General features: G+C 37.6%; 2 protein-coding genes and 1 long non-coding RNA gene across 7 annotated transcripts; all 3 read right to left on the bottom strand.

Annotated features, from left to right (window-relative positions):
• Window positions 1-35888: 35888 nt before the first annotated feature.
• Window positions 35889-59741, bottom strand: LOC145790093 (uncharacterized). Of its 2 annotated transcripts, none has more exons than XM_082867938.1 (4): window positions 58471-59741; window positions 58236-58356; window positions 56399-57028; window positions 35889-36350 (listed from the first exon to the last, which is right to left on the bottom strand). In XM_082867938.1, the coding sequence occupies exons 1-3, from the start codon at window positions 58594-58596 to the stop codon at window positions 56844-56846; spliced, it is 432 nt and encodes a 143-aa protein (XP_082724064.1). In that variant the 5' UTR covers window positions 58597-59741; the 3' UTR covers window positions 35889-36350; window positions 56399-56843. The 2 variants fall into 2 exon arrangements, with proteins under 2 accessions (XP_082724064.1, XP_082724065.1); XM_082867939.1 differs by having other exon boundaries at window positions 56399-56952.
• LOC114272309 (uncharacterized) lies at window positions 47328-53340 on the bottom strand. 4 transcript variants are annotated; one of them, XM_082868696.1, is made up of 7 exons: window positions 52667-53340; window positions 50251-50291; window positions 49568-49621; window positions 49314-49477; window positions 49134-49239; window positions 48690-49040; window positions 47328-48300 (listed from the first exon to the last, which is right to left on the bottom strand). In XM_082868696.1, exons 1-6 carry the CDS (start codon window positions 52794-52796, stop codon window positions 48843-48845), a joined length of 693 nt encoding a protein of 230 aa, XP_082724822.1. In that variant the 5' UTR covers window positions 52797-53340; the 3' UTR covers window positions 47328-48300; window positions 48690-48842. The 4 variants fall into 4 exon arrangements, with proteins under 4 accessions (XP_082724822.1, XP_082724823.1, XP_082724825.1 ...); XM_082868697.1 differs by having other exon boundaries at window positions 49134-49236; XM_082868699.1 differs by having other exon boundaries at window positions 49568-49625; window positions 50251-53340.
• On the bottom strand, window positions 53653-55839 carry LOC145790092 (uncharacterized). Its single transcript, XR_014328734.1, has 3 exons — window positions 55528-55839; window positions 54552-54604; window positions 53653-53785 (listed from the first exon to the last, which is right to left on the bottom strand). It is a non-coding gene; the product is annotated as an uncharacterized LOC145790092 (long non-coding RNA).
• Window positions 59742-72089: the final 12348 nt, after the last annotated feature.

Raw genomic sequence — 72089 nt, 5'->3', positions numbered from 1 at the left:
TTTTGCATCAATGTGCTATGTTTTTACACCCAATTTAAAACTATGATCTTCACAATACTAAGTTGCCAATTTTTAAGTTTTCTTCCAACTAGAGACCCCTGATGTAACAAATGTATGTTTATTTATTTATTTGTTTTGTTAAGGGGATAATCTCATACTTCCCATTTTAATTATATTAAACACATTATTTGTGTGTCTATCACAAACAACATTTGAGAGACAGAGAGAGGGGACCCAAAAGCTGCTTGCTTTGTTCTTTGCTTTTCCAGAAATCTTTCTTCACATTCTCTGTGCTCTTTATTCTCTCAATTGTACGTCCCTAATGGGCCATGGTGAAAGAGAAAGATGGACTAAAGAAACACCATATCCAAAACCTCGGGTTTGATTTCACTTTTCATATGCCACAAAATTGAGAATGCACTTGCCGCGAAGATAAAGTTATTTTCTTACAATTTGGATGTTATGGGTTTGAATTACAAAAATAACCTCTCTACACATGGAAATACCCTCCTAGACTTTGCAATAAGGGTGTTCAGCGGATATTTTGATCCGCCCAAATCGATCGAACCGAACTGATCCGCCGCATTTTGAACGGATGCGTGATGACGAGCAAACGGTTGCGGATTGATTTTTTCTAATCTGTCTAGTTTTGAACGGATGATGGATTTGAGGTTTCATTCACCGCAACCGAACTGTTAAACCGCGAGCACCCCTAATAATTTGTAAGACTTAGTATTTTCAATTTGTTTAGATATTCTGGTTTTTTTTTTCAATTGAAAAGGAGTTTGGATATTCTGTTGTATTTTCAATTTATTTTTAATTTGGAAATCCTTTTATCAAATGGCAAGTGTTGATACTTGATATTTTTGTGTAGAAAATATAAAGCTTAATTTTGTCAATTTTTTTAAAAATCAAATTAAATAGTTTTTGAATAAAAAAAAATAATGAAATAGTTTTGATAATACATGGTATTCTTATATACATTTATTATTGGTATTTGACAATTTACGTGATAATCTTTTGGTTATGTTGAGTTGAATTGTTATCCAAAAAAAAAATATTGACAAGTTATTGTATTATGTTCAAAATTTGTAAAAGTTTAAACTGCCAAACCCAAACCAATTCGCATCCATCCGTCAATCCGACAAATGGATACGGATTGATTTTTTCCAATCCGCCTGTCTAGCAGATGGATAGTGGATTGGAGGTTTTCCGACCGCAATCGAATCATGAAAAACCCTACTTTGCAATGATAAGAGTTTTTCATGTACTGGGACTGGCATTGGATATCCTACCATTAGTTAATCAATTAATAACTTCTTACTCTAAGTACATTTTTAATACTCCTTCCGTTTCAAAATATTAGTCCCTCATTTCATTTTTCATTGTCTTAAAATATTAGTCTCTTTTCGAAAATCAATAACTAAAATAATATTAATTTCCTATTTTGCCCTTTCTTTTAAATTCATTAACAACACAAAAAGTATAATTATGACAATTGCGATTTTTTTAAAAAATGTACTATTAAAGTATAATTTTGAAAATTTAATATTTTAAAAGTATAATAATTATACTATCAAAAAAAATTAAATTCCCTAAAAGAAATTATTGTTTTGGAACGGAAGAAGTAACTTCTTAATCTCGAGTGTGCACTTGGTGCAATGTTCCATAATGATTTAGAAATGCTACATACAATTTTTTTTATTATCTTATTTTTTCACTCCAAGACATAAGTGAATCTCCTCCTACTACAACATATAAAAAAACTAAATTTTGTCTTCAAAAGTGAAAATTTTGTTATAAAAAAGATTTGGCAATGAATTCTTGTCGTTGCGAGAATAGTCACAACAAAATTATCTCAAAAACAATTTTTTAAAAAAAATTATTTTTATCAATAAAATTTTGAAATTGTCGTTAATAAATGCATTTTTAGCAACAAAATAATTTATTCTCAAAAGAGTTTATTTTTTGAGACAAATTTTGATCCCAAATGAATAATTCATCACTAAATGTTTAATTTAATCGATAAAAATATAATAATGACATTTTTTTACAATAAAAATATTTCATCCATAAAAAATAATTTTGTTCCTCATTATTCAATCTTTTTTAGGCCTTGTTATCTCCTGGTAAGTTGGTTACACTTACTATTGTTAGGCATCTCCAATGGTGCGTTACTTTTTTCACCAAATTTGAGTAAAGATTTGACTAAAAATTCTCTTTGATATCGCCTACTCAAATAGAGGAATTTGGTTTTTCATCAAACCACCGTTCTGGGCAGACGACCGGCCAATGTAAAATTTTCACAAATTGAGAGGTCATTCAGGGGATATCCGGTGGTGAAAATACAACGGTAATAAACAGTGATTTGATAAAAGGCACAAAGCATCCTTAGTTTGGTGAAAGATTTGGGATGTTCTCAATTTAATATAGGTTTGATAAAATTGTTGAAGACTAAAAAAGGTACTTTTTCACCAAATTTAAATTTGGTGATGAATTTGGTTAAACGTTCGAGATGGCCTTAGAGTTGATGTAATTTTCAGTACAAGTCTCCCTCCCTTTCAATGTGTTTATGGTGGGATTTAGAGACAATATTCAGACATGCTAGTGTGTTTCATTCTATAATTTATTTTGTGTTAATTAGTAGAATTAATAAATGCCAATTATTGGAAATTAGTTATTTTAGTTGGTTTTTTAATTTTTTACAAAAAAAATATGGAGAAAAATTAAAAGAATAGTTAATTTTTTTATAGTGACATTTTGACTGTTAAGACCAATTGCCAAACAATAAATGACTTTTTTTATCGTAATTTTTTGACTTTTTAATTATTTTAGTCAATTGCCAAAACAAACTATCAATTAGAAGAAGAAAAAAAACTTAAACACAATGGTGATACATATCATTGGTATTACTTTTACAATCTAATCATTTTTTTTTTAATCTTTTACCCTAAAAATTAAAATTTACCTTTTACATCATGTGATTACTGTTTGTTGGTAATACCACATTAATAATATCTCACTATTACACTGAATTTTTCCTCATCAATTAATTATAGCAAACAACTCACAAAATAGAGGGCAACAACGCAAAAGAATTTTGCAACCAAAAAATTTTCATCACATAAGAGAAACAAAGTAAAGAGTAAAGAATACGCCCTTTACGTACACAGTCTCTAGCGATGGTGTTTCACATTATGAGGATGGGAATGCAATTCATGATTGTAATAAAGTGCTTCAAGAAAGAGAATTTGTGTGATCCGAGGAGAGAGAGAGAGAGAGAGAGAGAGACGCATGCATGCCTATATGCTTTACTTTGCTTGCATGAGAATTAATAACATGAAGGATTTTTATTTTTTATTTTTTAGTGCAACCATGCTGGCCGTTGGGAGGATGTTCGGCACGGATGTTTCAAAGATCAAAGAAAGGAGAGAGAAAGGGGATAGTGGATAGAAAAAGAGAGGGTAAATTTGTAATTTAAAAAATATTCTCACTGAATTGCAATTGTTTTACAAGTTCCATTTGTCATAGAATTATTTTAGACTCTCCGTTCAAATTAATTTGTTTTAGGGTTAATTACCTAAAATTCCGGTTGATAAGGTTGGTATTCTATTAAATCATTCTTCCTTCTTTTCTTTTCTTTTCTTTTCTTTTAACTCATAAGGGAGCTTTTTTAGTAAATCCATTCTCTAAAAGTCCTATTCCATTAGACTCATAGCGTTTTGTTATATTCCATCAGGCCCTATTTCATACTAAAAGACTGAAAGACCCTTAAACAAACACGCGCCTATCTTTGAATCAAATAGTCATCTCTCTCTTCCCCTATCTTTTTGCAGAAAATCATGTACAATATCTCCACTATTCCAAAAATCTAAAACTGAATTCCATATCGTCTCAACGCCCAGAAGACTTTCCTTATCACATCATCGCATCGTCTTCTTCGTCATCCCTACACCGTCAGTCTCTGAAATCATGGAAATCACCATTGTTGAACATCTGTAAGTTCTATCTTCGTCAAAATCACCATCAACGACCATTTGTGACAACGCAATCATCGAAGTGGGCAAAAAAATATAAGTAATCTAATCATTTTTGTATGCAAATCCTAAATCTCTTCTTCAACAAACAACATTGTGAACTTTCACCAATATCTCCTATTTCTATTCATACAATATATGGAACTTCAAATTGTTATTGTTCATGCCCTAATCGATAATTTGAACCCTCAATCCCTATACCCAATTATATGGGTTTTTTCACCCAAAAACATTACAGTTGCCATTATATTATGTTTAAATTTGTGAACAGTCAAATGGATTGAAAGATGTTGGGCCAATCAAATTATTTCAGATGTTATTGTTATTGTTGTGGAAAGATGTGACTATTCACATGAAATTGAAAATTGTTGGACAAGCAAATTGTTTTAGTTGTTGTTGTTGAATGATATGAACATTCACATGGATTGAAAGATATTGAGTCAATCAAATTATTTTAGATGTTATTGTTGTTGTTGAAATATGTAAACATTCACATGGAATTGAAAATTGTTGGGCAAGCAAATTGTTTCAGTTGTTGTTGTTGAAAGGTGTGAACATTCATATGGATTGAAAAATGTTGGGCCAATCAGATTATTTCAAATGTTATTGTTGTTGTTGTAGAAAGATGTAAACATTCACATGAAATTGAAAATTGTTGGACACACAAATTATTTCAGTTGTTGTTGTTGCTGTTGTTGAAAGATGTGAATATTCACATGGATTAAAAAATGTTGGGCCAATCAAATTGTTTCAGATGTTATTGTTGTTGTTGTTGAAAGATGTGAACATTCACATGGATTGAAAATGTTTGGCCAATCAAATTGTTGTTGTTAACCGTAGTGAACATTCACATGAAAACAAAGAATCATGGTCCAATTTCCTTGTATCAGATGTTGTTGTGATATATAATTATGTTGTGAACATTCACAACATGTGTAAATTAATTTGACACTTTGTGAACATTCACCACTATATTTAGAAGAAATATATCACTTTTGTTATCTCATGTGTTTGAAACCATATTTCAATGTTGAGGTTGTACTATAAAATTGGCATAACATGATTGTAGTAAGTTTGTGTATTGTTAGCCAAATTAGTACTGTGAATGTTCACAACATCCTTTAATCTATTTGGGTTAACATCCACATGTTCTTGAATGTTGTTCATCAATATATAAACATACATTGATTTTTACACACACACACACAATGCCCATTGTGTTTTTGTTGACACAGTGAACATCCACATCCATGGATAGATGTGGATATTCGCATCCATGCACACAACTGTAGACATTCACACCCATGCACACAACTGTAGACATTCACATCTATGCCAACACTGTAAATGTTTACATTTGTGCCACTATTTTAATCACATAAGCCTTGTCTTAATTTTTTTTATGCTTTATTTTGCAAATATTGCACAGAAGAAAACCTCAAAGTGAAAAAGAGATGAGTATCATGTCAAAGAAGAAAGCCCACATGCAAACACTAGCAACAATGTTGACATGCGGCGGGTCGACCCACAGTTTGTGTCTTTCCGTTCTCCAACCATTCCACCGTTATCGAAGCGTTGTCGGCTATTGGAACCATACTCCAACGAAGAAGAAACAACGCTGTGAAGATTTCTATTTATCAGAGTGTATCAACTCAACATGGAGACCAAATGTAAGCACCTTTTTTTTTCCCTTTTTTGTGTAATCAAATTACATTTTTTTTGGTCCTAATGTAAACTTTCTCACATGTTGCCATTATTATTTTTGGTCCTTGTTGTTCATGATTTTGCTGTTATTTTCCCTCTTTTGTTGTTGTTGGTATTGTTGAAATTATGTAAACTCCCAAATTTGTTGCTTTCCTAGAAAACAGAAAATTGTCATTGTTTTCGGATATTGTTGTTGTTGGCATGATGTCAACATTCACATGGGGACATGTCCTGAATAAATTTGTTACATGATTGTGAACATTGTGTCAAGCAAATCTCCAAATAAAAACGTTTCTTCTACTTGTAGTTCAATTTTGACGTGAACCTTGACATTGTGAGCATTAATGTTGTTCATATTTGTCAACTTATTATTCACATCATAGTTGTGTACATTGAAAATATATGGTTTGTGGGTAATGAATGGGTGATGCTATCATGTTGTTTGGTTGTTTATAGCCACTATGAATATTTACATTTGTGCTATTTGCTTATAAATGTGTACATATAATCATTGTCATACTCTGAATTGTTGTAACCAAATGTTGATGTGAACTTTAACATTATCTTCTATACACATAGACATACCTAATATTATATGGATGTTTAAATATTAACATTTGGTGTGACCACTACTATTTGTACCCTAGTAGTAATGTGAATATTCACATCTCCAATGATGTGAATGTTCACATTGCTATGTTTGTCACTTAAATAGCACTTTGTTGCTTTTGCTTATATGAATATCGTTTAATGTGAACATCCACACTGATTAATGATGTGCTGATGTCAATGTACATGCCTACCCTACAAATTCTATTGAAATCAAATTTAATGTTCATACAAACACTCACTATTTGTGCATGCTCATATAACAGATGTTGTATCTTAAATGTTCACAAAAAGGAAGAGGGAGGATTATTATGTCAAAGAAGAGAGCATGCCTCTAGAGAGTAACACCCACATCGACATGCGACATGTCAATTATCGATCAAACATTACAGGCTTAGTAAAACCAATGAGAAGCAACAAGTTCTTGGATTTTCAGCTGGACTACTTGAGGCAAACTTCGTTGTTCGATAGTTAGGGTTGTCCACTATTCACTAGCTACACCAGAATACAGTGCTAGTTTTTTTTTTTTTTTTTTTTGGTAACTTTGATAACTTGCAGTTGAAAACACTTGACAACATATATATAAATCAATGATATACTTCTCACATGCCCATGTCTTTTGATGGTATATTTGGTGTTGATGTGTTGCGTGTGCTAAACAATATAGACTGTAAACATTCACATCTGTTTTCTTATGTTGAAGTTTGTATGAATGTTTGCATCTTAATTTATGTTCAATAAATATGAATGTTCAAATTATGTCTTATGTTTATTGTGGTTGACTACAGATATTAATATTCACATTGTACATTAATTATATGTATGATCATATTAGAATAAACGTGAATCTTCATGTCTATTTATTGCATTGTGAATATTCACATCAAACTGTGGTTGATTACAAATGTTAATATTTACATTATACATTAATTAGGTGTACGACCCATGAACAAACATATCATAATTAATGTGAATCTTCACATTTATTTATTACATTGTGAATATTCACATCATGTTTGTGTCTAAAACAAAATGGTCCTTGAATATTCATATCATCAATATTACATGGTAATGAACACAACAAAAACATATACACCATTCAATATTATATAAAAGTGTAAATATTAACATTAATTGACAATACATATGACAAAATTCTAGTACAAAAAATCTGAAATCCAGAAACAAAAAAAAACCCATAAAATCTCAAACTCTCCAAAAACAAAAAAAACCATCACCCACATTCTCATTTTCATCATCTTCATCATTATCACTACCATGCAATTCCAACATTACATTAATCCAACAACAACCTCTGCATGTTGAACCCTTATTGATTTGGCAAGCAAGAACATACTTTGAAGCTCATCATCACTGTCCAAAATAATACCTATTAATCTCAAGTAGTTGATAGAACAATGAAACACAATCAGTAGATAATACGCTCCATTTTTCACACACACACTCCACGAAAAGTGAACAAGACAGAGCTTGCACCACATTTATTACAATAGTACTACACCCATATGAGCACACCACCAACATAAATGTATCCATCTGCTGCAAAAATACAAAAACAAGGAAATGAATAAACACATTATAGCCAATGATATGTGAACATTTACATTGTTCACATATTCTGAATTATCTAACCAAACAGAGATGAAACAAAACAAGGAAGTGAATATTCACATCATTTTTGTATCTAAATAAACAGTGTGGCTTGTGATTATATGATTGAATACAATGGTCTAATGTGAACTTTAACATTTTGCATAGTGGCAATGAACACAGTGAAAATATATACACTATTCAATATTATATGGATGTGTGAATATTCACACTGATTGATAAAACAAATAACAAATTTCCATTATAGATAATGTGAATATTAACACTGATTAATAATGAGGTTAACAAAAAAATCAAAATAACTGTATATGCAACTTTTCACCAATGATCCACCACAATCAATTTGTTCAAACAACTGTATATGCATCTCCGTTAAATATCCGAAACTCAAACAACAAAAATATACATGCATTATTAGTAAAAAAAAATCAGAACCTCATTCATCAAACATGCACTTGCATTACCCATGTATTCTAGAAAATGCACATGAATAAAAAACAGAGCATGCAATCCTTCACATAAATGAGCATGCATTCATAAACAAAATGATACTAACCTTGAGAAAGAAATTTTGTAATCGTTCTCCACCTCCGATCAATGATTGATCTCCAACAATTACGTAACGAACCAAAGCACACAAAAACACCAAAACTCCAAAACTGAATCAACGAAAAAATAGGAAACGTGTTATGTATTAACACAGTGTGTGTATATATATATAAGGACATAATAGTCCAGGTAAAAATATAAAATTAGTAAAATAGATCTTATGGAATAAAAAGAAAAGTGTATGGGACTAATCAGGTTATAATATTCCTTTGTGGACCTAATGGGTTATAACAACTCTAAAATGGATTTATCAATAGAAATCCATTTTCAAAATATTTATGTATGTATGACTATTTTACTTTTATTAAAATTCGGAAAGAATTGAGAAGCGTCAATTCATTGAATGTTAATAAAATATTATTAGGTTACAAGTGCATTACATGACAATGTTATACACCAATCAACCAAATATTATGTCTCATGCCCCAATACAAAATTGTAGGCCTCACCCTCTCCACCAATCACAAATCTTTTGGTAATCACCTAACCATATCTCAAAAGCACTAGATAATTTCTTTTATTCAAGTGATATTCCTAATGTGGTATTTTGCTTTTGTTTTGTTATTTCAAAACTAAAAAATGCCATAATTTTTATTATACACATTTAATTTAAGGGAAATTTACCAATAAATCCTATTTGTTAAACTTATGATCCAAATGGTCGCATATGTTTTTTAATGTTCCATTTGGTCCTTTCGTTTGTGAAAAGGCAATAGTGCCGTCTAGTATGAGTTTTTGGTGTAAGCGTGGCAAGTGTAATTGATTACGCACGTGTTACATGGTTATTGGGTTTGGGTGATGGGCACCTGCATACCGGGTGGGTGTCACACAACATAAGAGCGCACTAAGGGTTTTTTTGCTTTATTGGTTATGTGGGTCAATTGGCATGTGCCACACAGCACCAACTCACATACACTATTCACCATATCATCAAATTGGAATGGGGCTTGCAAACTGATAGCAGAGTTGGTATTGCCATAGCAACAAATCAACATTACATGTGTCTCCATATGTACCTTGTCATGGGAAAAACAATTTGAGAAAATTACATTTACAATGCAATACACATTGATACACACACCCACACACTAGGGAAATGCACTTGTCACCAAACCGCAATAACACGACGCCCACCCCAAAAACAAAACACACTTCCAACCCTGTACCACATACCCCTCACAGTCACACAACCCCCCAATGCAAAGAAACCAATGCACTGCTACGGAGGTGCCGACCTGCAAACAAACGGAGGTGCCAACGTCTGAACTGCTACGTATGTGACACCAGCGTCTCTATCTCCCTAACAATGGAATACAAATCAATACAGTCACAAATAAGATGCAGAAAACACAGACACACAACCGACACACCATGAAAATGCACACACCAGTAAATACACACACACACACAAACCACACATCAAAAAAATGCACATACCAGGAAAATGCATATACAAAGAAAACACATCCGCACAACCACACCCATCCTAAAAACACAACACACAAACCCCCCGAAACACACAACCCACAGTCACACAAGCCACACACCAGACTGAGTCAACGTCGCAAAGAACAAAACATCAACAGAAGCTTTAACATCGGTATGCCACCAACACAAAAAATCAACGTTACAAAAAAGCACCGCGAAACACCGCACCGACACACAACCGTCAAAGCAAAACACCATGAAACATCAATTTTTCTAGGCAACCAAACAAAAAAGAACCAATTTTCTTCAATTTTCCAGAATTTTCTCAATCTCAAGTAAGCAAACCCACAAAAATTACTCAATTCTCAGGCAGTCGTATTGGATTTACCTCTTTGGTTTCCTGAATTTCTCTCTCTAGGGCCATTGAACAACAGACTGAGTCTCAAATTAGAGGAATTAGGTCGAGTTAGAATTTGGGTTTCAGAGAAGAAGAAGAAGAAGAAGAAGAAGAAGAAGAAGAAGAAGGGAAAGGACGACGAAAGATGAGAGAGAGAGAGGGGGATAAGATTGCATCAACTGATTTCTATATAAGATGCCATTGAAAATTGGTGTTGGGTTTATTGTTGTAGGGTTGTCCTAAGTGTAATTCCCCAGCATGTTTGTGAGAATAAGAATTACAATGGAATAGCCATTAATGGACAGAGAGAGAATTTGAGAGAGAGTGAGAGAGAGAGAGAGAATTGTTATGTGGAGTGGTTTGTTTGTCTGTTGGACGTATGAGTTAAAAATCAAACACATCCAAATCAACAAAATGATGGGTATAATCGTCCACGCCACAACGCCATACATGGAAAATAGGATCAAAAGGAATAAATCTCTCCACCCGTGGGACTTATCGGATCAAAAGTTTAAACTTGGAACTGATTGGTATAATTGTTCATGAGATGGGATTTAGTGGTAAATAATCCTTAATTTAATAAGAATTATATTTTTGAAATCTACACAACGAGATCTATCAAACAAGACCAATATTGAATACAAAATTTTATAAAAGTAAAATATTATTTTTTTAGCTATATGAAACTACCAATTTCTTAATTTCTGAAACTATCCAATAAAACTGAAAAATTTCTCAATTCTTTTCTAGTTGTAACTGAGAATATTATCAATTTTTGAAAAATTTCTCTGTTTTTTTTTTTTTTCAGTGTAATTTGAAACTAGTAAGATTCTCAGTCTATGATCTCTACAGAGTTATATGACACTCATCACTACCAGAAAAACCTAAAAAATTCACCCTACTTTATATGCACGTAGTTATATAATGTATGTGTGTGTGTATATGTGAATACGTGTTGGCCATGTTTGTTTAGGCGGACTGGATTAGTATTCCCATGACTAATAGTCCTAGGATTATGAATCCGTTGGATTATGTATCCTATCTTAACTAATAGTCAAGTTTAAAATAATTAGTCCGTACTTCAATTGTTTAATCAAATATCGGATTAATAATTTTATTGGACTATTAATCCAATCTCAATCTCATGTCCACCCAAACAAACATAACCGTTGTATTCTCGTAGAGCCACAGAGTTAAACAGGGCATTTGATCATCTTTGCACAAAAATTGAAAATTTTTAACAGTACGTGACAGAGGCAAATGAAAATTTGGATTTTCCAGAAAAAGGAAAACAAATCTGTAAGAAAGCTGAGAGATTCTTTGTGGATTTTCCAGAAAAAGGAAAACAAATCTGTAAGAAAGCTGAGAGATTCTTTGTAACCAATAGATGATTGGACCTGTACTTCTTCATTACACACCTACAAAAACATATTTATATTATTATATTAAGTGAAACTTGAATTTGGTCTATTAAAACTCCGCGAAATTTAAGTGATTTAAAAAAAAAAAAATACACCCACGTTTTCTCATTTTCCTAACCAATATTCAACGTCCATTTCCTCACTACGTTTCCGCCCACCCAAGCAACAATCAACTAACCATCTCTCAATCTCTCCGTTAGTTTGATAATTTTTTTTTTAACTTTTTAGTTTCTTCCTCTCTACTTTTTGGTTTCTTCTATCTTTTTATAATGATTTTCTCTTTTAAAGAAAGTACAAAACAAAATTGTTATATACAATTATGGCATACAAACAAGATTACTATTCATCTTTGAAGGTAAATAATCTAAAACTCATTAATTTTTATATTCTCAGTGATTGAAATTTTTGTTTAGTTATTTTTTTTCATATAAATTCTGTAAGTGTCTAAGAGTCTTCAATTTATAATTTTTGACATTAAAACTTTTCCAGAATGATAAGGTTTTGTTTATGTTTTAAATATTCTTCAATCTAAACAATAATTTATCCTTCTTATTAATCTTTATAGGTATAAATTCTATTCTAAAAAAATAACTACAATTAATAGGTTTGTTTATGTTTTAAATATTCTCAATTTTTTTGGGTATAAATTCAATTTTTCTTTTTGGTAATTCCTGAACAGTAGTGTATGCAAGTTTATAAATTTTAATTAAACATATTTTGAAAATTAAAAAAGCAAACATCTTGAAAAATTCATATTTTGGTATATAAATTCTGTAATTTTTGAAAAAATTCAAAATTCAAAATTTCAATTTGTTGATTATGTTGACTGAAAAACAATAAATAAAAAATCGTATAACATGTATATATTATGATGTGAATTTTAAGCTTATATTTTTATGAAAATTTGTTGCATATTTTTTACCATATAAAAGTTCAATCTAAACTATAAATTTTGTTTTAAAAAAATAACTAGAATTAATAGGTTTGTTTATGTTTCAAATATTCTCAATGATTGTTTATTATTTTTTATTTTATTTTATTTTTGGTATAAATTCTGTTTGTTTTTTTTTTTTGGAATAAATTTTGTAATTGTTTAAGAATTTTGAATTTGTTTATTCTTTTATTTTCTTTGATATAAATTATTTGGCTATTTAAGAGTGTTGAATTTATTTTATTTTCGGTCATAGAAGCTTTTGTTTATTTAGTTATTTATTTTTACTATAAATTTTGTAATTGTTAAGTAATATCACTCTTATTGGACAATCTTTTCAAAATTTAAACTTGAGAGCACATCTTAGTGATTGTTTATTTATTTATTTTTATAGTTTAATTTTGTTCATTATTGTTCTAAATATAAATTCTGTTTTAAATATTCTCCATGATTGTTTATTATTATTATTATTATTATTATTATTATTATTATGATTGGGTATAAATTCAGTTTTTTTTAATAAATAAATTCTATAATTGTTTAAGAGTTTTGAATTTGTTTATTTTGTTTATTTTCTTGGGTATAAATTCTTTAATTGTTTAAGAGTCTTAAATTTATTATATTCTCAATCATAGAAACTTTTATTTATTTATTTATTTATTTTTACTATAAATTTTGTTAAGTAATATCACTCTTCTTGGCCAATCTTTCCAAAATTTGAACTTGAGAGCACATCTTAGTAATTGTTTATTTATTTATATAAAACCACATCTCAGTGATTGTTTATTTTTATAATTTAATTTTGTTCATTATTATTATTATAAAAAAAAAAATCAGGCTAATTTGCCACATTGTGCTATTGGGGACAAAAAAATTTCAACTTGCTTTACCACATAATGTGTATATGTATATATATTTGTTTTGTGAAAATTAGTAAATATTGTATATTTAGAAAGATTTATATATATATATATATATATCATGTTGTACATATTTTATTTATGAAATATATTAAAATCAAATGTTATATTACAATACATTATATTATACTCATGATACATATATACATTATTTAAAAAAAAAAATGTAGCATAATATAATTTTTTCTAAATTTTTGGCCACTAGTAAAATTATAAATGATGGGTAATTTTATCTATTAAAAATTAATAGAATTTGAAAGAGCAAAAAAATCTTATTAAGAACTTAATAGAGCATAAGTTCACAAAATAAGACTGTGTAAATTTTTTTATTTTTTTATTTTTTTGGGGGTCTAGTTTATATTTTTCTACGATTGTCCTAAAAAAATTAATAAGGTAAGAAAGTTGTCCTAGCAACTCAAATCAAAATATCACTTCTAATAAAAGAGCTTATCATGTAACCTTTTGGTCATAAATTGCAAATCAATTACACATACACATGATTAATGGGTAAAGGAAAATGTGTAAGTAAATTAATTGCAGGAAATAGTAAGGAAAAGGTAAAGAAAATTTGGGGACTGAATTTACTTAAATTATGGCTATAGCTGGGCTCGGTGAAAAGACAAAATTGAAAGATAAACAAAATGTTGGGCTTGGTGATTTTTGTGGGTCTCTTCTTTCATTCCAACTGCTATTTGTAAACACAACATCTCTGAATTACTAATGCTCGTTCCACCTCAGACGTGGATTTCGATGCTGAAATCGCTTTTCAGTTCGTCTCCACATGTCCCTTAACATTTGTTCACGTCACAATGTAGTGAGTTGCCACAACGAGGTGAGCTGCTACATGTCCTTTTTATTAGGTCTCTTGTGTTGTTAATTTCACGGATAAGTACTTTTCAATTGTAATTTAGTGCTTTGTTTGTTCATGGACTACGTGAGCGACGAAATGGTCGCTCGAGCGAAAATAGTTTGCTTCTAAAAATTTTACAGGTCTGCAAAAGTACTGAGAGTTCGCATTCTTCACTCGAGCTCACTTTTGGTCACTCGAGCAAAGTCGCTTGTGCACGCATGCCTATTAGACACACCGCTCGAGCGACCATTCCTTCTCTCAATCGATTTGTGAGACCCAAACTGCTATAAAAAGCATCTAATGCTGTTTTTTCGGATTGCCTCTCCTACATCCGAGTTTGCAGCCTCAAGAACTCTTGAGTATATTGCTAGAGAGCTTTGCTATTGTTTTCCTTGATGTTATTATGAGATTGTTATCTCATATGGATTAATTTGTATACATCAAGGAGCTTGTTACCATTCAACTATTTAGAGTATTCATCGGTGGATTCCGAAGAGTTGAGCTTTGTGGAGAGGTGGTTTGGAAATACTCTTTAGATCCTGGGGGACGCTTGTGATCCTCAGCTAGTCACCTGAAAAGGAATAAACACCCCGGTCGGGGGTGCCGGAATTAGCACTCCGATGGGTAAGTCAGTATATACTCTCTAGATTGCTTGTATCTTAAGTTAAGCACACTAATTCCCACATACCTTTCTCTGACTGAAGATCCTGTATTTATAGTATTCTCTTTGGGCCTTAGGGCCTGGCCCATCCCTGATCCTTTACATGTACTTCTACTCGGCCTTTGTTCTACTAGTTGGAATGCCAGCTATTTTATTTGGCTCTTCAATTAACTGGGACAAATGTTGAATAGAGGTTATGTTCTGGACCGTATTGGTCCATTCGTTTCGATTGATCCAAGATTATTCGGCTCCCACAATTGCCCCCCAAACACTCCACTAGCATCCGTTAGTCAGCGTGTTTGGCTTCTAGCCTGGGAAGTCAAAAATTCAGCGGTTAATCCTCTTCCCAATGCGTGTCAGAACGCGTACACGCTTTTTGGTCATTATAATGATTTCCCGCCCCTTCGTACACTGCCTTCATTTAATGTGATTTGAAATTGTCTCTTCGAATGTATGTTCTGAATACTCGAAGATATCTGGCTCGCCTTCTGGTGCAACTCCTTCACTTCGCGGCTTCTGCAACTCCTTGTTTCTTGTTTTTCCTTTCGTCTCCTGTAAGTTTTCTTCTCTTTCATTTTTGATCCCGCTTCCTCGTCTGCTTTTAGTTTTTCATAATCCTTGAGTTGTCCAAAAAATGGCAAAACATCTGAAGGAGCTCCTTTCAGCGGATCGAATCTCCGACTTTCGACGCCATTTTTCCATCCCCGATGACGTCCATTTGTCACTTTTGGCAGACAGCTCTACTGATATGGAGAGGGATGATGAGAGCACAATTGTCTTTCCTCTCCTATCAATTGCTGAGGGCGGAGTCCGCTTTCCCCTACACCCATTTTTTAGGGCCGTTCTTCGATACTGCGGTCTAATTCCTTCCCAGCCTAACGTGAATTTCTTTCGCATCATAACGGAAATTGTAGAGCTAAATCAGCGTCTTAGGATTAATTTAGGTATACCTGCCATTCGGTACTGTTATGTCCTAGCCAAATCTACTGGCCGGCTAGGACGCTACTTTCTTAGAGCCAAGGATACGGATCATCACTTAGTGACCATGCTTGCCAGCTCTGGCAAGCGTGTCGATGACGTGATGGTCGTTGTCTGCGGCAATTGGGAATTCGGCGAAGGTGAAGATCGTCTAGACCCTGTGCCAAGGCGAACCAGGTGGCCGATTAGATCACTTTTGTTTCTATTATTTCCATGTCTGTATTCGGCACTATATACATCTAATCGTTTTGTTTATGCAGGCAGTGACTTAAAGAGAGTGTTAGTTTCAGACGACGACATTGTTCTTGCAGAAATTAAAACTGCGATGCAGTTCGTCGACCGTCCAAACCTTAAAAAACAAGGGAGGGCGGCCCACATTCTCCTGCAGTACGAGCTGACTTACACGACATTCTTGGCGGCAGACAACATTCCGATCCCGCGGGGAGACAACCATCCTACAGCCCTCATCTTTCCCAGCTTCAAAAACTTGAGACAGATTGGTTTAGAAACATCTGATCCTAAATACGTAGAGGAACAAGCAGTCGAACCAATCGCCGAGGATCCAGACCAGTTGGCAGCAAAAGTTGACGAAGCTATTAACTCGGCCTTTGAGGAAGCTGGATTGACCTCGTCTGATTCTCCGTCTACATCAGGCCGAGGGAACGCCTTCGAAGATATTTTTACAAACTTGGGAGACATTCCCGGCGATTATTCTTAGGGTATGACTAGGGAAAATGTCACGCAGATGGCACGAAAGAGAAACATCGAACGAATGGCCGCCTGATGGAAAGTCGAGGCCATCCGTTCTGGACCTGCCCCGACTGAATCTATTGAGCCCAATATTGTAGAAGAAACGGCTTACGTTAATGTGGCCGAGACAGAAAAAGCAGCCGAACGGCCGAATCCAGAGGAACGGCCGATTTTAGAAGATCGGGGAGAGAAATGTACCGCCGATGAACAGGCCAGCTCTGAGGATAACCCTCTTGATAAACGGCCACGCTTAGAGGAGTCGGATGTGGTTCTTCCTTTCGTTGTTCAACCAAAGATAAAAAACACGCCGATCTCCTCCGAAGCGTCGGCCTTGAAAGATCCAGCTGTGGCTTTGAGCTTGGCTACCTCGGCCTCATTGTCGACTGACAAGGCAACCTTTCGGTGGGAGCCGAATTTGGTAGCAATAGCATTAGCTGCCCAGTCGGCCCTTCTGGTATGTGACGATCCCAACTCCTTAGTTTGGTTTACAAACGGTATCTCTTGGTATGTGACAATCCCAACTCCTTGTTTTGCAAACGGTTGGAAGGATCGCCGAATTAGGTTGCCGTCAGCATGATGCCGTTGAAAGGATTGGCCATTTGAAGTCGGAAGTCGAGGGTCAGAGGAGCAGGGCCGAGTTCGAGGCGATAAGAGCGACAATGGAAAGTGCGCAGGTCGAAGCTAAGAAGGAAAGGGCGCAGGCTGCTGACCAGCTTAGATCGGAAGTCGAGGAGAGGGCAAACGTGAGCAAGGAATCGCTCAAGTTAGCCAAGGAGGTGCTTGCCAAGCAAGAGGCTAAATTGGCAGAGTCGAAGGCAGCGAAGGAAAAAGCCAACACTGAGGCTTCCGAAGAGTTCGAGGCTGGAAAGAGCGCTGCCCTTAAAAACTATGTAGAAGAGGCCCCCAAATTTGAGAATCGGGGATTCAAACATGGATGGCTCAAAGCCCTTGCTGCCGTTAGAGTGACATTGGACATGTCGATTCCACACGAGCAAGTGGACGTTGAGCCGCTTAAGTCTGATCCTGAGGATTGATTTAGGGATCACCTTAGTTTTGTTAGGTATTTTCAATGTATCTTTTTGTAGTCATGTTTTGTTTTCTTAGTAAACATCTATATGAATGAAAATTTTCATGTATAAAATGATGCCTCTGTATTCACTTTATGAATGAAAATTTCTCTCGCCTTGCATTATTTCCTGTACTTAATTGTTGTCATCAATGAAGATTGTTGTTTTTCTTTATCTATTTTGGGAAAAAACTACTGCAGTCTATTGCGCAGTAGATAAACGTTTCTGTGACTTTACCGATTAAGTATCTAAGGGTTAATAAATGTGATCAGATTAATAAATGTGATCATGCTGAATATTATTCGTTCATGGAGTAGCTGCGACATGAATAGATTGGCATCGGGCTTGGGTATTTGGCCGATCAGATTCATAAATCTGCACTTGCCCCAGCCAATGTATGAAGTCCGGAAGCCGAATAGCACTAGTTCGTGAAGTGGCTGCGGCATAAATCGGTCGGCATTAGGCTTAGGTATTTGGCTGATCAAATTAATAAATCTGCCCTTGCCCCAGCCAATGTATGAACTTCGAAAGCCGAATAGCACTAGTTCATGGAGTGGCTGCGACATAAATCAGTCGGCATTAGGCTTAAGTATTTGGTCGATGAGATTAATAAATCTGCCCTTGTCCCAGCCAATGTATGAACTCCGAAAGCCGAATAGCGCTAGTTCATGGAGAGGTTGCGGCACAAATCGGTCGGCATTAGGCTTAGGTATTTGGCCGACCAGATTAATAAATCTACCTTTGCCACAGCCAATGTACGATCGGAGGATCTGAAAGTAGATAAGCCAGCGCTACCCCCATTTCGATTTCAGTGCTCTCGGAATCCACTTCCTTATTCTGCTCAACCTCAGCTGATGGGTCTGTCTGCTCTTCGGCAACATCATCCCCGGATAACTGAAGGTCAAAGAAGATCTCAAACCCCGGCAGGCGCCTCATCTCGGCATTCAGCCATGGCTCTGGGAAGCCACAAAATGGAAAATCTTTCCCCTCCCGGACAAAGCGTCCGTTTAGGATACCCTGGATGGGTTGGTGCATTAACTCATAAGGCTTCTCTGCCTGCTTTGCTCTGGCTCTCCTAACCGTCTCCTTGCATTTCCTCACCCAATCCTCTTTGGTGGGCAGATAACCCAATCCAAAGGTATATGGGTTGTGCAGCACTTCGGCCGATATTACAATGCCCTTCCGGCCACTCTTCCCTAATCCCATCCCGGGGATGTGTTGGAGCTTGTTCATGAGGTACACTGATTGAGCACTAACATATAACCCCTCATCAACAGCCAAGATGTTCTGTACAACACGAGCCTCGGCTAGGGTAAAACCCGACAAGAACGCATCCTCCATACCATGCTCGATTTCCAAAATCGGCGTAGATACTTCTGGCGGTGGATGAATCGATGAATTTCCGAAGACAATAGCCACCCCCTTCCCGTGGGGGTATTTCAATATCTGATGTAGAGTGGAAGAGATTGCCTTCACCTGGTGCAACCACGGCCGCCCCTGTAGTAGAATGAAGGTTGTAGGAACTTCCAAGACATGAAAGTCAATCTCATGTTGTCCCGGACCAACCTGGGTCTGAATTTTCACAGTCTCCATCACTTCTCTACTTGTGTTGTCATATGCCCAAATCACCTGGGCAGTTAGCGCGAAGTCTGCGGGCTTTAACCCGATTGCATATGCCGTCCTTGCCGAGCATACATTGATGGCGGATCCTGTGTCGACAAGCACCACTGGTATCCACTTGTTTCTACACTCCACAGAGATATAGAGTGGCTTGTTGTGAGTTGCGCCCTCAGGCGGCAGTTCCTTGTCGGAAAAGGTCAACATTGGGGAAGCTCCTCCCGGAAAAACCAATCCCACCAGCTGTTCAGGGGTGGTGTCTATTGAGAGTTTGGCCTTGTCCATTGTCGATAAGACAGCTTATCTATGAACACGTGACGCCATAAGCAGTCCCTAGATGGAGATGTCTGCTTATATCTTTTTCAACTGTTTGAGCACGGCCTCTTCTTCAAGTAGCTTCTCTTTCTGTTTCTTCACCTCCTTGTCCTTCCCGGATGCCTCTAGCTGATCTAGGTGTGGGGGCTTGAAATACTGCCCACTCCTAGTCATATGGTCAACTTCACCAATATACCAGGTATCATCCAATTGATTGCTCCCCCAGTCCTCATCTGTGTAGGCAAGACATAGGTCATCGTCTTCCCACCACATTCCATCGACAGCTGACAGACACCTGTCCGGCTCTGTTATGACTGTCCATGTACTCACGGTACCTTCTGTCCATGTGCTCGCAGCACGTTCTGTCTTTGTGCATGCAGCACGTTCAGTCCCTACGGGGGCCTTGGCTTTTCTGATTCTCTCAGAATCTTCGACTTCTCTCCATTCACACTGCCTCAGTGCAGCCTGTTGTTTAATGTCTCCTGTATTCAAAATGCCCAAATCCCGAGTGAAATTCTTGGCATCAGCGCTCTCCGGAGATGTACTCTGCTCTTCGGCCCTTCCAGCCACTACTGATGCCCCCGTCCCTAACAAGCCCTGTACCGGCTGAAATTCCTCAACAACATCTGGTTGGTCATCAAGCCACCCTGTAACCTCTGTTAACTCCTCAAAATCAAACCAGTTGACTGCAGAGTCTTGTTCTTTGAAAAACTGAAGGTTAGCCATGTCCCCTTCCAAAGCTGCTAAGTCATTTATCCTCTAATCAAGTCCGTCTTCTCGTAGTACACAGAGTTCTGCCCCCACTGGCAATTCCAGGCTCGGTCTGGCCTGACTTGCTGATGTAATGTAGTCACTCGGATTGTACATTCCTTCAACAAAGCTTCCAAATTCCTCCGACCCTGAATCCACAGTCCTACTTTCCTCCGAAGTCATCCCTGTTCTGTCTCTGACAGTCACCACCTTTGGTTTGGGTTGGGTTCGAGAGATGTCCAACATGCACAAGTCAGTGCTATCAAGAAGTAACACCTCCGCCTTGGGTAGGTGGGAAGGGGTGATATATATGCTGGGGTTGTATGACATAACCCCAGTCTGGATAAAGTTGATGCGTTTGGGAGGTGGAGCTTGGTTGTGTGGTGGGAGAGGGTTGGTTACGACATTGGGTTTCTCCGGAGGCACAATCACCCTGTTGTCAACGAGATCCTGAATCTCGTGACGCAATCTAAAGCAATGGTCGGTGTCGTGACCATGTTGTTGGTGAAATGCGCAGTATTTGGCTGGGTTGTGGGAGAGGGGAAGTTTTTCGGGTAACGGCCGCGGCTCTAGGGGCTTCAAGTGCCCTTTCCTGATCAAAACCCCTAAAGCCTTGGACAAGGACATGTACAGTAGGGTGAAAGTTCTTTGGTTTTTGGGTGCGTATCTGGCTGTTTGCAAGCTACTACCGGACGCACCGGTGAATGGCGTAGCTGCAAGGGTTCTTGGGGGATTGGTGGTGACCATGCTCACTTCCAAGGCTCTGGCAGCTGCAGCACTGCTTGCGCCTGTATTGGTGTTGCTGTTGAAAGTTCTCCTAGGTTGCTCTCTGTCATTGTCAATCAGGCCCTGCTTCAAAGCATCCTCGATCTGTACTCCCATCTCATGTAAATCTGAAAAGGTGGGGAAGAGGAGAACGATCATTTTTTGCATGAGCTTGGGTTGGAGATTGCGCACAATCATCCGAATCTGATCTTTGTCAGTGGGCCTAGTGGTCATCATTGAGGCCTCGGCCCTCCACCGTGTTACGAAGTCAGAAAAGCTCTCCTTAGGCTCCTGCCTAGTCGTCTCGAGATCACGGGTTGTAATCTCAATCTGTGTATTATAGGAGTACTGAGCAACAAAGGCCTCGGCCATCTCATCCCAATTCCTCTTAACATCGTCTTCTAGTTTTGCGTACCAGATGGCCGCTACACCCGACAAGGTCTGGCCGAATAAAGAAAGCTTCTGTAATCTGGTGAGGCCCATCAGCCTTAAAATATCTGAAAACAGCCGCAGGTGCACCATGGGATCTCCTGACCCGTCGAAACGGTCAATATGTGGCATCTTAAATCTGTCCGGCAGTGTCACGGCTGCATCGGTATACCCGTCCTTGATGTCCGGAATGGACTTGGCACCTTGAGATTTCTTGAACATCTTTTCAAGCTTGCTCACTTTTAATGTCGTGGGGTCCACCTCGAATTCGAAAGGAGAATTCGGTTGATTGATAGGAATGGGTGCCTTAGATAGTTGAGGTAGAATGGAGGGTGGAGCCGGCCCCGTTGGGATGCCTATATCCTCCTGGACATTCTTGACATTCGCCGTCTCCCCGGGTATTGGGACTCTTGGTGGAGGAGGAGCTTGGTGCGAACCTGATGCTCCGACTTGCTGTTGTAACCTGGTAATTAGCTCTGCCTGTTGGGACATGATCTCAGCCTGCTGTTTGGCAAATTCTGCTTGACGAGCAGCGTCCTACTACATGGTTCTCATGCTCTCCTGGAGCTAACGCATCATTTCTTCCATTCATACTATACTGCCCTGATCCAGCTCAACTACCGATATATCTATCTTTGAGGTAGACTCAGGAATCTCAACCTGACTATTCAACGACCACTGATCTGGCAATCTCGGTACTGATACACTGCACCTTGTCGACCTCCGTCTGATAACCGGAGGTAAAGAATAGAACATTGGTTGTCCGTCTACCAGATCCTCAGATTGATGGAGTCTACGACCCCTTGTCCAGAGTGCTTGGGGAATATCTGCTTGGTCAGAAGCAATTGTGCTAAACTACCTAGCAAAAAGATAAATAAAGCATAATAAGGAAATAAGCAACCAGAAAATGGACAGCATAACGGCTAAAATAAACACAACACACAGTCGGTATGACAACACACAGTTGGCATGTGTAAGCTGAATATACTATTCTCAAATACTGATCATTGTTTCCTAATCATTGCCCCAATTCTGAATCTAATACCCACGGAATATACTGATTCTCAAAACACTGGTGCCCGCAGGCCTGATGCCCAAACTTGCAAACTGATACATGCATTCCTGTAGAGGCCAACTCTAAAGCACATAACAAACAAGTGAGAGCCAAAACACCCCTATGGAGGGGTAGGGTTTTCCTGTCCTAGTTTCGCCAAGAACTAGGGCTTTACTACGCACACAGCGGTTTCAAACAACCTACAATCGGGTAAGCAACCTATCCTAGCTTGGAATGGTCACTATGGATTCCGAATATGCACTAGGTTGAATGGTCAAAAAGAGTGCCCCGGTAACAACCGGGGTTTGTGTTCCCATCGTGGCAGAGCCCGTAACCGGTCAGGCTTATGGCACGTTTCTCAAGCGAGCCTCCGGCAAACTGTTCCGGAATAGCAGGCGGCAAACACTATGACTTAGGCGCACCAATACAAATGCAATGCAAAGAAACACATAAGTGTAATCAAAACAAGATATCATGAGTTCGAGTCAAGTTCTCTAAACTCCCCAGCAGAGTCGCCAGAAATTGTAGACGTCCCCGAACGTCCCGGGAGAAATCCCGTTTTATTCATTTGGGCTCACTGCAGTTTGTACTGTGTGAATCTATATATCGATTTTGTGACATGCGTATTGACGATGCTATCCTATATGTAGATTTGTTGCCCTTGACCTTTAGACATTTCGATGTAATTTTGGGTATGGATTGGTTGACCAAATATTGTGCCACCATTGATTGTGTGGCAAAGCGGGTTGTATTTAAACCACCAAAACATAAAGAAATTGTGTTTGTAGGTAATGGGGTAGTGCCTCCACCTTACTTAATATCTGCAATGAAGGCATGCAAATTAATCAGGAAAGGGTGCCAGGGTTATTTGTGTTGTGTGATATCTGAACAATCTGTGAATGTTGAATTGAACAATATCCCTATTGTTAGAGAATTTCCAGATGTGTTTCCAAATGAATTACCAGGGGAATTGGTGGACAGGGAGATAGAGTTTGCGATTGAAATTATACCAGGCACCCAGCCTATTTCTAAAACTCCCTACAGAATGGCTACTGCTGAAATGAAAGAATTGAAAGAACAGTTGCAAGACCTTCTTAACAAAGGGTATATTCGACCTAGCACTTCACCGTGGGGTGCACCAGTGTTGTTTGTGACAAAAAAAGATGGAACTTTGCGCTTGTGTATTGATTATCGAGAACTAAACAAGGTAACAATAAAGAATAAATATCCCTTACCTCGTATTGATGACCTGTTTGATCAGTTGCAGGGATCACAAGTGTTTTTCAAAATTGATTTGAGATCCGGGTATCACTAATTGAAGGTAAAAGCAGAGGATGTTGAGAAAACTGCGTTTCAAACAAGGTATGGACATTATGAATTTCTTGTTATGCCATTTGGGGTGACAAATGCTCCGGCAGCCTTTATGGACCAAATGAACCGAATTTTTAAGACCCCTTGATGAATTTGTCATAGTTTTTATTGATGACATTTTGATATACTCGAAGAACAGACTTGAACATGAACAACATCTGAGGACTGTTTTGCAAACACTTAGAGAAATGAAATTATTTGCTAAAATAAAGAAATGTGAGTTTTGGTTAGATGAAGTCATATTTTTAGGACATGTGATCAACAAAGAGGGGATTTCAGTGGACCCGCAAAAGATAGAGGCAATTGTGAATTGGCCCACACCGACAAATGTAACAGAGGTCCGCAGTTTTATGGGCTGAGCTGGGTACTACGGGAGATTTGTGAAAGACTTTTCGAAAATAGCTGTGCCTCTTACCCAACTGACACGCAAAGGGCAACCGTTTGAATGGGATGACGAAAGGGAGACTGCCTTTCATGAACTAAAAACAAGATTGACCACTACACCAGTTTTGACACTACTATCAAGTACGAAAAATTTTGTGATTTTCAGTGATGCATCTTATAAAGGTTTGGGTTGTGTGTTAATGCAGAATGGAAGGGTAATTGCTTATGCCTCCCGACAGTTGAGACTACATGGGAAAAACTACCCAACACATGATTTAGAATTGGCTGCAGTTGTGATTGCTTTAAAAATCTGGCGGCACTATTTATATGGGGCAAAATGTGAAGTCCACACAAATCACAAGAGCCTGAAATACTTCTTTACGCAAAAAGAGTTGAATATGCGACAGAGGAGATAGCTTGAATTGGTAAAAGACTATGACCTTGAGATTCAATATCACCCCGGGAAAGCCAACACAGTTGCTGATGCCTTGAGCAGAAAATCGATGGGAAGTTTGGCTTGTTTTACTGAACAGAAGGAGATCTTGCAAGATTTTGAGAAGTTCGAGATTGAGATAGTATTGTGTGAACAGGGCAGACTGGTAGCCGTCATTTCAGCCGAACCGGCTATCATTGATGAGATTAAACAGAAACAAAAAAAGGATGAATTCCTCAAGAGAGTGATTGATGAATTTGAGACAAGTCCGAAAGCAGAATTCAGCATTGAAAATGAAGTGTTAAGGTTTCGAAACCGATTGTGTGTCCTAGACGTTCCGGAGCTAAAGAAAAGAGTTCTGGATGAAGCTCACAAATCAGTATTCGCTATGCATCCGGGCGATAACAAAATGTATCAGGATTTGAAACAAAGCTATTGGTGGCCTAAAATGAAGAAGGAAATTGCAGAGTATGTGTCCAAATGCCTTCAGTGTCAACAAGTAAAAGCTGAGCATCAAAAACCGGGCGGTCTACTTCAACCTCTCCCTATTCCTGAATGGAAGTGGAAGCATGTAACTATGGATTTTGTTATTGGTCTACCTCGGACTCCTTGAGGTATGGATTCTATTTGGGTTGTAGTTGATAGACTGACTAAATCTGCACATTTTCTACCTGTTAGAACTACATTTGATATTTATAGACTGGCTACTATATATGTTGATGAGATTGTTCGTTTACACGAAATTTCAGTATCTATTGTCTCGGATAGAGATCCGAAATTTGTGTCCAGATTGTGGAAAAGTTTGCAAAGGGCTATGGGGACAGAATTGAGGTTTAGTACCGCATTCCACCCACAGACAGACGGACAATCAGAACGGACAATACAGACCTTGGAAGATATGTTAAGGATGTGTGCCTTGGATTTTCAAGGGAGTTGGGAAGATTATTTGCCACTCGTAGAGTTTGCATACAATAACAACTTTCACTCCAGCATCGGTATGGCACCATACGAGGCTTTGTATGGTAGAAGGTGTAGATCACCAATTTGTTGGACAGAAGTCGGGGACAGAGCTCTTCTTGGGCCTAAAATTGTGCAAGACACTTCTGAGAAGATCAAAACTATTCAGCAAAGGCTCAAAACAGCTCAGGACCGACAAAAGAATTATGCAGATGTTCGAAGAAGACCTCTTGAGTATGAGGTTGGTGACCATGTGTTCATCCGTGTGACTCCGATGAAAGGCCAAGTCAGGTTTGGAAAGAAAGGTAAATTGTCGCCCCGTTACATTGGGCCGTTTCAAATTCTAGAAAGGCTTGGTCCAGTTGCTTATAGAGTTGCTTTGCCACCGAGATTCGAGCAGATCCATAATGTGTTTCATGTGTCAATGTTAAGGGGTTACCTTCGAGACCCGTTTCATGTGATTGATTATCACCGGGTAGATCTTGATGAAAATATGGAGTACGCCGAATGGCCAAAACGAATCATTGACTGGCAAATGAAACAATTGAGAAGCAAGTCCATCCCGATGGTGAAAGTGGAATGGAAAAAACACTATGGGACAGATGCCACATGGAAAAAAGAGGATGAAATGCGACTATGCTATCCACATTTGTTTTTCGACGAAGGTAAAATAAGTTTGGAGGACCAAACTTCCTAAATGGGGGAAGACTGTGATAACCCTGTCCCGTATTATGCTAATTAATCTTAATTATGATTGTGATTATTTGTTTGATATGATTTTGTGTGCCATTTATATGAATATATGTGGTTTTGAATTTCTATCTGTTCACCGTAGGAATATCTATTCAACTTACTGTTATAAACTAAAAATTAAAGGCCATATCGGCCACAGGAGCCAAAATTGACTACGCCATTGTGATTAGTGTAATTTTTAGAGCCTACGGTGAAGTTTAATTGGAGATTAATTCGGATCAAAATAATTAGATTCAGAACGATTAATTAAGTGCTATTAATTAGCTATAATCAAATGTGATTAAGGGACCTTATATAAAGGGGGTCATTTGCACTCAATTGCTCTCTTTTATTCAATTTGGTTGAGAATACTCTAAGGAAAGGGATAGAGGGTCGGCTAGAGAGAGAGAGAGGAAGAAAGCCATTGAAGAATTGAGCAAGAAACTTGGGTAATTTGAAGACCAACTCAAGAATTAACCATAAGTTAGAAGATTAAAGCTCCTAGGTGAGTAAATTCATGAGTTTGAGCTTGTGATTTTGTGAATTCCAGTAGTTTAGTAGCCCATGGCAAAGATTGAGTTGTATATGAAGTTAGAATGCACATGCATGTATGAAATTACTATGAATCACCATGAATTGCCATAAAATTGCATAAACTAGCATGATTAATGTTGAACATGGAGAATTAGGCACCAATCTTCACATGCATGCATAATTTTCATGTGTTTCATCATAATAAGTGTCATTTGCAAGATTTGAAATAGAAATGAACTCAAAATCTGACATGCATGTTTGATTATTGAAGATATGGAGCTTATATGAGGTTTGAATGCATGGATTTGTATTATACAAAAGAAATGTTGAACAATTTGAGAATGTGACCATGATTTTGAGCAATTGCCCTCATATTGTTGTATACTCATGATATATATTGTGTTTCCCTATTTTTGGTGCCTTAATTAGAGCTTTAAAGGCTTTTGAATGTTGAATTTGAGCCTCAAGAACAGTTCTGGAAAACCCAGAATTTGGCATGTCTGCTCGAGCAGGGAAAGCACCGCCCGAGTGTGGAATGCAAGCTCCCAGAATATTTTGCAGACATCTATGTCTGCTCGAGCGGGAAAGTTCACGCTCGGGCGAGGAGCTATGTAGAGTGACTTTCAGCTCGAGCGTCCGAAGTCACGTTCGAGCGTCCGAAGTCACGCTCGAGCGTAAAAATTAGGCAACCAGTATTTTTGTAGACCCAACCCCCGCTCGAGCGAGGACCCCTGTTTCAAAAATTTTGTAAAAGTATTATGTGTTTCATTTTCCGTTCTCTTTCACTTCTAAGCACTCTTAGGCATGCATTGAGCATCATAAATGAGTTAAAAGGATAAGAAAGAAGCCTAAGAGGGATGTGCCAATTAAGAACGGATTGAATCGTTTATGACCCATATGTGTTATGTAATGTGTAGGGTCGAGCTCAAGGGCGAATCCACCGGTAGAACACTGTAAGTAATATCTTAATAAAGATATCCGAAGTATGTTATTTGTCCAATTGCTTATTTCCCTATAAGTCTTATAAGCTTGTTAAATTGAATTGCGGACAAATGTTCTGATTGATATGAATGGTTGGGCCGAAGGCCGATTAACATGAATGATTGGGCCAAAGGACGATTGACATGAATGATTGGGCCGAAGGCCAATTGATGTGAATGGTTGGGCCGAAGGCCGATTGACATGAATGATTAGGCCAAAGGCCGATTGATATGAATGGTTGGGCCGAAGGCCGACTGACATGAATGATTGAGCCGAAGGCCGACTGACATGAATGATTGCGCCGAAGGCCGATTGACATGAATGATTGGGCCGAAGGATGACATGAATGATTGGGCCAAAGGCCGACTGACATGAATGATTGAACCGAAGGCCGTTTTTTAAAGAACGAAGTGGGCCAGAGGCCGTTTGATATGTTCGGGCTTGAATAGCCCAATGTACCAAAATAATGCACTAAATAGAATTCTACATGGGCCCAAGGCCGTTTGATATATGTGAATCTCATTTGCGTATCTTATTTATTTGATATTATTCACTGGGCTTTTGCTCACACTCATTCATGTGTATGTAGGTGAGCAAAGAGATGTCCAAACCCAGCCCCGGTGAAGTCTGTGAGAAAGGTCAAGTTTTGGAGAGTCAGCCCTAAGTGTCTTACGCATGAGACTTACTTTCGCCTCTTTTGATCTCTTGTTGTAATCTTGTTGTGTTGGCGAAATGTTGGATTATCTTTGTACATAAGTTTGGTTAGGCTGACTAAGACTTAAATGATCCTGTTACGAAAGTTTATATGTTAACTTCCCTTTTGATGTGAGTTATTAACGAACACTTTTGTGAAATGTTATGGTGTGCATATAAGCACAGCTCTATGGACAAAGTTTTAAATTTGCTTCCGTTTGGCCCCTTTTTCTCTGATGAGATATGTCTTGTTTGGTTTAAGGCCGTAGGTAATCCCTTGATTACTGGACGGTTATGTCCTTAACCCATAGGGACGGGTTCGGGTCGTGACAATAAACTTGTTCACAAGCTGATCCGAGGAATGCTAAATGGCTACTTTGTTCAAGAGGGAGAAGATTTCCCATTTTGCGGCTTTCCCGAGCCCTAGTTGAATTATGTAAAGCAGCGTGCTCCCAGCTTTGAAATTTTTTTTGACTTGCAGCTATAGGTTATTAATGCCGAGAAAAATGTTGAACCAATTGCTGAAGATGAAAGGAGCGTGGAAAGTGATTCGAACAACGGTGAGCTTGGAGTAGGGAGAGCACTGGCATGTCTCCTTTTAGATCCTCCGGCCAACTCAGAGAGCTTGGAGGATAACCTGACCATCTCCATGATCGGGGACCAATTGTGTGTGAACCCATCTAGCAGCATTTTGGATGCATCTGAGGCATCATCTCTCGTCTAGCAGCTGGAGGAGGGCTACCTGTCTAGTTCTGAGTCGTGTAGTGAGCCAGAATCTGATTCCACAGAGTCTGTGGAGTCAGAATCAGATTCTGGTTCTTCTGAGTCTGAGTCTGGTATTCTTGGGGCTGATAACCCAGATGCTAAGGTCTTGTTCAGGTCCTCTTTTTCTTTTACTTTTGAGTCGGTTGTAACCGAAGAGCTGGATGAGCTGGACTTTATGAATGAGAATGGCCCTGCTGATTCTGAGTATTTCTCTGTGCCGCTTGTCTATTTCATTGACCAGGATTTTCAAAATTTTAATGAAAACGATGAGGAAGGCATTCCTCTAGTTTTGAAATTTTTTGATTAATCTAGAGGAGGAGAGGTTTGCAAAGCCCCTTGCTGATGAAATCATTGCTATTAATGTGGGTACTGAAAAGGATCTACATCTGGTCCAGATTGGGTCCACGTTGTCTTCAGAAGAGCGTGAGCGCTTAGTCGCTTTATTAAAGATTTTACAAATGTTTTCGTGTGGTCCTTCGAAGACATGCCTGGAATCGATCCTGAGATTGTACAGCATCGGATCCCTCTCGACCCCGAGGCCCAGCCCGTCAAGCAGAAGTTGCGAAGAATCAGCCCGGATTGGGCATTGAAAATTAAGGAGGAGGTCACAAAGCAGATCGAAGCAGGTTTCTTGTCAGTTCTGAATATCTAACTTGGTTGGCCAACATCATCTCAGTGCCAAAAAAAGATGGTTGAATCCGGTATGTGTGGATTTTAGGGATCTGAATAAGGCTAGTTTGAAGGACGACTTTCCCCTACTGAACATCGATGAGTTAGTGAACTTCACTGCGGGTCATGCACTGCTATCCTTCATGGAAGGATTTTTCAGGTATAACCAGATTCTGATGGCGCAAGGACAGAGAGAAAACTACATTTACTATGCTATGGGGAACCTACTGCTATTGGGTTATGCCGTTTGGGCTGAAGAATGCTGGGGTTACCTATCAACGTGCTGCAACCACTATTTTGCACGATATGATCCACAAAGAGGTCGAGGTATACGTGGACGACATGATTGTCAAGTTCAAAGAAAGGGAGGGCTACTACACCGCCTTGAAGAAATTCTTTCAACGGATCAGAGAATACAAACTGAGGTTGAATCCATAGAAGTATATTTTCGGTGTAACAGCAGGGAAAATACTGGGCTTCTTGATCACACAGAGAGGCAATGAGGTAGATCCTTCCAAAATCAAGGCCATCCTAGAAATGCCACCACCAAGGACTAAAAAGGAGGTGCGAGGCTTTCTGGATAAAGTGCAATTCATAAGACGGCTTATTTCTAAATTAACCTTGACTTGTGAGCCACTTTTTGGTCTCCTGAAGAAAGGAAAGAAATTTCGATGGGATGATCGATGTCAATTTGCTTTTGAGCAGATTAAGCAGTACCTTCAAAATCCGCCTATGTTATCACTGCCAGAGCCGAGGAAGCCTTTGATTCTGTATCTGTCAGTCACAGACACCACAATAGGATGCATGCTTGCTCAGAAATTGGAGGATAAGGTGGAGAAAGCCATCTACTACTTGAGCAAGAAAATGCTGGAATATGAGACCCGCTACATTTCGTTGGAGAAAGCTTGCTTAGCCTTGGTATAGGCCACCAGGAAGTTCAGGCACTACTTGTTAGCTCACTTTGTAATTTTGGTTTCGAGATTAGATCCCATCAAATATCTCTTTGAGAAACCAATGCTTACAGGTAGGCTAGTCCGCTGGTTGTTTCTTCTCTCCGAATTCGATCTTAAGTATGTAACTCGTAAGTCAGTCAAGGAAAGAGCAGTAGCAGAGTTCTTGGCAGATCACCCAGTGGAAGGAGATAAAGCGGTAGAATACCTATTCCTAGATGAAGCTATTTTGCAAGTCGAGGAAGAGACTTAGACAATGTACTTTGACTGAGCGTCCAATCAATATGGTTATGGGATAGGTGTGTTGTTGATAGCACTCGACAATTTCCATATACCTTTAGCCTTCAAACTCCAGTTCAAAGTGTCCAATAACGAAGCAGAATATGAAGCGTGTATCACTGGTTTGGAAGCCACCCTAGAATTAGGGGCAAAAAGGTTGGATGTTATCGGGGACTCGAACCTAATTATTTCGCAAGCAAATGGAGACTGGAAGGCCAAAGAAGAAAAGATGAAGATTTATCACCAGACCTTGGACGTTCTAATTCCTAGGTTTGAAAAGCTGACTTTTACGCATCTACTGAGAGAGAACAACAGATTCCCTGACGCTTTATCAACTCTATCTCCCATGATAGACATCCCACTTGGAGTCCAGATGCGTTTGATCATCATTGAGCAGAGATACAGTCCAGCCTATGAGACTATCGTCGCAATAGATGAAGAGCAAGATCAAAACCCTTGGTATTACGATATCTAGAACTTCTTGGAAAATGAGGTTTATCCACCAGGGGCAAATGCCAAGGACAAAAGGGAAATTCGGCGGATGGCTGTTCAATTTATCATCTGCGGAGGTAAACTGTACAAGAGAGGTCATCTGGGAATGCACAAGTTGTGTGTCGAAGAAGATGAGTCAAAGTGCCTAATGGAGGCCATCCATGGGGAAGAGTGCGGAGCGCACATGAACTGAGTAATGTTAGCCCGAAAGATTCTCGGGCAGGGTTACTACTGGTCTACCATGGTGGAGGATTGTATTGGTTTTGTTTGGCAATGCCACAAATGCCAAATTCATGCTAATCACATGAATATCCCACTGTCGAAGCGGTACAACATGACTTCACCATGGCCTTTCTCAATCTGGGGAATTGACGCCATTGGGGAACTCACACCAAAAGGGTCGAATAGGCATGAATACATCTGGTGGCAATTGATTACTTTACAAAGTGGGTGGAAGCTCAGTTCTACGCAATGTTGAAAGCAGCGCATGTGGCTAAGTTCATCCGAAACAACATCATTTGCCGATACGAAGTCTCAAACGAGATCATTTCTGATAATGGCTCCCACTTCAAGAAAGAAGTGATAGACTTGTTGGAGAAATACAATGTGGCTTTCCATAAGTCATCTACATACCGGCGGCAAACTAACGGAGATGTTGAAGTCGCCAATAAGAACATCAAGCATATTTTGCAGAAGATGGTTGAGACCTACAGGGACTGGTCAGATAAATTGCCATTCGCACTCTAGGGCTCTAGAACTTCAATCCGGACGTATGCAGGGGCAGCTCCTTATTCTCTTGTCTATTGGATAAAAGCTATTCTGCAAATCGAAATAAAAGTCCCGTTATGGCTGAGTGTCAAATAGCAAAGGCAGACTGGCAGCAGTGTAAGTTTGAAGAATTGATACTGTTTGATGAGAGAAGGCTGAAAGCATTGTACCGTGTTCAGGGCTATCAACACAGAATTGCTAGGGCTTTCAACAAGAAAGTTAAGTCCCGAAATCTCAAAGAGGGGGATTTGGTGCGGAAAGACAACCGAGCTCCTATCCATGACCCTAAGGGCAAGTTCAGACCCAATTAGGCTGGTCCTTACATCATCAAAACTATCTGGTCGAGTGGAGCTGTTATTCTCATGGACCTGGATGGCCTAGAATTTACCCAACCAATCAACATGGACAAGTTAAAGAAATACTATCACTGAGAGGCTCGCTGGGCCGAAAACCCGAAAGGGCAACCTAGGCAAAAGTTTGAGCATGAAAAATTAGAAATAAAGAAAAACTAAGCTCGCAAGGTTGAAAACACTAAAGGGCGGCCTTGGCAAAAGTTAGAGAGCAAAAGGAGAAAGTTAATACTTGAGTGAAACAGAACCGAACTACATAAGGCCTGATTCCCATCTTTGGGAAATATAGGCAACTTCATCCTGAAGTTCGGCCGCAAACACCTCTAAATTAGCTGTTCTGTCCATATGTCTGATCAGGTCATCTTTGTCTATTCTTTACCTGAGAGTTCAATTGTGATCTTCACTCTGAGAGAAGAGTTAGTTACAATGCTGAGTAGTGGTGTTCAATCAAGGGGCAGTTATGATCTTTTGATTCGGGGTTGTACATCTCGAGGATTGATTACGTGCGTGTCAAGTGGTGATCCTTTTTTAAAATGGTTTTGGAAAGTTTTAATAAAAATTGATTTTGTTCAAATTTTGCCTTTTACAACTTAGACCATTTTCAGACCAAAAAGAAAATTTTCAGTGCTTACAAATTTAATTTCATTGATTTCAATACAAAGTTCTCTAACTCTCGATACAAATCAAAGTTGCTTTTATTACATTCTAAAAAACTTGAAAAGAAATATCAAAGCAAAGAAATATCAAAGCAATAAACTAGGGGTATAGACGCATCAGGTGCTCCTGTGTCCTCCACTCGTGCTTATGGAAGCTTCTGAAGCTAAAGTGGGCCCGGTGTGTGCCTCATCCTTGAGCCAAGCCAAACACTCACCAAAAAGGGTGCAACTGAAACTAGGGGTAGGGGCTAGAAGTCCTCTCGTCCTCCAAGCAGTAAGGTACCTGGCCAAATGTGAACCTCGGATGGGAAATGAAACCAGGTACTCTACCTCCTCCTCCAGGCAAGTCTGATCATGCCCAAATTGACGTCTAAACCAGAACAGGAATTAGAACACGCAGTGTGTAAGGCCGATCAGCTGAATACCGGACTGCTAAGCCATACTGTAGCTCATCTCGGTCTGGTTAAGCCAGGGGCAATGCCAGGCTATGTCAGCAGCAGACCTGTTGCACATCCATTCGCACCACCACCCCTCGTTGGGGAAATCCACAAGTTGGTAGCGGAAGAAATAGTCTCGAGCTAAGTATTCAGGGCAAGAGTCCACTACCTTCAGCTTATCCATAAGCCATACCTGGGAAGGGATGAAAGAAAAGAGAGATTAATGAATAGAGAGATGTATGTTGAGACAAAAGTGAGAAAAAGGCTTTGAGAGAAAAATAGAGCACGAGTGCCGAGCGATGTAAGGAACACATATAAGAAAGGATGGGAAACACTACCTGAAGAAGTAGTGGATTTCCTACAAATCTGATAGTCTCTCGCTGATGGAAGACGTTTAAGCCCATCAAAGTCTCGGCCAATGCCAAGCCAATGCAACTCTTACCCTTTTTCAGGCCTTGCGCCACTTCGATCAAGCAAATGCTGGACCCACCGAAACTGGAGACAAGAAGGAAATGAGCTAGCATACATAACCAGAGGGCATGTTGTCGAAAACCCCGCCAAAGATGGTCATCGCGGTCACCAACGTTGAAAAAAGATTAATCAAACTAAGAATGTCTAGCTCTCCGTTGTGGGCCAAAGATCGAGCTTCATGCAAAGTGAGCCCACACATTCGTCCCAAAGCTTGGGCGTGACCAAAACGAGGCTGAGGCATGATTTTCTCATCGCATCGGGATTCTATTGGCGCCTGAAATTCTTCAATTGTCGGGCATATTTCTTGTCTCCCAAAGCTAAAGACGTGTGTAATCGGGTCCCAGCACCTAGCCGCAGCATGAAGGAATGTAAAACAAGATGAAGTTCGGCTCAACGAAAAAGGTGCATTTATATCGATGGCTCAACGAAAAATGGCTCCATTTGTGAAGAATTTGCAGTTTAAATGAAGAATTCCCAAAGTTCAACCTTTTGTAGAAGATAAGACAGTGAGTGGAAGCCAATTGTCAACAATCTGGAGGTTTTGCACATTGATGCGTAGGTGGCCGGCAAGCTTGCTCTCACTACAACAAAAAAAGGTTTTTACGGCGCGCAATGTACGCTGTAAAAACCCTTCTACGATGTGCAGTGCGCATCATATTATGACCAATCATAGAAAATCATTCATTTGCAACGACATGCTTTGTACGTCGTTAAAAATTATTTAACGGCAGATTTTGTGCGTCATTGTTACTTTTTCTACGACATGTTATAGTACGCCATTAAAAACTATTTAATGGCAGATTTTGTGCGTCGTTGTTACTTTTTCTATGACTACTTTTGCACGTCGTTAATTTAAGGGACAAACCACGATGTTCATTACTAGTCGTTGAATATTTAACACATTGACCTATTTTGCCTGCCGTAGATAGCCCAAGTTTCACAACATTTTTTGCATGCCGTAGAATATGTATATTTTTAAAAAAAAAATTAGCAGGTTTTATTTCGCCTGTTCTGTATAATTTAAGAAAATATTACAAACAAGTTTCACAAATATATATATATATATATATATATATATATAAGCATTAATCAAACACCAAAATATTATTTCAAACATCTATAAAAAAACTATCCATAAGTTCTAAATATCCAAAAACTATCTATACATTCCAAACCATCAAAAAACTATGTTTCTGAACATAAAAAACTATCCCTAAGTTCTAAACCGTCCAAAATGTTCTAAATCATCCAAAAAAATATTGGATATTTCCTCAAGGATGGGAAATCAACAATATTGTTAGATAGAAATGCAAGGTTTGAACCCTCATTCATGTATTCAGTTTCAGAAGGAATTGACCGAGCTTGTTGTGGACATGGAATGGACTCAACTACGTCTAGATGAGAAGTGTCAGCACTAGGTTTCTCTCTCTCAATTTGAACCTTGGGCTTGGGTTGGAATTTGCCACCGCGACGTCCTGAGATCAACCAGCTACCACTTGAGCATCTAAAAGATTTAATAAAATGAAAATTCAGTAAGATTAAATCAAAGGCTCGACCAAGATTAATCACTTAATATTTATCATATTCTGTGGGTTCCACATTAACTTAACTGCATCAGCATCATAGTATCATACTCTCTCATAGAGTTGACAAGAGAACCAAACTATCAAAGTAACCATGATTCTACTCCATAGAAGGTTTACGATGTTCTAAACAATGATGCCAACTTTAACTAGCACTACTGAGTATATTGATTCAATCAAGTATCAATATATCCGAAGTATCTATTTGATGCACTAAATAGCACTCTGTAACACTGTAACTAGATTTGTTACCCAAGGCTATTGACTACAATGTACCCAAAAAAATAAAAAAGATTGTAACCAGCTTTACACATTCAAGAAAGTATATATTGTGAATTAGTATCACACTACAAGAATTAACACTTTTGCCGACCAAAAAATTGGTCGCTAAAAGCCCATTTTTGGTCGGCAAAAGTTATCCGCGACCAATTTTTTTGGTCGCTACGTTGGTAGCCAATTGAGGGTCGGCAAAAGTAATTCGCGACCAAAATTTTGGTTGGTCGGAAAAGTTGGATTTGCCGACTAAATTTTTAGTCGCTAAATATATCATTACCGCGACTAATTCATTTAGTCGCTAAAACACTTTGGTCGCGAAAAGTGATATTTTCCCGACCAAATATCTTAGTCGCTAATTGACACATTTCGCGACCAAAAAGTTTGGTCGCCAATTATCACATTCAACGACCAAAAAGTTTGGTCGCCAATTGTGACATTCTATGACCAAAATATTTTGGTCGCCAATTGTGACATTCCACGACCAAAAATTTTGGTCGCCAATTGTCACATTCCGCGACCAAATTATTTGGTCTCCAATTGTCACATTCCACGACCAAACATGTTTTGCGCAACTAAAACTTTAGTCGACAATAGACCTATTCGCGACCAAATCCTTTGGTTGCCAAAATTAATAATTTTAACGACTAATTATTTAGTCGCCAAATGTGCTTGGTGATACACCGACTACTTTATTTAGTCGGCAAAAGTATAACTTATATTTTTGGCGACTAATCAATTAGTCGCCAAAACTAGAAAAACAAAACCAAATTTTGGTCGCTAACATCCAACAAAATAAACCTGTAATTTATAATAATCTATCCAATTTATTCAACTGTAATTTGCAAAAATCATTCAAACCAACAAATAAATTGAATCGTGAACATTCAACAAAATGCACATATCAACCATTTCTGAACCTGTTTAATTAAAGTCAGCAACTATTATAAGTTTTCATCCACAAATAATTCCAAACTACATATTTCATCTACCATAAAAATTTAAAACATAACAAGTACTTGTTATTATGTTTTAAATTTTTATCCATGTACATCAACCCAAAAATATAACTAGTAGTCTATCAAATATTTTCTATACACACCCATCCAAAAATATAACTACTAATGTATCCAAAAATATAGAAACTAGTCTACCCTAATATTTTCCATATACATCTATACAAGAATATATAATCCTTCCAAAAATGCAAAAAGTGCCAATTTGTCCTGTACAATTTAGCTTTGTGCGCGAGTTCATCCATCTGTACCAAAGAAAAAGAGAAATAATGTCAAGTAAAATTGGACAAATAATGAAAAATGTCCATGAAAAGCAAAGCTCACATTAGCAAATTAAATGACTATCATTATCAAATTTTAAATAAAACAATAGCTTTCTTATGTGCTTTCTAAGACTCAAATCTTTGTCAAAACAAGAATGGTATGAATTCATCTCTTAATTTGTTACTTCATTATGTAATATGGTTATTCATACTAAAAAAAATTTTAGTGTAAAATATGCAAGATAAAAGGGGTCCTTTTGGCTAGAAAGTGACCTTCCAATGAAGCAAAAATAAATATACAATACATAAATATGTATGCATACACAAATACATGTTTCTGCTAGGAGCAAAAATAAATATACAATACATAAATACTGATATGCATACAGAAATACATGTTTCACAAGATATTCATAGTACCTGTCCAGAAAACCAGTCACAGATTTGAACACCTATCCATGTTTTGCATCCGATTCTGTGACTGGTTTATATGTGCATAGTTCAACTTTTATTATTATTACTTTTTTTGTTGATAAATATGTGCATAGTTCAACTATTGACAACCACCACAGGAATAAAGTGGTCGGGGGATATTGATTTCAAATTTCATAGAAAAATTTAACATACTAGGTCGAACTTCAACATATCCCCATTGTTCCGAACCATCATCAGTCCCAGCAGTAAGATGAAAATTTGCAAGAACCAATGAATTAGAAACCAGCAGAGAGAGATGCTCAAGGAGCACAAGACTCTTCATTGATGCCATTTTAGTATCCAAATGAAATGGCTAGGACAACTTTGTATATAAGAAAGCTATGGCATAGGAACCATCACTTATTTGTCCTTTGACTACAAAGAGAGTAGTAATAACAAAACAAATTTAGACGATAAATCCAAGGATGAGTTTGTTCACATATGAGTAGGCTTAACATAGTAAACAAAAAAATAAAAAAAAATTATTGGTTTCGAACAAATTTCACATTAGCAAGGGCCCTGCTAGATGGGATTTGTGTAACATACCCTGCATAAACTATAGTTCCATGATGCATATAAATTTTTCCTTCTGATTTGCTGAATAAACAAATGGCAATCCTATGTCCAAATCATCTCTTCCTCTTTATACTAGATCAACTCTCCACTACACAATCATGTTAAAAATATTTATTGTGTGGTACGATATAGAATTTGAGACAAGAGAATAGGACAAGATTGTGTAAAACTCTTCTGTTGGCAATAGTGTCATAAGTGTGGAGGATTTAAAGAGTGCTTGTATGGTACTAGCATATAAACTCGGATTAAAAATTCCACTATATTTTTTTAAAGTTAGAGTGCTTGTATGAATTTTTTCAAATCTTAACCATTAGCATTGCTTACATTAGACACATACCCTGGGGTGGGGACATAATTTCAACATTGGAGGGACCAAAAGGAAAGTATGGAGTTGCTCCCACTGAATGGACAGTGAGTGGGCCAGGTCGGTTTAAACCTTTTAAATATTATTTAACATAAGTCAATTGGACCAATAACAAATTAAGAATGATGATGATGACCTATGAAGCACGGACACGGACAAACACGGGACATGGCAATTTTAAAAAAATAGGAACACGGACACGGACACGGCTAAGGACATAGCAAAAAAAAAAATTATATATATATTTTTATTTTAATACAAGTTAATTATTTTATTTAATTATAATATTTTAAAATAAATGTGTTTCTATATAAGATGTCTTTTTTATTAATATTAAATAAATACATACACATATATATATATATATATTATACATATTAATCAGCGAGAGCAAGAGAGAGAGAGCGAGAGGGAAGGCAAGAGAGAGAGAGAGAGAGAGAGGCTTACGGTGGTCGAAGTCGACTGGATGGAGGTCGAGGTCGATGGCTTCGTAGACGATTACTATGAATGTTACTTAATGTGGCCTACTTAATGTTACTTAATGAGGTCGTGTCCATGCTTCGTAGACGATTACTATCTAAATTTAGAAATGCTACCCACTTCTTATAAGCCCATATAATTATATGAATGTTACTTAATGTGGCCTAAGTGGTCCCTTTTAAAAATTATAGAAACCCACATAAAAAGACCAATTTATAGTCGGCCACCTTCTACTTTTAGTTACACGCACGGTATTCCCAACTAGGTGAATTAAAACTAACCTCTATTGATGAACACAATCACTCACCATATGTTAGATATTATTTATTTCCTTCTATCTCCAACTCCTTTGAGTTGAGACTAAAACCCACAGATGTGAGCAATCTCCTTCAACATTTCAGCTACTGTTGTTAGTTGATGGATTGCCAGTTGTGTTCTTCTGCTGTTCTAAGTTTACCAGGTGTATACCATCAAATAAATGTGCTTTCTTTGCTGGTTTTTTTTAATATGTAATTTTTTTTTTTTGGCATTAAACCCCAACCTTCTCCTATGCACCAAGCAGAACATAGAAACTTTAAGAGGGGAAAAAGTAGTAACCTCCATTATTGAATGATCTCGTTCAGCAAATGCAGAAGGAACACAACCTTGGAAAAATTTAACCTGCTTCTCCGCTTCCATATTCTGAAAAGGAAAAAATAAATAAATGGAATCAGATTACAAGGATCAATATTATGATGGCCAACCTACCCTGAAAAATATCCCTATTGGATGCCTTTCTCTGTCCCTACTGAAAACAATGAACCATACCACTGTCAATTTAGACTCTACAAGCCAATCATTAGTTTTCATGCAAAAACAAGACCATCTTATCTTACAAAAATAATGGAACAAAGAAACCCTCCAGAAAGTGGGAAACGTCATTGGCATAGTGTTTCATCACTTCAATCAGTATGCAATCTAAAAGAATAAACCAGTAGGCATTCTTTGCCCAAAAACCTAAGACTAGTAGGATAGCTACCATTCCATTAGTGAATAATTCATAAGTTAACTTCCTGCCAACACCTCCAATGTGAACACATGTGCTGGATGTAGAGAGAGAAAAAGAGCGATACCTTTGATACCTCTGTAGCATGTAAATCAGCCAACTGGCCTTGAGACAAAATAGGAAACATGTAAGATTGTTGGCAGTAGGACTATACAAGTGCTTATAAAAATAAAAAATAACAAAGTGAAAAAAGGTAAGGAGCCTCACTTTGATACGGTAAGCTTCCGAAAGCTCCTCTTGGAGATTTAACTTCTCTCTAGTGCAAGCAGTTAACTTCTCTTTCAAGCTCTCAATCTCCTGCTCCAAGCCAGCTGTCCTAATGGGGGGGATAAATTCACAATGCATTCTTATTTCCAATTTGAAAAGATAATGCCAATGCATACCTACCAAAAAAAATATTAATGATAACAACTTCATCTGATGGACTTGAGATAAATAATATACCTCTGAAAATGCATTCGAGTAGCCACAACAAGGTAACCAGGACCAGCTTGCTGCATACACAGCTGTTCAATGTCTTTACGTAACTCATCACGCTCTACAAAACAGTATCAACACATCAAATTAGAATGCAGCAGCTGAGAGGGGCAAGTGAATTAACATTACATCTAGTGAGCAACTTATAAGATTCCTGTGCATTGTATTAAGTTGGTAAACTATATAGTGCAATGCAGCACATCCTGCCACTGTCTCCATCCACTCAATTAAGCACAGGATGAAGAGACAAGTTTGGCTCACAAGAAAACAAAATGATCAGGTTCCAAAATCAGTTATTGGAAAATATTTGGATTTCAGATATTGGCTGAAGTGCTTAACAGGGATTGCACAGGGAGTAGAAGCTCTGTTTTTTGCCACAGAAATGTGAAGTATCCACAAACAAAATCAATTTGATGCAACTTAAGAGGAATATGCAATGATGGTTGTAGAAATTTCGAAGATTGAGATTTCCCCTCTCTTTCATATGGATTGCATTTAAATGTAGAAATAGTGATAATGATACTACAAGAGACAAATTGAAAGCAATTGAAAATTGAACATGCAGACAGGCTAAATTAGCTAACCAACAGTTCAGTTGGCCAACCGGAGAGTGCTTTTTCAAGAAAAGAAGTGAATAAGGATCTGTATAATACTCCCAAGGGAGGAATTTTGAAAACACATTAAAGAGGAAAATCTCTTCAGAGAAATTTTCTTTTAGCAAAAAGCTAAGACTAGCTCTCTGACTCAAAGTTTAATGGAATCTAATTTTTGAGATGGGCCACCAAGTAAGGAGAGTAAGTAAACCCCAGAACTTCTCAGATGGGCCACCAACATCTTTGTTTAACACATTTCAATCATGTTGGAAGGTCAGTCACTACTACAACATATGACCACTCAAATTTGGAAAAATTCAAATCAAATTCTAACCAGCACTATAAATATAAACAATAATAATGAACATTCTCATCAATGTCCCCTCACAAAATGTTCCATGACCAAAATTCTATATAGGACATGTCCCATTACCAAGTATTAACCAGTCTTCATGTTTCCTCATAGAATTTTCTTTATGAAAAGGCAACTACATATTATTTCCAAAGTATTTGTTGGGAACAATTCAAAAAATCTCACTCCTACGTAACGATTTATTTTCTTATTCACTATTTAAACATTGTCATTACAATCCAAGGAAAGGAATTTTGGCTTACACAGAAGTAGTATAATCAGAAATGGAACTGTATACATAGCAAATAGGTATTTCATAAAATAAACATTAGAATATTTCTGTAACGCCCTCAAAATAAACCCATTATATATATCATTGACATGCATTATTTAATGAAAACATTTTATTAATTCATTCATCAGAGTATTACTAAGTAAAAGCATTACATGTAACATCAGACAAATTGCCCAACAGGCTTACATCTTTCCAAGCCAACACTTGGACACAAAAATATGAGTTCTAACTCATTACAAGGAAAGCCCTAGGCTTGAATGTTTACATGTGTTAATAACTAAAAACAATCAACTAAAGATAATCTTCTTGAAAATCCAGAAGCCCAAACCCTCCCAAGCTAAGTCCTTGGAGGTAACTTATCACCTGAACCTGAAAATGATGTTCCCATAAAGGGTGAGCCACAGCCCAGCAGAGATATACTAAACCAAATATAAGCATTGAATAAAGCAATAGCATACAATAATTGGTTAACCAAGATAATCAGTTATATCTCTATACAGTTTCATGATATTAATGTCCATGATACGTTTTACTTTTCAACATTATCAATATGGCTCAGGACCTGGCCAAACTTACAACAGTGAACCATATATATATATATATATCAAATTCACATTCTTCGAATACCAACAAACAAATGAGACTCAGGCTCAAATCAAAACACTTCATACTTCCAGTTTGATACACATTTTAGTGTTGTATCAATAAAAACACTTCAATATAGTTAAGCACACATAAAAGTGATGCTAATGGAGTCCATCCCCTATCTCCTCCCAAAACAAAATCCGGTTTAGAGGTCCATCCCCTATCTTCCCCTAAGCCGTGGAGTACATCTCCTAACTCCTCCCAAAACAAAATCCGGTTTAGAGGTCCATCCCCTATCTTCCCCTAAACCGTGGAGTACATCCCCTATCTCCTCCCACACAAAACAATGTATGCAAACACATAACATACACAACACACAATCAATACACATAATGTCTGTATTAATTCAACAGTCAAGATTGATGACTTAATCAATGATTAGTTTCAATTATCCCTAATCCACATGCAGAGTCTACAACAAGCACGACTATCCTCCACCGATAGCCCAAAACAGTTATTTCTAGACTTGAAAATAAATATACCAACAATTCAATAGACGAGTGATTTAAATTAATCATCTACGCCATTTAATCAATAAATTCCCCATTTCCATGAATTAAATATACATATTAATTTATTAATTCAACTAGGGTTTTTCCCAAAATTATCAAAGTAACCCCAACATATCGATATACCAAAACTTAGAACAAAACCTATAAAATGGAGTAGGAAATCCCTACCTCGAAGAAATAACCCCAAAAGAGAAGATGGAGATGAATGCCCAAACTCCAAAGTGCTCCAAACTACCAACAATTCAGATTAAATGGAAGCCCTCGACCCACTCTATCTTTTTAATGAAGGATCTAGGGTAGAAACACACCCTAAGTGGATCAAATCTAAGAGAGAAGGTGAGTAGGGAGAAAGAGAAGTCGAACCTAGGGTTTAGAACCAAAAAGAATAAGAAAAGACTGATCAAAATCCGCTGCTGCAAATATATACTGGACAGGCTCGCTCGAGCGAAGACTTGGTCGCTCGAGCTACCAGACACAGAGAAACTACGCTCGAGCCAAGGAAGCCTTGCTCGAGCCAACAACTCAAAATCTCGCTCGAGCGAATGAAAGCTCGATCGAGCGAAGAACCCAAACCCTCAGGTCTGCAACAAGACACACGCTCGAGCGAAGGAACTATTGCTCGAGCGAAGAACGAACTAACTCGCTCGAGTGAAGAAAATCTCGCTCGAGCCAAGAATGCAAAGCTACAGGTCCTAACCAGACGCAAACTCTCGCTCGAGCTACCAAACCCTGGCTCGAGCGAATAATCAAAAACAACAGCTCGCTCGAGCTACAAAATCCTCGCTCGAGCGAAGATCCAAAATTCTGGACAGCAACACTTGATTCCTAAACCCAACCAACCTGAAACAAACCTGCCCAACACATCCTATAACTCCAAATGAGAAAATAAGGGACAACAACAACCATCATACACTGATAGGATCTACGGAACCTATGTCCGGACACAATAGTCAAATGGGAAAAGACCGGGGTCGCTATAATTTCCCTGGCCTAAAATATGAGGAATAAAAAAAGAATAAACAACTAAAGCTTAGATGTTTTTCATGAGTGAAAAAAAATAAATAAATAACCCAAAAATAAAAATTCTATTACAATAAAATGAAAAACAAAAAAACATATCATTTAAACATTTACCTTTCATGCCTTTCTTTTGCAGGCATCAACGCCCTGAGTGACCTGAGTGATTTCACGACTGACTCAACCATATCCATCTCATACTCTACTTTCTCATTTGTCCAGCACTGCAAACAGTAGAACAAAGGTTGAGGAGCAGCATTAATTGATGTTACTTTCCAGTATTAAGACAGCTTATTACCATTATAAATGATAAACAACCAAAACAAACAGCAATAGAACCCATCATCCAATTAGTTATTCCAGACGCACCGACAAGGTGTCTTGTGCATAACTCCTTTCAGAAGCAAATGCTTGAGCATCACTGGCAAAGTAGGGCTTGACGGCTTCAATAAACACATCATACAACTGGAACTGCCACCATGAATATATTGCAGTAGCAGCATCAGAAAATTCATACGAGTCCAGTGATGTCACAGTTTTTGATATGGCCTTGTTCAACACGGAGAGAATCCACTGGCAGTTAAATGGCATGATATCTGGAACCACATTTGTTAGAGGGGTGTAATTATCTCCAAGTTTGCTCATGGCAAATCGCATAGCATTCCAAAGTTTATTACACCATTGGCGATACCCAACAACCCTTTGGATGTCCAGATTTATTTTATCAGACTACAAAGAAAGAGGAAAGAAGTCATTAAATTAACCAAAGAAAGAGGAAATAAGTCACTAAATTAACCAAAGAACGAAAAGTAAAATCTAAGAAAAATAAGCATTAAAAAAGGTATGCACCTGTGCTGTGTAAGAGATAACAATATATGCAATTGACCTAACTTTTTTATCTAACCCCAAATTCTATTCAGTTATAAGAGAACACAATGCTAATTCTATAGCAAGATTGACTCAAATCAAACCAGCACTTTTAGAAATTTACAAGTTACATACTAGTAGATTATCTAGTCTCTCCCAAGGAATCTGGTGGAATAAAGTAAGAAATATGTAAGTTTCAATTTTTTGGAGATTTCATGCCCCAGTGTTTCAACAGAGAAGCTTCTACATAAAATGAAATTCATCTACAAAGATTCAACAGTATCCAACATGAGTAAAAGTTATTTCATAATCAAACAGTCCATATCTAATTAATCTTACCAATTATCTTCTAAGGGTCAATTTGGTTGTACCACAAATGTGCATTGGACCATTTTAGAATTGGTTCATTCAGTATTAGATAATTCTAGGCACACCTTGTAAATCTATAAATTTACTTTATTTGTGAACATTTTAATGTGTTCATTTCTTTCAACAAAATAAAATGTAAACCCACTCATATTTTGAATTAACTCAGTTGTATACAACAATGTCCAATATGAGTAAAAGTTATTTACTAAGCAAACAGCCATATCTAATAAATAATACCAGTTATCTTCTAATGGGCCATTTTAGAATTGGTTCATTCACAAATTACACGATTATTGGCTTGTGGCTGTAGAAAAAGAAAACAAAAAGGCCTCAAAAACCTATAATTTACTTTCTTTGTCAACATTTAAATTAAATGTGTTTATTTCTTTCAACAAAAAAAAAAAGGCCTCAAATGGTTCACTTTGAGCAACTTTCCAACTATAATTGTGTTGGTTCATCAACATCAACTTTCTAACAACTCTCTCTCCTCTTTTCTCTCTCATACAAATATTTTAGATCCAAATGAAAATTAGTGACAGCATGTGTATATTTAGTCGGCAAAAGTGGTCGGCAAATGTGTATATTCTTGTAGTGACAACATGAAAGGTTCTAAACTCAAAACAACAAAGTGGCAACAATTTCAAATAGACTTACCAGAATTAACTTGAACAATATACAATTCTTCAAAGTACGTGCAAAGAAACAACAAGGCTAAGGCAAGAAAACCACGAAAGAATTGAATGCCCACTTAGCCAATCCAAATATAAGGAGGATAATCATTTTTGGATTGTTAATAGGCAATGAAAAGCCCAAAAGCACAAATTAGATAAGATAACATTAAAGCAGGCTCAAGGAGCAAGATTGCTAATATTGTAATAGAGCTTTATAAATCCAGTAAAAAAAAAATAGAAGCCTATAAATTTTAGAACACATGTGCAACATACTACCAAATATATAATAATGATAAGTATAAACCTTAAGATTATTGTTCTCCTTCTCCAGGGTTGCAATCACTCTTTTTAAACCATCTACAATGTCATCTGTTTATGCATTCTCCCTTCTAGTCAATTCTATTTGTAATCATCTTACTTCTGATATTTTCTCATTCAATTCATCACGGATTTTGTTCATCTCCATTTTCTGCAAGAAGAGAACACCACGTGTGGGTGGAAGAAAAGAAAAGATTAGATTGCCAAGAACCAATGAAAAGAAGAAGAAGAAGAAGAAGAAGAAGAAGAAGAAGAAGAAGAAGAAGAGAGAGAGAGAGAGAGAGAGAGAGAGAGAGAGAGAGAGAGAGATAACATACAGAATATACATAAGTAAAGACAACTTTGAAACCACACAAAGCGAAATTGAAAAGTTCATGCTAGATCCAAATTCTTAAGAACAGTTTTAAAATCATAGAACTCTACACAGAGGTTACATTTAATGATGTACACAGTACATGGGTGTATCATATACACACAACATACATATGATGTTAACGGAGAGTACAATTCATGTCATGAACACTACCAGATATTCATGTTTCATGAAGACCCACACCCTAAATTCCCAGCACTATGCTACAGATTCTACCAGAGTACAAAATCCTGTGCATGCACACAGCACCTCAAGTGATGTTTTGTTAAGCAATAAAACTTGACTTAAACCCTTCACCACTTTCATCCACATTTCAGTTTAGCTATTAGTTTCAACTTGTCTTTGTAAAGAAAATAGCAATCAAGATATTATAGTCAGTAGTAAGTTCCACTAATGAGAATATATTAGATCCTTGAAAATATAGTTAGATTATGATCTTTATTTTTCGCTGCAACAGAGAAAGGTAACAACTATTTGAGAAATAATTGGTGAATTTCAAGATAAATGAGTAAAAGTAATTTATGGTCAACTTTACATAAATAATGTCAAAAGGCCAAAATAGCCATCAATTCCAATAGAAAGGAACCCAATTCAGAACTCACTTTGTCCTTGTCCACTTTTGATAAGTTCAGCTCCTCTTGAAAGGATTTATTCAACTTCAGTTCCTTTAGGAATGGAAAACAGATTAGGCGAGAAATTTAAGACGACAAAATGTGATATTACAATTGGACATTGAAAGAGTAGGGAAGAACCTTGTAATTTTAGCTGAATATTTGCTAACTTGTCACGTTCTTTCTCAAGTTCTAAGCCCAAGTTATTTATTTCCGACTCATGAGCTGCCTGAATCGCTGCCAGAGACATGTTTTTCTCTTCTAACAAATATGCAAGCTCCTAGAAAGCATTCATATATGTGTTGTCAACTTCAATCATTACGGACAAAGAACAAAAATGAAACACACTAACTAATCGACTTCAAGAGAGGAAACATGAAAAAAATAAAAATAAAAAATAAACAGAAGTTGCATCATAAACACAGCGAAGTGATAACTTCTCAGGGAATGTGCTAATCCCAAAATTAAATTTTAATAAAAAATATTTAATCCATACAAAGGTTCCTAAAACTAAGAAATTTTAGCAAGCTAGCCAAAAATCAATTTGGAAATTGTAACATCAAGATCCAATCTAAGACACAAACTAGGTGATACATATTCATTAACTATATCTCACTCAAACTATGATATATAATTGTCAGAACAAAACAGAACAAAAGGTACCATTACCTTTTCATTGCCCTGAATACCAGATTGTTTTGATTCTATCTTAGTGTGAAATGTGAATGATTTCAGGTTGCATAGATTGTGCAATCCCATTGCTTAGTCCATCATGTTTATAGACAATTCCATTGTGTGTTTGATCACCAATAGAATGAAATTTTACAAGAGCTTCCCCACCAAGTACAAAGAGAGACAGACACAGAGAGAGAACATAATCAACTTAACCTTCCCCACCAAAAAAATAGCAAGATACAAGATGAAACAATAGAAGAACATTCTAGAAAACAATATAAGCTCTTTGTTGACAAAATCACTGTACTTAATGAGCTTCTCCTTCTGATCAAGGTAAGTGCCAGGCTGCAAATCACATAGACAAAGAAAGTGTTATTAGAAAAAGAACAATTACAGAACACCTTAAATTTTATGGAAGAAAGAAATTTAACTTCCAACCGCAAACTGTCGGAGCCAATTCTTCCTTACTTCAATTTTCTTCTTACTGAAGGCAAGCTCAATTGCTTCCCCATCTTGCTCATCTACCCACATGACTGCTGCTCTGCTGAATGAACACAAATATGTGTTTGAAAATATAGCAAACTTCCAAGACTTGATTGAAACAGAAATATAAAGTACCTTGAGTCCTCAATCACGCAAACATAACGGAGCACATTGCCATTTGAAGAAGCCCTTTCAACCCTCTCTTGGATGCCTTTATCAAGCAGTGGAAGGCCATTCACCAAAAAATCTTCAACATGCATTAGATTTGGTCCCATTTCTTCGGGATACAAGCTTTCAACCTACAAGATTAAAGTAGAAACTACATATAAATCTGGTCATACTTGATTTGAAAGTGGAGATATACAAGTATATCATCTCAATGTCCAAACCTTTATGTTGTCCAAGTCAATCCGCTGACCAAGAAGTCGAGCAAGGATCAAAGCCTGTCTTCAAATAGAAAAACTAGTGATCAATACATGACATATTGCAACATATCTTAAAACTATCTCAAATAAAACTACGTAGTGTTTTGTATTATCTACTTCATCAGTGACAAGGTTTCATCAAAAGAGGATAAAAATAATAATTTGAATTAGTTTTGAAGTTAGAGGATTGCCCATTGAACAAGAACTATTAGATTTTTTAAACTTGCAAATCAACTACTTCAAGGATATCATCACTCTAAACAATATTGAGATTACTTCATATTTTGCACAAGTCGAACAGGAAACAAGTAGGAGATCTCAGTTGCTGGAATGCCAGTCAAACCATAATTTTTGTTTATAAGCCAGAACTACTCCAAATTGAGTAGTATAACAGTTGTTGCACACTTGTCACTAATCAAATTCTTCCAATCTGTACAACACACTAGGTGTCACATTACACAAGTAAAACATTAAAGTTAATAATAGAACTAAGCCTTCCGCAAATGCGTACCATTTAGTAACAATATGTTTATGATGTATCCTCAAACAGAATACTTTCTTGAAATTAGTTTCACCTCAGCTAAATGCAAGTGATTTTATGGAAGGAGGGCAGGGGTCAACAAATTCCTAGAAAAAAAAATACAAACCTTTCTTGCTACATCCATCCCGCTGAGATCGTCACGAGGATCTACGAGAATAAATATGAAATCAAATTAAGCATTTCTTTAGTCAAAAGCATTTCTCTTAAAATTCTAGAACAATCTTACAGAAGAATAGAACTAAATACAGTCACACAATGATCAAACTGTAATTAGATGCCATCAATGAATCTAGCTTTTTCAAGCAGCATCCGCAGGTAAAGTAAAATCATTGAGATACCATTGAAGTAAATGAAAGTCGTAACAACCATAGTATAGAAATAGCTCTGCTATTTAATGAAACAAACCTAGTTTAATATAACATCATCAATTATGGCCAAAATTCCTATATTGGCCTAATATGTTGATGCATTTGTGAAAAACATATATATACACACATCAAAACATATATAGGGAGATTCAATTTCTACTGACATCCCTTTGTAAATCCAACTACAATCTTCTATTTCTTTCTAGACCAAGGTGCATCCTTACGAATGTGTATCTAGCTGGTCTGTTATAAACTATCAACCATATATGAAATTAACAACAATAAATTTTTAAATATATATATATATATATAGAAAACACACAAACAAAAGCATACAAAACTAATTTTAACACACAACTAATAAACAAAATTGAAATTAGAAAGTGCATTTCAGTTATGTTTACATGCATCAACTGCAAAGTACACATTTATTCTGTGTATCTTCAAAAAGAAATCTGGAACTTCACCACAATTTAAAATAAAAAACACATGTTGGCTTTAGCAATTCTACAAAGTAGCACTCCGGTGTGATTTATGCAACTCTTTCACAATAAGACAGGGATTCCTCAGTGTCATTCAAATTTTTATTCAAACTTCAAAGTACAGAAATAGAACATAGCACAAAAAGATTCCCCAAAGGAAAACAAACCATGGGGCTCAAAAGAACATTAATTGTAGGGAAAGAAGAAGATTTTTAAAGGAATTTTCCTTTTCACATGCACATATGGAAAGAGAAAAGAGAGCAGAAAAATGAAAGCAAGGAGAAGAAAAAGAAGAGAGGGAACCACAGATAGAGAGCTCAATTGCTTCTCATTTTTTTATTTGGGTTAATTATAGAGTAAAGCTAACCTAGAAAGTAAGTACCCAAATCATATCATACCCAGTAGGATAACATGCAAGGCCTGAAATTTTTTCCATACACAAGCTACTAAAAACACAAATACATAGCAATATTTTATCGAAGATCCCTAATAGGCCAAATGACTACCGTGTTAATTGAAAATCGTTTTCCTATGGATCAACTATCAAATGACTCAAATGCTTCATTATAGCGATCTACTGCAATCAAAGGGCTGTGACATTAGGTTGCAACACAGTCCCATGGTTATGATAACAATGCATATGATCTAAGAACTTCTTACTTGTATTGTCTACATCAATGATTGCCATGTCGAACACTTGTTCAGACAAGACGTATCGACTCATGCAACCCCTCGTTGTGTGCCAGGGTGTAGATTTTGGGAAGATTGTAGTGTCCGGCACCATAATTCATTCCAAAATGCAATACTTCATCTATTTATTTGTTAATAATGGACCAAAAAAAGTTAAACTGTAAGGACTGGATCCCTTTTTGATGAATAGATTACGAATTTGCCCGGCCTTTTCTTCTTCAATGCAATAATCTCCAATATATGAAGTGACACTAGGTCTAAAATATTGGTTCTGCACTACCTGCCAAAACCTCACAACGCTCATGCTGCTCTTGTGGTGGAATCAAAATGCCAACGTAATGAATCTCAAAAGTACCTTAAATAAATTTTAGTTATCAAGAAACTACGATGGCATGAAGTAAAAAACAGTTTATGAATGTATTAAGAAAGATAGATCTTTCTTTCTTTCTTTCTTTCTTTCTTTTTAGAAGTATGATCTCAACAAAGATGAGGCACCAAGGGGGGTGCAACCCATATACCAAATAAAAAAAAACATGAGCTCTACCCACTATACCTCAAAATGTACTTGAAAGTCCCTGCAAAATCCAAAAATTAGTTCAAGGGCGGGTTAGCCAACCCTGAGAACCAACTATATAAAAAAGAACGCAATTTTTCCTGAATACTCAAAATTTATTCTTCTTTACGAACAAAAGTTTTTTGGTTGGTTCCTTTCACCCCAAACCAACCACATCAATGCCGATAGGATCAAATTCCATGACTTCCTTTTCCCCTTCCCTACCCAAAAGAGACAGAGATTGTAAATTAGATATTCAATGTGGTTTTCTTTCTTTCTTTCCTCCAAACATTTTAACATAGACCAAAAAACAAACACCTTATAGGCATGCCAAACACTAAGGAGAGACCATATGACTACTATCATTGATACATACAAACACTCTATTGCATGTGTGTATATATATATAGATGTAGAGTTCATCAATACCTGGTAAGGAGAGGCCAAACACACAAGCACACACTATATATGTACCTGGTAAGGATAGACCAAACACACAAGCACACACACACACACTATATATATATATATATATAGAGAGAGAGAATAAGAACACCATGCCACCAATACCAATAACGAAATTGAAATGTTTTTTGAAAAACGAGATGGTGAGGTTGGACAATGAAGGGGCAAAGATCTGAGAAGTTGAAAATTATAGTTAGGGTTTGAATTTGGGCAAACGAGAGAGAGAGAGAGAGAGAGAGAGAGAGAGAGCGTGTTTATCTGATGCAAGAGGTCTGAGATTGAGAGGATTAGCAATGGTAAAGTGTAGGCGGCTCGACACACTACCACCGAACATCCTTCCTCTCTCTGCCAAACCCATTGCTGCTCCGCCACTGCTCCTGTTTCGTTTCGTGTTAGCGCCTTCTTCGTGTTTGCTCTCTGCTTTGGCCAGTTCGCCGTCGACCTCACAGTGGGGAAACAGAGCGACACGACCATGGTGTGAGACATTTTTGGTGGTAGTGATTTTGAATGGTGGCCTAGGGTTTGTGTTTATGTGAATGTCAAAGAGAAAGAGAAATAGACAAAGAGCAAAGAGAGAAACAGAGAATACATTGTGGGCAACGGTGAGAGAGAGAGAGAGGGAGGGAGAGCAAGCAAATTTTTTTTATTATGTCTTCCACGTTTCAAATTTCCCTCCCAAATTTTTGGCGACCAAAAGATCATATTAGTCGCAGAAAAATTGTCACACCCCAAATCCGGGCATGACCGGCCGTGGCCTACAGGGACTTAGCCCAAGGCACACGTAAGCCTAAACACGAATCCAATTACATTGAACAACTGAACAATAGTCCAATAATAAATAACCAAGACTCAATCCAGACATGTCACAATTAGAAACGGCAAAATCAACCGTAATAAAAAACCAGTCAAACTTATGGGATATAAACAACCCACATATCAAAAATAATCCTAAATGAACTTCGATAATAATAAATATAAATATGCACAAACTTGACATAACACTCTAAACTAAAGGAATGCCCTAGAGGTCCATGCAATTGAGTCCCCGCTACGCCATGAGTCCACTCTAAGTCCTTCTAACACCTGGAAATGGTAAACAACTAAGTCAGCTGATAGCTCAGTGAGTAGCAACATGGATAGTAAATACAATTTTGAAAACAGGGTTCAATTCCAAAATAAGATATATATCACAGAAACTAGATTGGCATACAGTTTGGTAAATACAATCTGTTTCAAAAAGAAGGTTCCACAGTTCAACACTTAAAATACTCATGTCTCGCAAGAACATGATAAACGACATTTTCCACTTAAAACAGATTATAACATGAACACCAATAATTTTCTGGGTACCAATAAAAACAAATAATCTGCCACACAGTTCTCAGGCTATAAGCCCCGTTGGATCCAATACCGAACTAAGAGTCATCCTCAGGGTGGCACCTGGGCCTTTTCTCAAAGACGATCCGATTGAAGGTCACCTAGTTGTTTTTAAAGGTCTGTTCCTTACAATCGTTGAGCACTAGAGTCATCACGGCCCAACCCGGATCTGTTCCCTAGTGGCCAGAGTCACCACACACAGTGGAATAATTTCCCTGGACTAAATACACACATGGTCCCAATAATCAATACACATCAGTTTCGCAAAACATGGTAGTTCATCATTATAAACATGAGACCAAAACAAATAGTTTACAGTATGCCAAGTTCACACATGTTTCAGAAATAATTTGATTCAATTGATAATATAATAATTTATCAAAACAGTTTAATCATGAAACAACAATTTAATTTTTCCAACAATTCAGGGTAGGGGAACATTTATAAAAATATGTAGCATGAAACTACTCACCTGGAACGAAATAATGTAATCCTCGAATAGAGTATGAAAGTCCAACTAGTGCCCTGAACCAATATGAAAACTACACGTCACTGCTAATTTAAAAATACTAAAGAATACGAACTGAGTAACCCCAAACTAAAGCGCACTAACACGGCTCAACCCAACTCACCGTTACTCTTCAATATTACCTAAGTTCATATTCTTCAAGGTTTAAAATCACCCAAGACATAGATTCCGATCGAAACTTAACTAAAAATAACTTTAAGATGAAACAGTGTTTTAAACAAGTTTTCCCAATCTATTCGCTAACTTTGAAAATTACAAAACCCACTCCACGCTATTCAAAAAATTCCAATAACCTCCAGATATGATCTAATATATCCTAAGTTTCAAACCCAATTGGTTTCACTTGATTTTCTTATCAAAATAATTATCTACAATTTATTATATCCAAACAGGTTGTTTTCTGCAGCCCTTTAAAGAAATTGACGGTTCTCTTAATATACACGAGCAATCAATGCAAGGCCAAAAATGTACGAAACTAGACTCATAACCGGTTCTAATGACACTAATTTGATAATTTTTGGATTTATACCCAAAGAGAACAACACTCCCGAATTTACTATTTCGGATTGGTTTCCCGGACAGATTTGAATACCTCAATTTATATGGATTTCGACTCCCAAAAATTATGAAAAAAATTCAGATATGCAATTCAATGTGTAATTGATCTACTGTAAAAATTTCAGATTAAAATTCATCCGTTTGATATGGTTTCTTGATTTTTAAAGTTAGCGATTATGTGCAGAATTTTTGGACTGAAAATTACACCCAATCTTTACACATAAATTTAGCTCCTCAAGTTTCTTAATAGGATATCTATATACACAATACATAAACCTACAACCTCTCCATCAATGAACAAAATAATTATAGAATAAGGATGAAGAACAAAAAGAAGAGAAGAAAACCAAGGAGGGCTAACCTTTGATGATCACACACAACACAACACACCCAAAAGTTCTTTGATTGCAACATCTTCTTCTTTTTTTCCTTCTCTCTAACCCTCTCCCGTGGCTGCTGTTGTTGCCCTATGTGGTGAACAAATAATAGAGTAGGGTTTGTGTTTATTTTATTTTATACTAGTGGTGGGCACACATAGGTCAAATAAATAGATAAATATACAAAACATATGTATAAGTTACATGCAACTCAAATGGTAGGAGTCTTATATATTAACCTTGTGGTCTAGAGTTCAAGTCACCCCCTCCTCTCTCTCTCTCTCTTTTTATTTTTATTTTTATAATAAACATTGTCTCTAAATTAAAGACTTTCACCATAAATTTATTTTAGGTTTAAAATTAATTAAAAGATCCTCCAATAATATTTAATTTGCACCTTAGAATTCACCACCAAAATATTTGAGATTGTAATATTATTATTTAATTATTTACTTAATTTTTATATTCGGGTTCTCACAAAAATAACCTTCACCGACAAATTTTTTTGGTCGCCAAATCTCAATCAACGGCGACTAAAATATTAGTTATTAAAAGTACTAATTTGGCGACTAGTTTTTTTTTGTTGCAGAAAATAAGTTTTTGGCGACCAAATTTTTGGTCGCCAAAAAATATGTGACCTTCCGCGACCAAATTTGTAGTTGGTCGGCCAAAGCATACCATTTTCTGCGACCAACTCATTTTTTGGTCGCCAAAATATAACCTTCTGCGACCAATAATATTTGGTCGTCAAAAATAATGATCATTCGCGACTAATTAATATTTGGTCGCCAAATGTCATTTTTTTGCGACCAAGATTTTTTTAGTCGGTAAATGTGTAAATTCTTGTAGTGGCACCTTTAAACTTGTGAACCAGATCAACAACATCAATGACCCGTATCCGTGAATCTGTGGATGTAATGTGCACTTCTGATGAGCTTCCTGGTGCAAACTGTTAATTGAAAATTTATCAGCAACTGGAAAGGCATGGAGCAAACATTTCTGGCTTAGAAGTAAATGGTGCAAGGACCATTGCAATGGAAAATGGTAAATAACTTTATGTGAAGCCAAAAAAATAAAGAAAAGGAATTCCACTTTATCTTCTATACCTGCCATGTCCGCAGAAGTACATAGGATTGGCAAATAAATTACTTGAAAACCAGTGAAAAAACATACGGATAAACTATTAAACATCCATTGAAACGAAAAGAGCATAAAACAAGGAATAACACATATAAACTATTGCATACAGATAAAACGTAAAAAATAGATATCCAAAACTATTTAGAAGAGTTTATATAAACTATTGCATCCCGATATAGTTGACTCGTGTCGAATGCGATGCAGATACAACAGAGGAGTAGCAGGTAAGCAACAGCAACAGTATTGCCGCAACAGCAGCAACATGAGACCTGCAGCAATAGCAAGTAAGCAGCTGTAGTAGCACCATGAGCCATAGCAGCAGCAGCAGCACTCTGACAACAACAACTAAAAAGCACAACAGAACAATGGTTAACTGGAGGCACTAGGAGGCAGCTAACAGCATCAACTCAACCCATCAATGGTTGGATTTAACCCATCTAGAATAAGCTGGACATCAAACAGATACAGCTGCTATATCTAGCCACCTATGATCTCACTTGAATCAACAATAGCTCAAAGAAGAGAGAAAAGAACACAGCCACTAAATCACTAGCAAAGGCTCACTAGCAAGGCCTCAGGTTCCTCAACAGTCCATCAAATATAGTAGATCATACACATCTATGAAAAGAAGCATACACACACTCTAGCTCAAGGTTATATAACAAAAAGAATTTTAAGTGGCAAGTCGCGACAAAAAAGAGGGTGGTGCAACGGAAGAGAGAGAGGGGTGGCAAGTCACGATAACACTGGAAGGGGCGCAGATGACGGCCTGGTGGCAACGACACTGGAGTGGTGGATCGGAATGAGGAAGAAGCAAGAGAGGACAGTGAAAGAGAGACAAAAAAAATAGGGAGAGAGAGAGAAAGAGAGAGAACGCCGGAGATAGAGGAGTGCGGTAGGCAGCAGTGCTCCAGCGATGGCAGTAGCGGCGAGTAGGGGTGAAAGGAACTCTATTTTTAACTTTAAAAAAAAAATAGAAGGTTTTAAAAGGGTGAGATTGATGCTGAAAATAACTAAACCAAGATTATATTAGGTTAAAAGAAAAACAATAAATGAGCCACAAAATGCATACCAAAATGGATCAAGAAACAAGTAGGTTCTCACGATTGTTAGAATAGAATTGTGTGGGGAAGAAATCTGGAGTTCTTTATGACATATACAATACCACAAAGTTTAATTTCAACCACATTTCCCAGATGCTGGGGTGATCCCCGTGTCATTTCCCTCTTGTTTCCTAGTGTGTAAAATACATTATATAAAAAAAAAAAAGTATGCCCAGTTTTAATCGCCATTGATGAGGATCTGGAAGGGGTAGATTAGGTACAGATCTAAACTTTGACATACATTGCACAAAGTGGCTGCCCTCTAGTAAATTTAGCAACAGATTAAAGTTTGTTGTCCTTGAGCTTACCGATATTTAGAACAGCTACTTTTCTTTACAAAAGAAAGAAGAAAAAAAATGTCAACGAAATTTCTAAACAAATGCTCACCAACATACAAAAGAGCATCACTAGCAACCACAAATTGATATACATATGTTTATAGATTATACCTTTTGGAAATGGTGCGAAGGATTTGCCGCAACCCTTCTTCAGAGTCTCTACATCATCTGAAAGCACGATATTTCCTTCAGCATCAGTGCCCCAGAAGAAGGAAACACTCCCGTCAGCATCCTGCATTACATGAAAGAAACCATAAGGTGCCAGGGAAGACAGTGTGTCATATCAATTGCTTCACAGAAAACTAATGAAATCAAATATCAATGCTAGGTTGAGAGGTTAACTTACAGCAACTACAAAAGTAGTTTTTGAAGAGCTATCATAGAGAATAAATGCAAACTTCCCATAAAGATTCCTCAAAACTGTATCTGCAAGATATGGACCTCTATCTCTCAAAGTCCTGTAAGCTCCCATAACAATGATCACTTCATTTGCTGTCTTGTTTACCCCTTACTATTTCTTAAGAGCAACATTCTTAATTTGGCCTTGAAACATGTAGAATATGTCATCCGTAACAGAAAGCAATCTAGCGTGGGAGATTGGTAAATTTTTTTTTTTTTTTTTTTTTTTTGATCAGCAAAAATAAATTTTATTGAATTAGAACTAAGGAAAAATCCTTACATCTTCCATCAATAAATATAGAAGAAAGTAGTGCCAATAGCATCATAGTGAACCTTACTGATCCCAACTAGGTTGGCACAAGAAAGCCACCCAATCATGTGCTAACACATGCCAAAGGCTAGTTGAAGAGAGCTCAACCAGCAGAAAGAAAAACCAAGGCAAAGGAACACAAAAGCACACAACAGTGCAGCAACTCAGCAGTCGAGCAACACAGAACATACTACAGCAGCCACAACCCAACAACAGGCAAGACATTGATTGAAAAAACCACCCCTACGAAAGGAACTTCACCAAAGAAGCAATATACAACTTAATGGACTACAAAACTTCACACCAGCACACATCAGCATATCAACTTCGCAGCAGCAACTAGGCAACACAGAGCAGCACAGCAACAAGCACAACCCAACAGCAGAGCAACACAGCAGCGGCAGTCACAACAGACCACTACACCCAAAGCAAATAGATATACAGTAGCAACCACAATTCAAAGCCCCCTAACAGATTTCAGATATAAAGCAAATCATTGATTGAAAAATCCACCCCCTTAAAGTGGTACTTCACCAAAAAGGCAATGTGCAACTTGATGGACTCACAAACTTCACACCAGTTAACCCCTGAACTAGCAAATCTAATTTCATTCCTAGCCTTCCACACAATTCGGGAGATTGATCAAATTGTTAACAATCCGGTAACATAAAGGTGAGAGGCTCATCATAAATTTATAAGAGCTTGTCATATCCAAGTAATTCATTAAAGATAACAAAACTTTGTCGAAACTTCACAAAAGAGAGAGGTGCAATTTATCAACCAAATTTGCATGGTCAAAGGTGAGGACAATTTAGCAGTCAAATGTAAACAGATGATTTTTCCATTTTGTTCTTCATAGCTTTCACAAGAAAACACAAATCACTCTGTAGAATAGTATCATAGGACATATAAAAATAAATAAACTTGAAATTACTTATGATAAAAACATTTATAAAAATTTGAAATTAGAACTTGGAAAAAGGTAATTCCAAGAAATCAATAAAAAAATTCTCATAGAAATCAGTAACTTCTAAACACCTAGATTTTTTGAGTACTGAAACTATTATCTCCATAGTTTTCTTGTACCGATATACTATTTTCTTGCTCATTTTTCAAATACAATGGATGGGAAAAAATTAGAATACAAAGGAGAGAAGGCATTAAATGAACAGAGTTACATATATTAAAAAATATATATAGCAAACAAATTTACAGTTTCACTACAAGAATTTACACATTTGCCGACCACTTTTGCCGACCAAAAAAATTTTGGTCGAAAAAAATGACATTTGGCGACCAAATATTAATTAGTCGCGAATGATCTTTATTTTTGGCGACCAAATATTATTGATCGCAGAAGGTTATATTTTGGCGACCAAAAAATGAGTTGGTCGCAGAAAATTGTATGCTTTTGCCGACCAATTACAAATTTGGTCGCGGAAGGTCACATTTTTTTTGGTGATCAAAAATTTGGTCGCCAAAAACTTATTTTCAGCAATCAAAAAAAATTAGTCACCAAATTATTACTTTTAGCGACTAATATTCTAATCGCCGTTGATTGAGATTTGGCGACTAAAAATACTTGTCGGATAAGGTACTTTTTTTGCGACTAATATGGTATTTTGGTTGCCAAAAATTATTTTTTTCTTTGGCCACCAAAAATTTGGTCGCCAAAAACTTATTTTCAGCAACCAAAAAAATCAGTCACCAAATTAATACATTTAGCGACTAATATTTTAGTCGCCGTTGATTGAGATTTGGCGACTAAAAAGATTTGTCGGCGAAGGTACCTTTTCTGCGACTAATATTTTCGTCGCCAAATATTAATGAAATTTTTTTACTTTTGATCTTTGCCGACCAAAAATGTGGTCGGCAAAATACTTATTTTTAGTGACCAAAAAACATTTTGTCAGCAATAAAGTTAAACAATTTCAAAATCACAGATTCATTTTTGGTGGGAATACACTCTTACATTATCGCCCAATTTATTTTCTATCAATATGTACATAGACCCAAACAAGTTCAGTCTCTTGCTCTCTCTCTCTGTCTCTCTCTGTCTCTCTCTCTCAGACTCACCATCGTTGATTCGCCGTTCACAGTCACCGTCGGTCTTCTACCGTCGTTCGCCCTCGATCTTCCACTGTCGCGCATCATTACAAATCAAAGTGCAACAATGTAACCTCTCTCCCTCTCTCTCTCTATACCTCTATATCTCTATACATACAAATATATGTGTAGCTAATTTCGAATTAGATTTAGATTTCGATTTAGATTTCTTTCAATCTTGTTTTCAATTCTAACCTCCTTTGCTAATGGAATTAATTATTGTTCTCACCTCCTTTGCTGATGGACTCCTCATAAGTCATTTTGTGAGTATATTCCTTCTCCACCGTGAACAACCACCATCAGCCCTCTTTTCCCTTTTACCCCTGTTTCTCCCCCCTCCCTCTCTCTATATATATACTATATAATTGTTATATGAATTTGGCTATGGTGAGAGTATGTGGATGACTTGTTCGATGAAATTCCAAAATGGGTTTTGAATTAGAGAAATCCAAATTTCGTGTGTTAATAGGACTGAATGGAAATTTCATGAGGAAAGTAGGACTTATTTAATTTAATTTTTTTTTTACTATTTTTAATTCAGAGAATCATGTTTTATTGAATACCCTAAAGTTAAGACAAAAAGGTTCAAAGAGAGATGAAGGGCTTGATTATTGAACACCACTTCCTCTCACTTATGTGGAATACACTGTTTGAGAGAATATTTGCTGCTTATATCCTTTTGCGATTATTTTGAAATACTGATTCTTCTTTTAGGTTACTGGGTGCTGCAGCACTTCAGAAATATATTAGTAGCTTGGACGGGATAGGAACTTCGGGCATGGGCTCAAGTTCTTCTTATTTCCCAAAGGAACTGAATAAAGAGATTATGCCTGAGAAGGTAGGTTTATGGTTGTGTGTCTATAATGCTCCAGTCTTTAATGACTGCTGGCCATGAGATGTCAACTGTCCTCATTATATTGTTTATTCCATGTTGAAGGGGACATACTAGTTTAGGCTAAATTTGGATTTTCAGTGTTTTGTAGGAAGTAACAACTGTATTTTAATGGGTTTTGCAGGAAGTCTTACTCTATTTTATGTTGTGAAATTGTGTCTCGAAGAATCCAGTAGAATTAAAAAGAACATTGACAGTTGTGTAAATTAGCATGATGTCAAACCATTACAGTTTCCCTCTCTATTTGTTGATCTTGGTCTTTTATTTATTTATTTATTGTTGATAAATCTAGAACTGACCACTTTTGAGATTGAAAGAAATGATTTGGTTAAATGTTTAGCAGAATTGGAATGGATTGAAAGTAACCAAATAGTGTCTCTGTTGTGTTGAGAGTTGAACAATGCTTTCACTTGTGCATTGCTTTCTATCTTATTAACATTGCTTTATAGTGTCTCTGATTAACTTTTGGAGCTATTCTTATTTGGAAAAAGAATTATGGTGTAGTGCCTGTTATTTACCCATTGGCTGGTATAGAAATTTTTTCAAATATAACACCATACTCTTGTTTACAGTTGAGCACATGTTTTGACTAATCAAATATGGTGTAGTGCACATGTTTTAACTAATCATGTTTTGACCACATAATTACTCTGCAAACCATAGATCCCCTATACTAATCTGCAATCTACACTATGATGCATGGGTGGAAAACTTACCCCATCGGAAGCAAGAACAATGAACTTATCTCTTTCTGTAAGAATCCGGTGAGAGAATTCGGGAATAGAGATCACCCTTCTTAGTTATTATATTTGTTAATTGTTACTGTTGATGTATATGTATGTGTTTACATTAAAAATTTGTGCTTAAATGGAATATAAATTTTTTTACCAAATGTCTTGACTGCAGAATGCATGGTGTTGTGAGCCCCACGAGCATTATCAGAGCAATATTCAAAGCTGAAGAAGAAAGATGTCAAGTGATTGATGCCCTCCCTGTTCATGAAAACAATATGTTACAACATGTTGCAAACTTGTTGTGAGGTATGGTGGATCTTTGATTGGAATTTTATTTATGCTTGATTCAACACACTAAGATTTCATTTTGGTGCTTGAATTGCCAGTGGGTTTGATTTCTTTTAACTCTTAATAATATAATTGTTTTTTACACACATCTCAATTTTTTGTTTCATGGTTTGTTTGTTGCTTGTTTTCTTTTCCATTTGGGGCTTCTTGATCCAGTTCACTTTCACTGAGTTCTTCAAAGATAGTGAGTGTTCAGGATAATATTTCTATGCTACAAATAAGTCCACCATTCCCAACCGTTACAGGATAATGATATATATTTCTATTGTACAATTCAAGATGTTTAGATTTTTTTTTTTTCAATCCAGAGGAGGAAAGAAAATGAACAAATGGATTTTATTTCATTCCCACAACTCACAATTATACTTCACATTGTCTATGCATCATATACTTAGATATTGATTACAAAGCAACTAAATTGATGGCTATATTTTTTAATTATGCAGGTGTGTAATTGGCTCTTCGCATTTATTATGTAAATGTTGGTAATTATGTCTTCTCTGCATGTATGTATGTTAGTAATTATACAGGCATGTTCAATTGTTTTTGAATCTGAATCAAATCTTTTCAGCTGAATGAGTTGGCTAGGATAGACTTGGATATGGCGAAGGTTCTATATACTTGAGTGATAAATTTTTGTGTTTAGAATGGAATTGTTGTGATATACTTGAGTGATAAATCTTTTTATGTCCATTTTTGTCGTTTCAACTAAATTTTTGAGGTTCTATATACTTGAGTGATAATTTTTTGTTAAGGCACACAATTGAGATGAGTTGGTCATATTTAATTGTTTATACCGCAGATGAGGAGTTCTAAGGAACATCCTGTTTACAATTTAATCTCTTGTTGGTTAACTGTATATATGGAATTTTCTCATGTTTTGTAGCACAGGTTTGATAGATTTTAAATCCATCATGTTCTTTTTAAGAGGTTTGAAGAGGTTTGACAGATTGATTGTATATATGGAGTTCTTTTGGGTTTTTTTCTTAAGCTTATGAGTTAAGGTGGTATCTTCAAATTGAAATCCAAAACCCACATGGGAATCTTTGATTGGTGGATTGGGAATTGGATCTTTTATTCGATACTGAGCTCTTGTGGAATTGATGATAACTGCAGTATGCTGAATTTGCATTCTAACAAGTGATAACACTGGTCATGGAATTGATCGCTTTTGGTTCTGACTTCGGGTTGTCTTGTTTAGGATCATTACTTTGCATGAACAGAATTGGTAGAAATTTTAATTTGCATAGAATAGATAACAGTGCCTAGAAAGTGAAATACTAGTACTTTACTACTTTAGTGTGATTTCGCTGTGATGAGTCGTGGAGTGAGTTGTTCATTATAATTATCATTTTTAGTATTATCTTCAGAGGGCGTGAATTGCCTATCACTCCAGTGTTTAAACCATTGCCACAAATTTGTTCTTGTCTGCCTCGTACTATGATATGAGGATATCATTTAATTAGTGCAACAAACATGTAAAATCTGATAATTATGAAATCGTTACGCAAATTCATTGTCAGATATTCATAAACTTCAGGTTTTTGAATTTAAATCCCATCCAGATCATCAGTTTACACATATATTGAACTATGAAAATTTTTGAAGATTCGAGAATAATCGAGATGAACCTATAATAATCATCGAAATCAAAAAAATAATTAATTTGAAAATTTAAGTAAATAAATCATTATAATTTGGATGAAATACCAGAAATGATCTCAGTGCCGATGATCGAGTAACTCCATTATCTCCAATTTTGATGAAAAAATTTGAATCGAAACTTTCAGAAACAATGCATGCACGCTGAACCCTCACATATCAGATCTACCATAAATCCAACAGATTTGAAGCCTTTGTATCTCATATTGTCGTCGTCCAAGAATGGCACGAAGATGGTGAAGACGGTGGTGATGGTGGTGTGCGGTGCATGTGAGGGTGAAAACGGCGGCGCTCATGGAAGAGGAGTAAAGGGTGGGGAGATCATCATCGATCTGATGAGGAAAAGAGAAGATGAGGAGAGAGAAAAAATGTAAAGAGAAGTAAGCCACCGGAAGCAAATCGATGTCCTGAAGTAACAAGCCGAGAAGAGAGAGAGAGAGAGAAAGAGAGGGTGGTAACGGAGGTGATGGCGGCAGTGCGACAGTCACAGTCACAGTGGCAGTGGCAGTGGCATTGGAGGCAAAGGGGAGGGAGAGAGAGAGAGAGAGAGTGTGTGTGTGTGTGTGTGTAACCGTGTATGGTTTGGACCGTATATGATGTGGAAGATTGGCTCGAGTGTGGAGGAGTCTGTTGAGGTTTGATCTGTTGATGATGATGAGTAGGAGGTTAGGATTTTTGGTGTTGGGGTTAAAGAGTTGGGGTTTTTGATTTTTTTTTTTTTTTTTTTTTGGTGTTTGGCGCTCAAAATTTTTGTTTTGGCGCCTATTTTTATTTTGGTCATATTATTCACGATAGAAATTGCGTGTCGGGAAAAGGAAAGAAAAATTAACAGCTAGCATATGTGCGTCGTGGAAAGTGTATTTTTTAACGGCTGACTTTTTATGCGTCGTAAAAACTACTGTATTTTTAACGGCTGGATTTTTGTACACCGTAAAATGTTTAATATTTTTAACGACTGGTGTACGCGTGTCGTGTATAGTTGATATATTAACGGCATGCCATATGCACGTTGCATCGCTAGCCTTAAAAAAATCATTATTATTAGCATTCACGGCTTATGCAATAGACACGTCGTGGTTGGGAAATTATTTACGACATGAAAAAAATGCAAGTTGTAAAAATAAAAAACCACAGCTTGCATTTACTGTATGTTGTTAATGTGGAGTCGTAAAAACTCAATTTTGTTGTAGTGACTCTGACTAGCAGCCTTCCTCTCAAGTCTGTTGTCCACCTTTGTGCTAAACGTTGCTGAAAGCATGTGTTTTGTTCTGCTCTTTGTGTGTTTTAAGGTCTTGTTTTGAGTCCTTTTGGTTTTAGCAAGTTTCTTGGGTTATATTTGAGTTATTTTCTTTATCGAGTTGTTGTTATGTTGTTTATCGAGTTGTATGTTACATTTTGTATTTTTGTTGTTGGTCGGTTCATTACCCAATTAAGAACATTGTTTCAATCAAGCGTGCTCTTGGCTATTTCAATTCCATGTCCATTTCATGCGTATATGGTGCTCATGATGCAAAAATGATAACATTTTTTATTTTATTTTTATTTTGAAAAAAAAAACTGCGAGGTTTTTATTCCGATCATGGCTTCTTCTTTTTTTATTTACAAAAGAGGAGTACAGGTTTAAAGCAAATAAAACCTTCCTAAAGCTATGCAATGTGCACAATGTGCTAATGCTACCAACAAAAAGAAACTAAGCAAAATAAATGCAAAAAATCAACGCTAGTAGCCTCAGGCTCGGGAGGCCCTTTTCGTCCTCTTCCTCGGACGAGATGACTCTGGGGCACTATCTCCATCAGCTCCGCTATCTAAAGCAGTCCTAGAGCCAGAACCAGAGCCGGTATCGTCTTTGCTCTCTGCTCTAGAACCCTCCTCAGCATCGTCGCCCCCGCTCTCGGAACCCGAGCCAGCGTCATCATCTCTGTTCTTAGATGACCCAGAGTGCTAACTCGCTGCCTCCTCCGAGCTACTAGCCTTGGCATCGTCATCCCTCAAGATAGGCTCGGGAGGACTGCTCCAGGCTCAGGTACTCATGTCTCTGTTTCCTCATTGCTGCTGGAGGAGGTACTACTGCTGCTGGTGCTCCAGCCGCTGGAGCAATTGATATAGCTGGGATCTGAAAAGGACAGCTATCACGTATCAATTTCAGTGTGTATATCAGATGCAAGCATAGTATGTAGTGTGTGTATCAGATGCAAGTGTGGTATGCAGAATGAGTGTATGTAGAAGTCAGATATAATGTGTAAGTACAGTGTATGAATGCAATGTGCCAAAGTAGTGTATCAGTGCAGTTTGGGAAGTTTATAGTTGAAATGTCAATGCTAGTGTATTAGTGGAAACTTGATAGCTTGAAGTGTAAACTGAAATAAATTACCAGGATGCTATGGAGACCAAGTAGCGTCTCCCTCCTCTGTAACATACCCATCAAGAAGTCTATCAGCTCAAGAGCGCCCCCTGTGTACTCAATGGATGCTTGCAAATGCATTTGGATAATCAGTGTTCGCAGTGAATATATCTGAAATGAAATATGGGGTGCAAGTGATAAAGAGTGGTCCATACCTTAGTCGGGCCTCTAACCCTGACAAGCTCGTGCCCGACCGCTGCGGGCTCAATCGAGACCTAGTAAGCATCCCTAGTATGTCACTAGCATGTCAGTGCAGTGGGAAGCTCTGGCCAACCGGTCCTCTGCCTCTCCCGGAAAACATGGGCCCCGGTCGCCCTGGTCACTCTAGGCGCCTCTCTCGCAGCAGGAGCTCTCACCTCCATGAGCACCGGTCAAAGGTGGCATGAGATGCGTCTGGATGAAGGTCGCGTAGTCACCCTCTGTTCGGAAGTAGTCAGCATCCAGGCCCACCATAAATTGAATGACCTCATCGATAAATAGGCTATCTACTGATTGCATCGACTCTGGCTGAGCCATCGAAATGATCAGGTCAGGTAGGCCCAAAGTCTGACGTACGAACCGCTCGCTCAGGAACCAGGCCTAGCAGATTGGGCCCTCGGGTAGAATGTGAAAGCGAGAAGTGGCCCAGGCCCCGACGTACTGGTCCCGAATCCCGGCAGGCATCGTGGCCCATGGTTGCCACATAATCTGCAAATAGAGGTTGTTCAAATTATTAGATGCTGTCAGTTGCTAAATGTGAATCAGAACAGTTGTAAAGCAAAAATGACTATGTTTCGAGTTACCTCATGAGCAGCCACAATGTCGAAGTAATGGCGGAAGAACGCGAAGGTCTCGTGGGTCCTACGCTGGTGCCAGTTGTCATACCTCCATGAGTAAGGGGCTGCCAGTGGGAGCTCCTCCACAGGCTCTGGAGCCAGAGTCAAAAAATAAGCATACACCCATAGCTGCGGAGAAAGTACAGTGACATGTGTCAATACAATATATGAACAGATACAAAAAGTGCAAAGTAGAAAGCACAATATATGAACAGATGCAGAAAGTGCAAAGCTGAAAGCACAATATATGAACAGATGCAGAAAGTGCAAAGCGAAAAGCACAAGTGTTAAACAGATGTAAAACAGAAAATATAAAGTGCAAAAAGAGGAAACTAAGATGCATACCTCCCAGGCTCGCCAGTAGCCTCTGATCAAGTCTCCTCTCAGACGGGAGGTCGAACTTATGTATCTATATAGGGTGGCAAGGCCAGCTCCGCTCCAATCATAGAAGCACACCCGAGGAAATGTCACCAAAGCGCTCAGTAGATACAAGCCTACGATGTTCCACCTATTCGAAAACAAGGTGGTACCGAAGACAAATATCAGAATGCCTTTGGCATACTGCTCCATCTCCTCTACTGTCTCGGGCTCGCTCCCTCTGAACTGATCGGCGAACCAGGTATATCTGACCATGCCTGCCCGATATATGGGCGAACATACTCCCAGCAGCTCAACCCAGGTCACCTCTCACTCCTCTATGTCTGAATCAAAAGGGATCAAATCACCCCCTACATCTAAGCCGGTGAGCATGGTGAAGTCGTAGGGAGTCATCGTCATCTCCCCGGCATTGGAAAAGTGGAAAGAGTTAGTGGTGTCCCACCACCTCTCCACAAGTGTGCCCAGAAGGGGACGGCACGCGATAACCGCGTCAGGCCGGAGCAGAATAGGCGAAAGCTGGTCTCGTCTACGATGTCGTGAACGCTTGCGGGGAGCTCGTCATACCAGTCTCGTGCGGTAGTAATTCTGTACCTTCTAAAGGCACGAGACTCACCCTGTGGCAAAGAGTAGATGAATCAGATATGGCAGTGATGAAAGTACAGTCTGAAAATACAGTGCAAGAAATACAAGTAAAGACAGGCAGAAATGCATGAAAATAGAGCTCATACCTTAACTACGATGGATGATAGATGAGAAGCTGGCTTCCTTAGTAAGAGATCCTCCGGTACACCGGGAATTGCCATCGGTGGCTGGCAGGGGGCCGCCAAGGCACATTGGTGGTCGGCAATGCTGTGAAGTGACCAGCTAGTGGCCGGCCAATGGCTGGTGGCCTCCATCTGAGTCTTGATACTGTTTTGAGTCTTTGTTTCCCGAGAGTTACAGGGGAGGTTCACTATTGGGTTCAGATTGCCTCTACGGAAGCTCAAAACTGTGTTTTCGGTGCACGATGTTCGTCGCTTGTCAACATGAACGAGGTGTATCCTTTTAAAACATACTTTCATATTGTAACTCTTCCAAGAGGTAAATTGGAAGTTGCTACTGAATTCATTTTTGTCAAATTACGCTTTTGTTCCTTGCATAGAATATGCATTGCTCTTTGTTGCTTAGAATATGCATTTCACGTTGTTGCTTAGAATTTGCATTTCACATTGTTGCTTAGAATATGCATTTCACTTCACATGAATATTGCACGTGCGTCTTGCATCAATTATGATCCACGCATAGAATATGCATCTCATTTCACACTTAGAACATGCCTTCAATTGACATTGTATCTCGGTTGTTTATCTCACATAGAATATGCATTTTCACCATATTTCATTTGTTGAGTTCTTTACTTTCTTCCTTTGTCAACACAAACAAACGATATTGTATGTACGGTTCATTGACTTTGTGCATCTATTACACTTGTTCACTTTGTGCATCTATCGCACTTGTTCACTTTGTGCATCTATCGCACTTGTTCATTTTGAGCATCTATCGCACTCGTTCACTTTGTGCATCTATCGCACTTGTTTATTTTGTGCATCTATCGCACTCGTTCACTTTGTGCATCTATCGCACTTGTTTATTTTGTGCATCTATCGCACTTGTTCACTTTGTGCATCTATCGCACTTGTTCAATTTGTGCATCTATCGCACTTGTTCACTTCATGCATCTATCGCACACCACTCTCTTATTCCTCGGGACGTGCGAAGTACGTGCCCGAGTGGTTGTTTCTCAGGACGTGTGAAACGCGACCCCATGTGGGTTTTACCTTGGGACATGCGAAGTACGTGCCCGAGCAGTTGTTTCTCAGGAAGCGTGAAACGTGGCCCTGGACGGATTTTACCTTGGGACGTGCGAAGCACGCGCCCAAGTGGTAGTTTCTCAAGACGCGTGAAACGCGACCCTGGGCGGGTTTTACCTCAGGACGTGGGAAGCACGTGCCCGAGCGGTTGTTTCTCAGGACGCACGAAATGCAACCCTGGGCGGGTTTTACATCGGGACGTGTGAACCACGGCCCCGAGTGGTTGTTTATCTCAGGACACGTGACGCGCAGCCTTGGGCGGGTCGAGCCCAAATAATTTTTCGTGTTCTGTCTCAGGACGCGTGAAACTCAACCCTGAGCTGTTTCTCTTGTTTCTCGGGACGTGTAAAACACGACCCCGAGTGGTTTTCTCAGCTTCTTAGGGTGCGTGAAACACAACCCTAAGCAGTGTTTTCTTTCCTCGTCTCTTGTTTTGACATGGTTAGAGTGCGATTTTATCTTCTTTTAAGCTTGAAGCTACTTATTCATGTGTTGTTATCTTGTTTATTGGATTCTTTCTTGCTTACCGCATTTGTTATTGCTTATTGCATCATCTCGCATGATCATGAGTTTTCCAAAATCGTTGGCTTCACGAAGCGTATGAGTCCGTCTTTCAAAGTTGCATCATGCATATCATTTTTGCATTTTGCCCCAGAACTACACTGGTTTGATTCCTTGCAAAGGGATACGTAGGCAGCCCGCAGGCGCAACCATTTTGTTTTTGTCTTGATTGTTTTTTCAAGTCTTACGGCCTTGTCAAAAATGGGTCGTCTTTGGGCTTTGACATCCACTCACGTCATTGTATGACTCCGAGTTCTATCAAAGAGGGGCAACTGACTTCCATTACAACTTGGACATTCTTGCATGCACACCTGATGATGAGTTTATATGCTCGCCAAGTGCTCAAAGTCTTCAGCAGAATGCCACAACTTTGAGCCTTTCAAACCCTGTACCTTTGTTGTCCCAGTTTTGGACAAAGCCTAGATTTTCCAGTCTACAGCCTCTGTTGGCCTACCGGCCCCCCTTTTTTGGGCTACCGACCATCACATTTTGGTTGCCAGCCACCAGGGATGGTCGGCCACTAGTGTATTTTGCAGATATTTTATGCTAGTTATGCCAGCTGTTTACACAGATGCATGCATTTTTACCCACGTGTAGAGCTGGATCTCCTAGAGGGAATTTCATGTTTTCTATATATAGGAGGCCCCTCTCTCATGTTTCAAGGTTAGAAAATTTTGAGCTTAAAATTTTTCCTTTCTCTCTACAAAATCTCTACACTTTTGCCTGCAATTCCTTAACCTTTGCCTATACACCCTTAACCAAATCTTCTCACCTTTGAGCTGAGTTACTTTTAGGCTTGGTTTGAGTTCTAGAGGGTGTTGTTTGCTTGTTTTGTTGCTTGGAATTGCTTCTTCTCTTCAAAAGGTATAAGGTTCTACCTATTTGTTTGTTTTCTCTACTTTCTTTATTACTTTTTTTTTATTATTGTTTTGGGCTGTCAAAACTCTGTGTTTTTTGGGCTGAAGGTTGGGTTTAAGGCCATTAAAGGTTGAGGGGTTGATAGCCCTTCTTTGTACCTTGTTTTGGTGGCCTTTGCCCTTGTGTTTCGCACCCTTTACTATCTTTTTCCAAACTTTTAAGCACTGATTTTTAGAGCTTTTTCAGTGGCCAAAATCATGTTTTGAAGTCCAAATTTGGAAAGGTTAGCCTCCCCTCCTTGTGTCTTGCTTACTAGCCTAGTTGGTGCCATGTTTTAGCATTTTAATCTAGCCTTTTTTTAACTTAATTCCAGCATGTTTTAGGACTTGTTTTAACCTGGTTTAGCACTATTTTGGGCTGTTGTTTGCATTTGAGCTTTGTTTTGCATGCTTCTAGTGTAATAGCCCTCATAAGCTTGATGTTTTAGGTCTTAGACATCATTTATTTGAGTTGATAGCACTTTTTTTTGGCTTTTCATACTTCATTTCAGCACTAATAACCTCTGCAACCTCCCTCCATTCTTGGCTTTTTATTTTGCATTAAAAGTGGTTTCAAGTCACTTGTTTGCCCAAGTATGAAATTGAGGTTTCA

The sequence above is a fragment of the Camellia sinensis genome, chromosome 5 (genome assembly GCF_055761805.1).
Source record: "Camellia sinensis isolate YWXY chromosome 5, ASM5576180v1, whole genome shotgun sequence".
Classification (NCBI taxonomy): Eukaryota; Viridiplantae; Streptophyta; class Magnoliopsida; order Ericales; family Theaceae; genus Camellia; species Camellia sinensis.
The sequence above is the reverse complement of the archived record's forward strand: the minus strand, read 5'-3'. Positions and strand labels throughout refer to the sequence as shown.

Bases quoted from the DNA above. Each gene is read 5' to 3' on its own strand.
- LOC114272309 (XM_082868696.1), bottom strand. From the start codon at position 52,796: ATGGTGTTCTTATTCTCTCTCTCTATATATATATATATATATAGTGTG. The intron at 50,292-52,666 runs GTATTGATGAAC...TTATTCTCGTAG, and splicing joins GTTTGGCCTCTCCTTACCAG to ATCCTCGTGACGATCTCAGC. The intron at 49,478-49,567 runs GTTTGGACATTG...TTAATCTTGTAG, and splicing joins TTGACTTGGACAACATAAAG to GTTGAAAGCTTGTATCCCGA.
- LOC145790093 (XM_082867938.1), bottom strand. From the start codon at position 58,596: ATGGGAGCTTACAGGACTTTGAGAGATAGAGGTCCATATCTTGCAGAT. The intron at 58,357-58,470 runs GTAAGTTAACCT...CATGTAATGCAG, and splicing joins AAACTACTTTTGTAGTTGCT to GATGCTGACGGGAGTGTTTC. The intron at 57,029-58,235 runs GTATAATCTATA...TGTGCTTTTTAG, and splicing joins CTTCGCACCATTTCCAAAAG to TTGTTGTTGTCAGAGTGCTG.